Source organism: Pelobates fuscus, chromosome 5 (genome assembly GCF_036172605.1).
Source record: "Pelobates fuscus isolate aPelFus1 chromosome 5, aPelFus1.pri, whole genome shotgun sequence".
Classification (NCBI taxonomy): domain Eukaryota; kingdom Metazoa; phylum Chordata; class Amphibia; order Anura; family Pelobatidae; genus Pelobates; species Pelobates fuscus.
The window spans coordinates 385789288-385861376 of NC_086321.1; positions in this window are offsets into that span (position 1 = coordinate 385789288).

Sequence of the window (72089 nt, forward strand, 5' to 3'; positions counted from 1 at the left end):
ATCCACACCTACCAGGTGAGAAGATCCATAGCTATCAGGTGAGAAGGTCTACACCTATCATTTATACGTACACACTAAGACAGGAGAGAAGACACATACTTACCAGATGAGAAGATCCATGCCCACCAGGTGAGAAGATCCATACCTACCAGGTGAGAAGATCCATACATACCAGGTGGGAAGATCCATCCCTATCGTTTATACGTACACACTAAGACAGGTGAGAAGACACATACCTACCAGGTGAGAAGATCCATACCTATCGTTTATGCGTACACACTAAGACAGGTGAGAAGATCCATACCTACCAGGTGAGAAGATCAATACCTACCAGGTGAGATCCATACATATTGTTTATACGTACACACTAAGACAGGAGAGAAGACACATACTTACCAGGTGAGAAGATCCATGCCTACCAGGTGAGAAGATCCATATCTACCAGGTGGGAAGATCCATACCTATCGTTTATACGTACACACTAAGACAGGTGAGAAGATCCATACCTACCAGGTGAGAAGATCCATACCTATCGTTTATACGTAAACACTAAGACAGGTGAGAAGATCCATACCTACCAGGTGAGAAGATCCATACCTACCAGGTGAGATCCATACCTATTGTTTAAACGTACACACTAAGACAGAAGAGAAGACACATACTTACCAGGTGAGAAGATCCATGCTTACCAGGTGAGAAGATCCATACCTACCAGGTGATAAGATCCATACCTACCAGGTGGGAAGATCCATACCTATCGTTTATACGTACACACTAAGACAGGTGAGAAGATCCATACCTACCAGGTGAGAAGATCCATACCTATTGTTTATACGTACACACTAAGACAGAAGAGAAGACACATACTTACCAGGTGAGAAGATCCATGCCTACCAGGTGAGAAGATCCATACCTACCAGGTGAGATCCATACCTAGTGTTTATACATACACACTAAAACAGGAGAGAAGACACATACTTACCAGGTGAGAAGAGCCATGCCTACCCGGTGAGAAGATACATAACTACCAGGTGAGAAGATCCATACCTACCAGGTGGGAAGATCCATACCTATCGTTTATACGTACACACTAAGACAGGTGAGAAGACACATACCTACCAGGTGAGAACATCCATACCTATCGTTTATACGTACACACTAAGACAGGTGAGAAGATCCATACCTACCAGGTGAGAAGATCCATACCTACCAGGTGAGATCCATACCTATTGTTTATACGTACACACTAAGACAGAAGAGAAGACACATACTTACCAGGTGAGAAGATCCATGCCTACCAGGTGAGAAGATCCATACCTACCAGGTGAGATCCGTACCTATTGTTTATACGTACACACTAAGACAGGAGAGAAAACACATACTTACCAGGTGAGAAGATCCATGCCTACCAGGTGAGAAGATCCATACCTACCAGGTGAGAAGATCCATACCTAGCAGGTGGGAAGATCCATACCTATCGTTTATACGTACACACTAAGACAAGTGAGAAGACACATACTTACCAGGTGAGAAGATCCATACCTATCGTTTATACGTACACACTGTAACAGATCCTTACAAGTCTCTGGTGGCTGTGAAGCAAGCAAGGGAATTACAGTGTAATCCTCTATTCGTTTCATTTTCCTCTGTTCACATGGTTTAAGGGAATCCACGGTGTAAAGTATAGGAGGATTCGGTAGTAAAACCGTTCGTATGATTCCGTACAAATTCCGTGTGTAAAATATAGGTGGCCGCCATTTCGGGACTTTACACGTGTTCGCGGCCATCTTGCGCACGAACAGCGGTGTTTGCCTGTAACCGCATGGAACTAAAAACGGATACGCAAACAGGCGAACACCGCTGAGTCCTCCAGACCTCCATAAATTCGTACGGAAACTACCGAATGTCCCACCGTTCGGTAGTTATACTTAATCGTCTATGGGGATTTCAGCGAACCCCGAGATTCGAATGGATGGCAAGATTTTCGTATCTTTTTACCGTGCGAACAGAGACCGACCGCAAGGCCAAAACTCATGGAACTATTTTCGGCTAGTTGGTCTGTGCGGTCGGTCAAAACTTTGGAACTCTGTATCTCCCGAACCATTCATCCGAATGGGCTGATTTGTGGATGTATTGTTCCCCTGAATTTTAAAGCTGTACCCCCTGTTTTTGGGGTACATCCAGAACTGGGGTAAAATATTGTACGTTATAATTATGTTATGTGTTTATCTGAGGGGAGGAGACGTGGGGGTGTTACCATATGTATGATTGGTTATTTTCATCCTCCCCCTGGGAGTGTCCTGTGTGTACCTTATCCTAATAAAAAGCAGGCTGGGTGTCCCAGTCCTCAGTTCATCTTGACCCTTCAAAACGTAGCCTCGTCTCGTTCTTGGAAGGGGATTATTTGGGAATGTTATTCTGCTCCTGTTACCGCTGAACCTGACTCTCGCTCTGGATATCGTGGGATTACACCAGCTTTACTTCTCCACAGCAGCTTGCAGGGAAAAGGACGTCTCCAACGGCAGATACCCTCTCTCTACCTGGGTAGCCGTTACACACACTAAGACAGGTGAGAAGATCCATACCTACCAGGTGAGAAGATCCATACCTACCAGGTGAGATCCATACCTATTGTTTATACGTACACACTAAGACAGAAGAGAAGACACATACTTACCAGGTGAGAAGATCCATACCTATTGTTTATACGTACACACTAAGACAGGAGAGAAGACACATACTTACCAGGTGAGAAGATCCATGCCTACCAGGTGAGAAGATCCATACCTACCAGGTGAGATCCGTACCTATTGTTTATACGTACACACTAAGACAGGAGAGAAAACACATACTTACCAGGTGAGAAGATCCATGCCTACCAGGTGAGAAGATCCATACCTACCAGGTGAGAAGATCCATACCTAGCAGGTGGGAAGATCCATACCTATCGTTTATACGTACACACTAAGACAGGTGAGAAGACACATACTTACCAGGTGAGAAGATCCATAGCTATCGTTTATACGTACACACTAAGACAGGTGAGAAGATCCATACCTACCAGGTGAGAAGATCCATACCTACCAGGTGAGATCCATACCTATTGTTTATACGTACACACTAAGACAGGAGAGAAGACACCTACTTACCAGGTGAGAAGATCCATGCCTACCAGGTGAGAAGATCCATACCTACCAGGTGGGAAGATCCATACCTATCGTTTATATGTACACACTAAGACAGGTGAGAAGATCCATACCTACCAGGTGAGAAGATCCATACCTATCGTTTATACGTACACACTAAGACAGGTGAGAAGATCCATACCTACCAGGTGAGAAGATCCATACCTACCAGGTGAGATCCATACCTATTGTTTAAACGTACACACTAAGACAGGTGAGAAGATCCATGCCTACCAGGTGAGAAGATCCATACCTACCAGGTGATAAGATCCATACCTACCAGGTGGGAAGATCCATACCTATCGTTTATACGTACACACTAAGACAGGTGAGAAGACACATACCTACCAGGTGAGAAGATCCATACCTATTGTTTATACGTACACACTAAGACACGTGAGAAGATCCATACCTACCAGGTGAGAAGATCCATACCTATTGTTTATACGTACACACTAAGACAGGAGAGAAGACACATACTTACCAGGTGAGAAGATCCATGCCTACCAGGTGAGAAGATCCATACCTACCCGATGAGATCCATACCTATTGTTTATACGTACACACTAAGACAGAAGAGAAGACACATACTTTCCAGGTGAGAAGATCCATACCTATTGTTTATACGTACACACTAAGACAGGAGAGAAGACACATACTTACCAGGTGAGAAGATCCATGCCTACCAGGTCAGAAGATCCATACCTACCAGGTGAGATCCGTACCTATTGTTTAAACGTACACACTAAGACAGGAGAGAAAGCACATACTTACCAGGTGAGAAGATCCATGTCTACCAGGTGAGAAGATCCATACCTACCAGGTGGGAAGATCCATACCTATCGTTTATACGTACACACTAAGACAGATGAGAAGACACATACTTACCAGGTGAGAAGATCCATACCTATCGTTTATACGTACACACTAAGACAGGTGAGAAGATCCATACCTACCAGGTGAGAAGATCCATACCTACCAGGTGAGATCCGTACCTATTGTTTATACGTACACACTAAGACAGGAGAGAAGACACATACTTACCAGGTGAGAAGATCCATGCCTACCAGGTGAGAAGATCCATACCTACCAGGTGAGATCCATACCTATTGTTTATACTTACACACTAAGACAGGAGAGAAGATCCATGCCTACCAGGTGAGAAGATCCATGACTACCAGGTGAGATCCATACCTATTGTTTATACTTACACACTAAGACAGGAGAGAAGATCCATGCCTACCAGGTGAGAAGATCCATGACTACCAGGTGAGATCCATACCTATTGTTTATACGTACACACTAAGACAGGTGAGAAGATCCATACCTACCAGGTGAGAAGATCCATACCTACCAGGTGAGAAGATCCATACCTACCAGGTGAGAAGATCCATACCTACCAGGTGAGATCCATACCTATTGTTTAAACGTACACACTAAGACAGAAGAGAAGACACATACTTACCAGGTGAGAAGATCCATGCCTACCAGGTGAGAAGATCCATACCTACCAGGTGATAAGATCCATACCTACCAGGTGGGAAGATCCATACCTATCGTTTATACGTACACACTAAGACAGGTGAGAAGACACATACCTACCAGGTGAGAAGATCCATACCTATTGTTTATACGTACACACTAAGACACGTGAGAAGATCCATACCTACCAGGTGAGAAGATCCATACCTATTGTTTATACGTACACACTAAGACAGGAGAGAAGACACATACTTACCAGGTGAGAAGATCCATGCCTACCAGGTGAGAAGATCCATACCTACCCGATGAGATCCATACCTATTGTTTATACGTACACACTAAGACAGAAGAGAAGACACATACTTTCCAGGTGAGAAGATCCATACCTATTGTTTATACGTACACACTAAGACAGGAGAGAAGACACATACTTACCAGGTGAGAAGATCCATGCCTACCAGGTCAGAAGATCCATACCTACCAGGTGAGATCCGTACCTATTGTTTAAACGTACACACTAAGACAGGAGAGAAAGCACATACTTACCAGGTGAGAAGATCCATGTCTACCAGGTGAGAAGATCCATACCTACCAGGTGGGAAGATCCATACCTATCGTTTATACGTACACACTAAGACAGATGAGAAGACACATACTTACCAGGTGAGAAGATCCATACCTATCGTTTATACGTACACACTAAGACAGGTGAGAAGATCCATACCTACCAGGTGAGAAGATCCATACCTACCAGGTGAGATCCGTACCTATTGTTTATACGTACACACTAAGACAGGAGAGAAGACACATACTTACCAGGTGAGAAGATCCATGCCTACCAGGTGAGAAGATCCATACCTACCAGGTGAGATCCATACCTATTGTTTATACTTACACACTAAGACAGGAGAGAAGATCCATGCCTACCAGGTGAGAAGATCCATGACTACCAGGTGAGATCCATACCTATTGTTTATACTTACACACTAAGACAGGAGAGAAGATCCATGCCTACCAGGTGAGAAGATCCATGACTACCAGGTGAGATCCATACCTATTGTTTATACGTACACACTAAGACAGGTGAGAAGATCCATACCTACCAGGTGAGAAGATCCATACCTACCAGGTGAGAAGATCCATACCTACCAGGTGAGAAGATACATAGCAATCATTTATACGTATTCACTGGAAACATTTGAGTTTATTAGTGCTGATACAGAAAGATATAATATAATGTATTCAAAGGATTCTGCAGACTTCATAATAAACCACAAAACCAAACATTGGGGTATTTAAAGCTAGAAAGAAAAGGGATTTAGTTAACAGATGTTTAAAAGGCAAATTTTATTGTTTTACAGGATTTACTAAAGTGAGATTCAATGTGAATTAAAAGTGAATTTTAAATTAAAGGCCAAAATTCAGGAAAAATGATCTCTGTCAGCTTATGATCCCACTTTGCCTTATATTTGATTTCTCGCTTCAGTGAATAACTGTGTTGGCGTTTGTTATTGGGGTTTGGGATGGTGCTAGGGTTTATCAGTGGAATTGTTCGATATGTTAGCGTTAGAATGATTCCTTCAAAGATCCCATTCTATATAAATGAAGCACACTTTGTTCCTCCAGCACTGGAATTGGGGCAGCAGAGATAGGGTTAATCAATTCATGCGCCAGACTGTTTGTTTTTTCACCAGTAGCCGCAGTGAAATTTGTGTTTGGGGAGCAGTTTCCCTCCCTCGAACGCCCCCCTCTCCATACGCTGTCAGATCATTCCCTCAGCATCAGAATGGAAATGGACTTTGTGAAATTCAAAGACGGTTACGTCAGAATCCTGGCCTCTTGTGGCTTTTTCTAGACTTATAAAACCCACAAATTATTTCAAAATATTGTGTTTTGAAAAAAAAATTAGTAAGCTGTATGAGTTTGTGTTTTCTTTATCCTAGTTTCATGAGCTGGAAGGAAAAGTGGATTCTTAAACATTCAGTTTGTATCCCTTGCCGGCCAGATTACATTAATATTGATTCTAGTTAATCCTTGCGTCGGAATAATTTACATTCATTATCCTTGACAGTGATCTTCTCCAATGAAGGGTTAACATTTTGTATAAAAATGTTTTCAATTCCTGAAATCAATGTAATGCCAACTAGTCCCTAATTCTGTTCTAGGTGAATAGAAATTTGGAATCAGGGAGTAAATATTTCGAGGACTGTCACAAAGAGCGCAGAATTTTCTAACAGGGTTAAATGATCCATATTATTATTATAAAGCCAATAAAACAACACAGCATGTGATCGGACATGATCATTGAAAGTACAAGTAAAATGATAATTGATTAATGAACTCATATTTGTGGATGTGGCCTGAGGTCACATTCTTATCTGCATCTCTGATTTCTCAGGTAATAAATAACAAACTGATCAGCCATAACATTAAAACCAAATTGAGATCTTTACAATTTGGAAACTGATTCTTCTAAATCAAATAACGATGTGTTTCAAATTTTTCTGGTATTCCAAATGGTTCATGTAGAGTAATCTCCACTAGTCGTTGACATACCGTACTTCATACAACAGATTTTATCATTTAGCATTCAGGAAGCAAAGCTAGACTTCATGAAGGTTACTTAGAGGAACTATAACCACCGTGGAAAATTGATGTGGTGGTTATAGTACCAGCAGCGACCCACCCCACTCAGGTTATAAGTAGTTAAATGTTTTAGAACGTTTTAACTTCTTGCCTAGAGTCCGCAAGGCGCCGCTCTCACCACTACTCTATGAGTTAGAGGACTATCTAAAGCAAACCTGGTGGTACAGGGCTCAGCTGATTGGCAAAGAGAGACCAGTGACGCTGTGCTGCAAGGCTGAGGTAATGCCAGTGGGCTCCAGGTAATAATCTGGGAGGACACCTGGTCAGTCCTAGTACCATAACCTCGTGGTTACAGTGCACGGCGTCTTCCTTTACTAGTATTTCATGTGATTCGGGATTACCAGCTGAAAAATACATTTGGCTTTTTTGGCTCCTCTTCTCAGACACCAGAATCTACAGAACTATTAATAATGCCTACAAAACTCACTGTGTAATATAGTTATATAGCTAAAAAAAAAAACATATAATGCGCTGGCCACACCTCCAGCCCCTCCCCCATAACAAATTATCGCTCACTGGAATGTTGGGATGTCGGGTGTATATTTCATTGTTTGACTTTTATAGCTGGCTATAATTCTCTTGATGAAAGTATTTTTGGCAGTCATCGATAGGGACGAAGCATTTTGAAGTAGAACTCACTATAACGGTCTCGCCCTTTGCTCAGATTAGAACAGTTTGACAGACGGGTGATTAATGGCTGCTGTCATTCAATCCTTATTGATAATATTATTATGAAGGTTTTCCTGTTTGTTCACAGTTGGACTAGAGCTGGATAAAGCCAAACATCATCACATCTTATCTATGGCTTGTTCCTGACCGCCACCGAGAGGAATCATTGAAATGCACTTGTACTCCAAATAAAAGTTATGGATATTTATCACCCATGAGGATGGTTCTCTCCTAATGACTCACATTAGCGCTTTTACAAGAACTTTATAAACGTGCCACGAAGCCTGTGTATTGGACCGGTGTGGTACCTCTCCGTGGCCACAGGATGCAATAAGCTTCAGGCCTTGGGATGAGACAAGTCCACCCGTAGAAATTATTTTATAAACTACATATGCATTCTAAATAAATAAGATTGGTTATCTATTCATTAACAACCTAGGACATAATGTTACAATTAGCGAAAATATGCAATTTTAAACATAGGAAAACAAATGTATTTTTATTTTTCTGTATTTTGTCAGGTAGATTAAAATGTGGAAAGGACTCGGTCAGGTGATTGCCTGTTTATAATTTGCATCCCGAGTTAATCTTCTGTAACGTCGATCCTGAGAAAGGTGACTGTCTACAGAGAAAGATTTTTACGCAACTTTGAAAACAGATTATAAAATATGTTGAACTTGATTGGCAGGGTATTTCACTAACGTCAGAATTGTTGGTAACACAGAGTTATTTATTGAAATGAAAATTTGAAGTGGATTTCAAAGTCAGTTCTGCTATTAATTATGCTTAAATTTGAAATTGACTTAAAACGATCACTTTAACCCTGAAAGTGAATGTTACATTTAAGACAAACACCTGGAAAACGTATCCACATTAGCCATGCTTCGAGTTTAGCTATCTTGCTCACGTTAGCACAATATCTTTATCAACCAAACACCTACAGAAATCACATAATTAACTCAACGGAGTCTGACTATCGTCAATCAACGTGTTAGATGATTTCACAATAAATATGTCGGTTTCTGTTGGAGCCCAGACTTCGTTAGTAAACAAACACCACCGTGTAGACCAGGAGACATTCTGGAGAAGAACCTGTGACGTAGTCACCATCACTTGGGGTTTCATAAGGACATTTTATGTAGGATCCATTGTGGGTGCAGGGTGTGTGTGTGTAATGTGGTTGTTTGGGGTTAAATGGTAGTGTGTTCTCCTGTCTTGGTAAAGCTTGCAATTAACTAGGTGAATTTGGCTGTGGAGTCTGTACAGCGCCACCTGTTGGTTGCAAGGATTTGGCAACCAATGCATGCACTACCTGAATAGCAAGGATTGCTCATTTGCATATTTAGGTAGCTTTGCATATTGATAATTCTGCAGGCAGGAGGATATTGTCTGTTAATTAATGTCTTCCCCATCCCTTTTCAAGATATGTTATTGTGCTATTATAATTTCCTTTATATTTTTTGACATGTTTTGGTTATTTGAATTTTATTGTGTTTGTCACAGCAATGTATATGTAATGAACATATGGGCTAGTCCCAAGTAAAAAAAGTATTTTATGTTTGATCCATTTGGAATGGTATTCTGTGTGGATTTTTTTTAGTGTGGATGTCAACTACGGAGTTGTCATACCTGTTGGCTGGCTGCATACACCTGGGATATATCAAGAGAGCTGGGCCTGTGAGCCGCAAGTGCTTTTGTAAAGACAATAGAAATTACATCGCAATAATACTCCCAGTAATGTGTCTGAGTGTATAACAGAGCCCCACAGCAATAATACTCCCAGTAATGTGTCTGAGTGTATAACAGAGCTCCACAGCTATAATACTCCCAGTAATGTGTCTGAGTGTATAACAGAGCCCCACAGCAATAATACTACCAGTAATGTGTCTGAGTGTATAACAGAGCTCCACAGCTATAATACTCCCAGTAATGTGTCTGAGTGTATAACAGAGCCCCACAGCAATAATACTACCAGTAATGTGTCTGGGTGTATAACAGAGCCCCACAGCAATAATACTCCCAGTAATGTGTCTTAGTGTATAACAGAGCCCCACAGCAATAATACTCCAAGTAATGTGACTGAGTGTATAACAGAGCTCCACAGCAATAATACTCCCAGTAATGTGTCTGACTGTATAACAGAGCTCCACAGCTATAATACTCCCAGTAATGTGTCTGAGTGTATAACAGAGCCCCACAGCAATAATACTACCAGTAATGTGTCTGGGTGTATAACAGAGCCCCACAGCAATAATACTCCCAGTAATGTGACTGAGTGTATAACAGAGCTCCACAGCAATAATACTCCCAGTAATGTGTCTGAGTGTATAACAGAGCCCCACAGCAATAATAATCCCAGTAATGTGTCTGACTGTACAACAGAGCTCCACAGCAATAATACTCCCAGTAATGTGTCTGAGTGTATAACAGAGCTCCACAGCTATAATACTCCCAGTAATGTGTCTGAGTGTATAACAGAGCTCCACAGCTATAATACTCCCAGTAATGTGTCTGAGTGTATAACAGAGCCCCACAGCAATAATACTACCAGTAATGTGTCTGGGTGTATAACAGAGCCCCACAGCAATAATACTCCCAGTAATGTGTCTGAGTGTATAACAGAGCTCCACAGCTATAATACTCCCAGTAATGTGTCTGAGTGTATAACAGAGCCCCACAGCAATAATACTACCAGTAATGTGTCTGAGTGTATAACAGAGCTCCACAGCTATAATACTCCCAGTAATGTGTCTGAGTGTATAACAGAGCCCCACAGCAATAATACTACCAGTAATGTGTCTGGGTGTATAACAGAGCCCCACAGCAATAATACTCCCAGTAATGTGTCTTAGTGTATAACAGAGCCCCACAGCAATAATACTCCAAGTAATGTGACTGAGTGTATAACAGAGCTCCACAGCAATAATACTCCCAGTAATGTGTCTGACTGTATAACAGAGCTCCACAGCTATAATACTCCCAGTAATGTGTCTGAGTGTATAACAGAGCCCCACAGCAATAATACTACCAGTAATGTGTCTGGGTGTATAACAGAGCCCCACAGCAATAATACTCCCAGTAATGTGTCTGAGTGTATAACAGAGCCCCACAGCAATAATACTCCCAGTAATGTGACTGAGTGTATAACAGAGCTCCACAGCAATAATACTCCCAGTAATGTGTCTGAGTGTATAACAGAGCCCCACAGCAATAATACTCCCAGTAATGTGTCTGACTGTACAACAGAGCTCCACAGCAATAATACTCCCAGTAATGTGTCTGAGTGTATAACAGAGCTCCACAGCTATAATACTCCCAGTAATGTGTCTGAGTGTATAACAGAGCTCCACAGCTATAATACTCCCAGTAATGTGTCTGAGTGTATAACAGAGCTCCACAGCTATAATACTACCAGTAATGTGTCTGGGTGTATAACAGAGCCCCACAGCAATAATACTCCCAGTAATGTGTCTGAGTGTATAACAGAGCCCCACAGCAATAATACTCCCAGTAATGTGACTGAGTGTATAACAGAGCTCCACAGCAATAATACTCCCAGTAATGTGTCTGAGTGTATAACAGAGCCCCACAGCAATAATACTCCCAGTAATGTGACTGAGTGTATAACAGAGCTCCACAGCAATAATACTCCCAGTAATGTGACTGAGTGTATAACAGAGCTCCACAGCAATAATACTACCAGTAATGTGTCTGGGTGTATAACAGAGCCCCACAGCAATAATACTCCCAGTAATGTGTCTGAGTGTATAACAGAGCTCCACAGCAATAATACTCACAGTAATGTGTCTGGGTGTATAACAGAGCTCCACAGCAATAATACTCCCAGTAATGTGTCTGAGTGTATAACAGAGCTCCCCAGCAATAATACTCCCAGTAATGTGTCTGAGTGTATAACAGAGCCCCACAGCAATAATACTACCAGTAATGTGTCTGAGTGTATAACAGAGCTCCACAGCTATAATACTCCCAGTAATGTGTCTGAGTGTATAACAGAGCCCCACAGCAATAATACTACCAGTAATGTGTCTGGGTGTATAACAGAGCCCCACAGCAATAATACTCCCAGTAATGTGTCTTAGTGTATAACAGAGCCCCACAGCAATAATACTCCAAGTAATGTGACTGAGTGTATAACAGAGCTCCACAGCAATAATACTCCCAGTAATGTGTCTGACTGTATAACAGAGCTCCACAGCTATAATACTCCCAGTAATGTGTCTGAGTGTATAACAGAGCCCCACAGCAATAATACTACCAGTAATGTGTCTGGGTGTATAACAGAGCCCCACAGCAATAATACTCCCAGTAATGTGACTGAGTGTATAACAGAGCTCCACAGCAATAATACTCCCAGTAATGTGTCTGACTGTATAACAGAGCCCCACAGCAATAATACTCCCAGTAATGTGACTGAGTGTATAACAGAGCCCCACAGCAATAATACTCCCAGTAATGTGTCTGAGTGTATAACAGAGCTCCACAGCAATAATACTCACAGTAATGTGTCTGGGTGTATAACAGAGCTCCACAGCAATAATACTCCCAGTAATGTGTCTGAGTGTATAACAGAGCTCCACAGCAATAATACTCACAGTAATGTGTATTGTGCTGGACTCTGTCCTACTCATATCTTGTATCATCACATTTCAATGAGCAGTTTATCATCGCAATGTCCTACTCACATCTTCAATCACATTTCAATGAGCAGTTGGACTGGACTCTGTCCTACTCACATCTCGTATCATCGCATTTCAATGAGCAGTTGGGATGGACTCTGTTCTACTCACATCTCGTATCATCGCATTTCAATGAGCAGTTGGGATGGACTCTGTCCTACTCACATCTCGTATCATCACATTTCAATGAGCAGTTGGGATGGACTCTGTCCTACTCATATCTTGCATCATCACATTTCAATGAGCAGTTGGGCTGGAGTCTGTCCTACTTACATATCATATCAAGACATTTCAATGAGCAGTTGGACTGGACTCTGTCCTACTCACATCTCGTATCATCACATTTCAATGAGCAGTTGGACTGGACTCTGTCCTACTCACATCTCGTATCATCACATTTCAATGAGCAGTTGGACTGGACTCTGTCCTACTCACATCACGTATCTTTACATTTCAATGAGCAGTTGGACTGGACTCTGTCCTACTCACATCTCGTATCATCACATTTCAATGAGCAGTTGGACTGGACTCTGTCCTACTCACATCTCGTATCATCACATTTCAATGAGCAGTTGGACTGGACTCTGTCCTACTCACACAACTCATATCATCACATTTCAATAAGCAGTTGGACTGGACTCTGTCCTACTCACATCACGTATCTTTACATTTCAATGAGCAGTTGGACTTGACTCTGTCCTACTCACACAACTTGTATCATCACATTTCAATAAGCAGTTGGGCTGGACTCTGTCCTACTCACATCGCGTATCTTTACATTTCAATGAGCAGTTGGACTGGACTCTGTCCTACTCACACAACTTGTATCATCACATTTCAATAAGCAGTTGGGCTGGACTATGTCCTACTCACATCGCGTATCTTTACATTTCAATGAGCAGTTGGGATGGACTCTGTCCTACTCACACAACTTGTATCATCACATTTCAATAAGCAGTTGGGCTGGACTCTGTCCTACTTACATCTCATATCATCACATTTCAATAAGCAGTTGGGCTGGACTCTGTCCTACTCATATCTTATATCATCACATTTCAATGAGCAGTTGGGATGGACTCTCTCCTACTCACATCTCGTATCATCACATTTCAATAAGCAGTTGGGATGGACTCTGTCCTACTCACATCTTTATCATCACATTTCAATGAGCAGTTGGACTGGACTCCGTCCTACTTACATCTCGTATCATCACATTTCAATAAGCAGTTGGGCTGGACTCTGTCCTACTCACATCTCGTATCATCACATTTCAATGAGCTGGATGCTCATCGTGATCCATTGCCAAGCAGATAAGATGGCCTTCACTGACATGAGAATAACATGTATCACTCATATTCTAATACATAGTTATTGGTTATTTCAAGATAAACACATAATTATATTAATGCATCTCATAAACCGAGCAGCAATACATAGCATTTGAGAGAAGTAACAGGTTCCCTTTAAGACACCCCACGCCCCTGATAGGAAAATTCTCCATAAAACATATCACAAGTAATATAATTTAATAAGAAATATTGACAGGAACTGCAGTAGGAACATCTGTTCAGGCCCCGGCCGGCTACATAGTTAGATTTGGCCAAATTGTGTTTTTTGGATTCGATTTCTAATTGGCTTATTACAGAGTGGGGGACATTCGATTCGATTATTTTTCGTACAAATTATATTCATATTTGCAGTTACCACCTTTTTTTAAAACAGAACTTTGTAAAAGTATATTCCGCTGGTTAGTGTGTGATTTCGGAATATATTGCGCCGTGGGCCGATCCGCAAGTTCGGGAGGAGGAATAATGAAGGAGAGATGAAGCCATAGACTCAAGTTGTGACGAGAGAAAAAGTACGGTGCAGATGACAAGGACGACAGGACGAGGCTGAGACTGAAAAACATTAGTTAGACAAACATTAAGAGATGGAGTTTCTTTTTGGCGTCATCATACGGATTTAACTAGCAAAGAGTTAATCTTTCAAAATAAGAAGGGAAAATATGCAATAATTTGACATGTTATTTCTACTTTTTAATGACATGCAGCGTTTGGAAACACCACCACTCCCAGCTCAGTAAGAAATATACCTTATGAGCAAATATTTGCACTAGCGCTGAGGTAGGAGCCAGCTCCCGGTGTATCTGCGTTAACCATTTCACTGCTGTTATTAAGTGAGCCACTGGCCAGTATACCTCCGTGTTTGGTTATATGGTGATATCTACCATGGTCAAACTAAGTCACACTTGGACTACAACCAGCAAACCTCAGCCAGGTTCTCCATGGGAGTTATATTAAAATGGCGAGGTGCACGACTCAGCTGTGTGAAGATTTGCTGGGAGTTTAGCTCAGTTATGGCTGGTTGGGCATCTTGAGAAGTGGAGTTCAAAGAATAGCTGTGCCCAAAAATGACAATGTTCTCTAGCCAAGCATCATTGTTATTCACAAACCTCTGTAGTCTCAATGTTAACCATCACCACTTTATGAGAGAAAGACATTTGCAGTATTTAATGCTTTAAGGGGCACTTTAAGCACCATAACAACTGAAGCTTATTGCACAGCTCTGTTTTTTTATTACAGCACATTGTATTATTATAGCTCAATCTATCATTGAAACATATTGTATTAATACATCTTATTCTGTTATTACGTCTTATTGTATTAATACAGCACATTGTATCATTACAGCTTATTGTATTGTTACAGCTTATTATATTATTACAGCTCATGGTATCATTACAACTTATTGTATCATTACAGCTTATTGTATCATTACAGCTTATTGTATTATTACAGCTCATTGTACCATTACAGCTTATTGTATTATTACAGCGTATTGTACCATTACAGCTTATTGTATCATTACAGCTTATTGTATCATTACAGCTTATTGTATTATTACAGCTCATTGTATCATTACAGCTTATTGTATTATTACAGCGTATTGTACCATTACAGTTTATTGTATTATTACAGCTTATTGTATTATTACAGCTCATTGTATTGTTACAGCTCAGTGTATCATTACAGCGCATTGTATCATTACAGCTTATTGTATGATTACAGCGTATTGTATTATTACAGCTCATTGTACCATTACAGCTTATTGTATTATTACAGCTTATTGTATTATTACAGCTCATTGTACCATTACAGCTTATTGTATTATTACAGCGTATTGTACCATTACAGCTTATTGTATTATTACAGCTTATTGTATTGTTACAGCTCATTGTATCATTACAGCGCATTGTATCATTACAGCTTATTGTATTATTACAGCTCATTGTACCATTACAGCTTAGTGTATTGTTACAGCTTATTGTATTGTTACAGCTCATTGTATCATTACAGTGCATTGTATAATTACAGCTTATTGTATTATGACAGAACATTATATCATTACAGCTAATTGTATTATTACAGCTCATTGTACCATTACAGCTTATTGTATTATCCCAGCATATTGTATTATTACAGCTTATTGTATTATCACAGCTTATTGTATTATTACAGCTCAGTGTATCATTACAGCTTATTGTATTATTACAGCTCAGTGTATCATTACAAGTCAGTGTATTATTACAGCACACTGTATCAGTACAGCTTATTGTATTATTACAGCGCATTGCATCATTACAGCACACTGTATCAGTACAGCTTATTGTATTAGTACAGCTTATTGCATCATTACAGCTCGTTGTATCATTACAGCTTATTGTATTAGTACAGCTTATTGTATTATTACTGCTTAATGTATTGTTACAGCTTATTGTATTATTACACTTGTTATTGTAGCCATGGTATTCAAAATGGTTGAGTCCAGTCCCAGTTGTTCACCCAAGGAAATTGAAAGATATATTTGGCAGTTTAAAAAATATATTTTCTCGTTAAACAGGTACAAGTCTCGATATGCTGAGATGTAGAAAATACACAGAGGCCTAAAACCAGGAATCTATAGAGGTTTTCAGTTATTTCAAATCATAAATATGGGATGCTAATATTATAAAAGTGAAGCTTATTTGATTATGTTCATTGCATGTTTAACATTACAAACATTTGAAACACGCGTTCCTCCTGTTTTTAGCTGTACCCCAGGTCACTTATAGGGGTACCCCACATTGGAATAATCCCATCCTTTTGTCCCAACCATATCATTACCCGCCATAGAGGCTGAGCCAATCAGAAGTGTGTCACTACAATCTATAGCATGTGAAGTGTCATCTTTATACCAAATCTATCTAAATGACAGCATACAATATAATGTGTATTGATAATAGGTAGCTTTATTAATTGGAAAGTTATGATTAAATAAGGGGGGATCACAGGAGACTAGCGAATACAGAGACCGTGGACACTTGGTGGAAGTTTGGCGGACTGTACGGGAGCTTATACTTTTTGCTTCTTTTCTTACTTGTGTGTGAATGTACAGTTTTATATTTTATATTTTACGTGGAAGAAAAGACTACACTATGTATGTTTTTCCTTTTCTAATAATTATACCTTATGTTTTCCGGGGTTCCTCTCCCTTCATGAGAATATAGAACAGTCGTACCTTGTGGGTTGGTAAGTTCTCATACATGTCTTTAATATAATGTTTTTATTTTGGGTGATTTTACCAGCGCTACTTTGTTTTTTTAACTCAGCACAGCCAGGTTGATTGGCAGAAAGTTAAGCTTTACTCAGATCGGAGCTTTCTGGGACTCAGCGCCCAGTTATCGGCTTTCTGCATATGAGACCCACCAAGTCAGCGATGGCCAATCTATGGCACGCGTACAGCTCTATTCTACTAACGTTTGTTAGTTCAGACAGTTGGGTGAAGGTTTTGTTTTTTTAAATGAAACCCTCAGTTTTCCAGTTGGATTTGCAGTGTTGACACTTTGAGATAAATAAGCTGGTTTGGTGAGTTTGTCCTCACTATTCTATGTAAACTACAACTCCCAGAAAGTCTTGCTGTGCAGGTTAATGACATGCAGTACTTTAATGGACTCTGCAGGTTATTAGGGGCAGAATGGAAGCGGTACGCAGGGACAGGAAAAAGCAAACAGGAAGTGTTTGATGATGGACGAGGTGGGACAAAGGAGGCGGGGCTAACATACACAGCGCGGCAAAATATTTATATATCAATTGGACAAGTATAAATCACAGCTAATTATTTCAGCCATACAATTCATACAAAATCCTCTTGGTGCCTGTAGAATCCCTTTGAAATTGATAACTTTTCTGATAACTGCTGCAACAACTGCGTATTATAACCTATGATCCTAAAGGCGTTTCGGCAGCCATTTTGGTACGAAGCGAGGAGGGTGTAACTTGTTTCTTCTGATTTTTATTGAAATATAAAAAAAAGTTTGAACTGAAACCAGTTTTTTTTAAAGCAGACTAGAAAAGGATTTCCATCGTCACAGCAGATTCGATGTCGGAACCTTAAACAGCCCCTATGTGTTTCCCCACATAGGGGCTTAAAATGTGGATAAATGATTGATTGACAAAGCCAAGTTTTACAATCCTCTGGAGGCTTATAACATACCTGTTTATTTCGAGAAGAGCAGGAATGACTGAAAGTAGAGTGCTTATTTAAAATTTGTCCGAGCTGGGTTTCCAGAGTAAGTTTCAAAACAAATACGAACTGCTTGTACGTTACAAACCAGAGCTGTGTCGGCCAACTGATCAATATTCATAGGACTACGTGTAAAATCAGCATCGTGCGTATTAACCCCTCGCAAAACGTGGTGCCAGCAATTCTTAGCTCGAGATTTTAAACAGAAGACGTGTACTATATCAAATGGAACTTTTAAAAAATATTTATTTTTTGTCTTATATTTTTGAGAGCAGATCTTTTGCAGGAGCTTGTGTTTACCTTCATAAAATAAAATGAAATATTTTAAACATTACCACTTACGCACTATTACCACTTACGCACTATTACCACTTACGCACTATTACCACTTACGCACTATTACCACTTACGCACTATTACCACTTACGCACTTATTGGATCAGATCTGACACAATTTCCAATGAACTAACAATGCAGATATTTCACTATATTATCATCCTGATGTACGTTCCTGATGTACCCCCATAAATTGCAATAAAAGAACTGCTAAGAATCAGGGCAATTCCAGTTGAATATTAATATAATACTAATATTATACAGTATTCTAGCTTAATATAATTATATTATACGAGGTATTGGATATTAATATATTTCCAGGTGGAGAAATCATGGCAGGTAATTGAGCTAATGTCGGACTTTAACCCCTTAAGGACCAAGCTTCTGGAATAAAAGGGAATCATGACATGTCACACACGTCATGTGTCCTTAAGGGGTTAAATTGAGAATTCGACGCAGGGCTTGCTTTCAGTTATAGCTCACTAGATGGACTGATTGAGCCCCTGGTCACCCCTTTCATCCCCCACACCCTGACGCAGTCTCACCAAATAAGCAATGTAGTCATCAAATATTGTATAATACATGAAGGGAAGCCGAGAGTCTTGGAGAATTGCAGGAGCCAATTGTCCTCTATTGCCCTACTCTCGTGGTGTCCACGGCTGCAGGGCTAACTTTTTATCTACTCTGCATCGAAGCAATTGGCTTCGTTTTTAACACCAATAATTGTTTCCAATTAATGTTTTTTTAAACATCCTTTAATGTGATTAGTTTTTTTGTTGGAAATTAAACTGACAAGTAGGCGAAGAATGTGGGAAAGTTGCCAGTAAAGAAACCAGCCTGTAGCCATGAATCGATGAACAATGTGAGATAAAGAGAATTGCGATGGATTCCGTTAACGAAAGCCTAAGGATAAACAATTGGAAATCAAAGCTAACTGACACTTCTTGGAGCGAGGCTGTGAAATACTTCAAACTCAAAACGTTTCTATAATGCAGCTTGTTGGGACAGATAAGAGAGGGCCGATTGGAGGAATCTTCTGGGAACGTTTGTTTGAGAATGGCGCCAGAACGTCACATTACTGACACAGTCACAAAATGGGCGTGAAGATGGAGACCCGATTTGGGGCTATTCAACCTCAACGTTCAGCAATAGCTCAGAAGCCCACCTGAAATGTGTAATCAAAGACGATATCGGTTTATCACCTTGTCATGGAAGTCCCTCGTCATATCGACTGCATTGATTGTAAACATGATATGGTTTTATTTTATGTATATATCTATATCTTGCCACAATACCAGAGTGTTGCAGAATGCAATAACACTTCATATTGGACTAACATAATATTTAGGAGACACATTCTCTTTTCTGATTCAAGTCCGAAGCAAAATATTCTGTTCGTCCAATACAAATGTATCATGGCACACTGCAATAATCTGTTATTTTGGCATCTTGTCCCGTGGACTAATATGGATAATCCAATGTACATATTATATATATATATATATTTATATACTAAGCTCCCAGACAGAAACACAAAGGAATGGTAGCAGCTGCAGCCTGGCAGGATCCCCACCAATAATCCCAGCCACTTATTGGAACACTCTGATTGTAGCGCTGACACTAGCACCAAAACTCCAAAACATAAACGGATACTAACTCTAATCCTAACAGAAAAACCATAAACATTTCGCAATGGCTCGTACTAGGCGATGGTTTGGATTCCGCAGTTATTTATAAATTATTCTGATGTCTCCTATTTGCCATAATACACCATCTGAAACATACAGTTCATAGAGAGATACCGAGTTCCACCGGTCTGGATACAGTCTACTTACAGCTACGGGATTACTGAAATACACAAAAATTCATGGCTAACAAACACACCCTTCAAAGACTCCCCAACAACTGCCTTCAAACTAAATATTGGGGTACACTGCACCCACTATTGTTGCAGAAAGTAATAATCAGCAGTAATCTGAAAGCACTCAGCAGATTTCATGCAGTTTGATTACACGTCTCCAGCAATAATCATGGATAAAACATGAGTAAATAAAAAGAGTCTGAAGTTGATAAGGATCAGTAAACTTTCCTAGTGACGGCAGGTTCCTTTCTTAACCTCCTGACAAATCTTATCTACGAACCCTTACAAAGTAGCACAGTACACACTGATAATCCACTTTCACTAACATGTTTATTGGTTATAGGGCACGGGAAACCCTGTGTGTCGGCCTCACCTATAGAAGCATTTTGGAACCGACCTTAGATTGTAATCGAGGTTTTATTGCCAAGGTTGGACTATAATGTGCAATCCATTCTGGCTAAGCTAAAACACAACACACTTTTCAGCCAATGAGCCAATTGGCAATCTGTGAATCGTTCCTGACACAAACCTCAGCCTTAGTGGATTACATTATATATTAAGCATGAAATGATTGGTATTAAATAACGAGCATGGCGTGTTTGGTATTAAATAACGAGCATGGCGTGTTTGGTATTAAATAACGTGCATGGCGTGTTTGGTATTAAATAACGTGCATGGCGTGTTTGGTATTAAATAACGTGCATGGCGTGTTTGGTATTAAATAACGTGCATGGCGTGTTTGGTATTAAATAACGTGCATGGCGTGTTTGGTAATAAATAACGAGCATGGCGTGTTTGGTATTAAATAACGTGCATGGCGTGTTTGGTATTAAATAACATGCATGGCGTGTTTGGTATTAAATAACGTGCATGGCGTGTTTGGTAATAAATAATGTGCATGGCGTGTTTGGTATTAAATAACGTGCATGGCGTGTTTGGTAATAAATAATGTGCATGGCGTGTTTGGTATTAAATAACGTGCATGGCGTGTTTGGTAATAAATAACGAGCATGGCGTGTTTGGTATTAAATAACGTGCATGGCGTGTTTGGTAATAAATAACGAGCATGGCGTGTTTGGTAATGTGACGGAACAAAAAGAAAGGAGTTCGTGCGAAATGAGGTGAACGGCTGGAAAACAGGCTGAAACGGTAAAACATGCTTCATAACATAACGAATCAGTCATTTAGACGGATGGCCCAAAATAGTCGAATCCACTAAAGCACTAGACAGACGGATGGTTCCGTCACAGGTAATAAATAACGTGCATGGCGTGTTTGGTATTAAATAACGTGCATGGCGTGTTTGGTATTAAATAACGTGCATGGCGTGTTTGGTATTAAATAACGTGCATGGCGTTTTTGGTAATAAATAACAGGCATGGCGTGTTTGGTAATAAATAACATGCATGGCGTGTTTGGTATTAAATAACGTGTGTGGCGTGTTTGGTAATAAATAATGTGCGTGGCGTGTTTGGTAATAAATAATGTGCGTGGCGTGTTTGGTATTAAATAACGTGCGTGGCGTGTTTGGTATTAAATAACGTGCATGGCGTGTTTGGTATTAAATAACGTGCATGGCGTGTTTGGTATTAAATAACGTGCATGGCGTGTTTGGTATTAAATAACGTGCATGGCGTGTTTGGTATTAAATAATGTGCATGGCGTGTTTGGTATTAAATAACGTGCATGGCGTGTTTGGTATTAAATAACGTGCATGGCGTGTTTGGTATTAAATAACGTGCATGGCGTGTTTGGTATTAAATAACGTGCATGGCGTGTTTGGTAATAAATAACGAGCATGGCGTGTTTGGTATTAAATAACGTGCATGGCGTGTTTGGTATTAAATAACATGCATGGCGTGTTTGGTATTAAATAACATGCATGGCGTGTTTGGTAATAAATAATGTGCATGGCGTGTTTGGTATTAAATAACGTGCATGGCGTGTTTGGTAATAAATAATGTGCATGGCGTGTTTGGTATTAAATAACGTGCATGGCGTGTTTGGTAATAAATAACGAGCATGGCGTGTTTGGTATTAAATAACGTGCATAGCGTGTTTGGTAATAAATAACGAGCATGGCGTGTTTGGTAATGTGACGGAACAAAAAGAAAGGAGTTCGTGCGAAATGAGGTGAACGGCTGGAAAACAGGCTGAAACGGTAAAACATGCTTCATAACATAACGAATCAGTCATTTAGACGGATGGCCCAAAATAGTCGAATCCACTAAAGCACTAGACAGACGGATGGTTCCGTCACAGGTAATAAATAACATGCATGGCGTGTTTGGTATTAAATAACGTGCATGGCGTGTTTGGTATTAAATAACGTGCATGGCGTGTTTGGTATTAAATAACGTGCATGGCGTGTTTGGTATTAAATAACATGCATGGCGTGTTTGGTAATAAATAACATGCGTGGCGTGTTTGGTAATAAATAATGTGCGTGGCGTGTTTGGTAATAAATAATGTGCGTGGCGTGTTTGGTAATAAATAATGTGCGTGGCGTGTTTGGTAATAAATAATGTGCGTGGCGTGTTTGGTAATAAATAATGTGCGTGGCGTGTTTGGTAATAAATAATGTGCATGGAGTGTTTGGTATTAAATAACGAGCATGGCGTGTTTGGTATTAAATAACGTGCGTGGCGTGTTTGGTATTAAATAACGAGCATGGCGTGTTTGGTATTAAATAACGAGCATGGCGTGTTTGGTATTAAATCAGGATTCCTCACAAACAAAATAGATCCCAAACAATGGTGTTCCGATGCAGACACTATCTTCTCAACTAATTCTCCTCCTCAAACTCTACCTCCAGTAGACATACAAAGTGGGTTTAATAAACTAACAAAGGCATTTAAACAACAAATTAAAACAAGCTGGGAGATATCTACCCTGGAAACATATATAGCCAAAAAAATTATCCCTAGAGGTTTGAGAGTATTAGTTCCACCCTCTAGGAACATTGAAATAGAGGGCTTCACACAAGAATGGGAAGACGCAGCAGCCAAATGTTCGACTACATTTATGTCAATCATATGCAAATATGAAACATTACATCTGGCAAACATCCAAAAGAACTTAGATATTGAGATAGAGAATATCCAGAAGTTCAAGGATGAACCCCAGTTCCCATCCTTGGAAGTAAAACTAAAATCTAATTTGGACAAATTTTCTTACCAAATAAAAATAAAAAAACACCACAAATTTGTAAGGGATACCACAGATTTCGAAACAGGTAGAGTCTACCGTAATACTAAAAGGAGAATAAGAGTTGACTCTGATCATTTTAGTACATCAGAATACGAGTCAACAGACACCGAAGGAGAAAGTGTAACTAATAAACCTGAATCAGTAGCACCAAAAAGCATATTAAGAAAAGGGGTCGATTTTTTAGGACTCCGACAAGCGGACGAAGTCCAACGCCCCAGAACGAGACAGTCACAGAGAGGCAGGAACCAGAGAAACTATCGACGTTAGGAGATCTGAGGATTATAAATTTATCTTCATTTACCCCAACTGACATACAAATCCAGACCCTCTCTAAAGGCCTGTCTTTTGTACCGACACCCCCCTTCAACAAATTCACTTGGACTAAAGACCTACACTTATTTGCCCGGAAACTAGCCTTACATAAATACCACACACATAAAAAAGAAGTGAAGGCGTTAAGCTTGGGGCTCACTATCACAGATATGGACTGTTTAGACACACTGATCGAACTACTTGATTATAATGACCACAGCGACCACATTCCAACCACCCAACTTGCTCCTAAGAGTCGATTTACTCCCCACTTGAAAGACTATAAAAATATCGAAGTCTTTCTGGAAATGGTCTGTAGAGATATTGAAAAAGCAGACCTGGGGAATTCGGATATCGAACTGTGTAGCAACCTCACCAAAAGGGAAAAAGTAGCCCTTAAACAACTGAAAGAAAATGACAAAGTGGTAATCAAACCATCAGACAAGGGTGGGAATATAGTGCTGATGGATCGTTCTAAATATATCGAAATGGCACAGCGTCTATTGAGTGATAGAGAAACATATCAGACCCTTGACTCTGACCCCACTCCACAATATAGTGTAGAGATTAAGACCTTACTGAACCAAGCCTTAGCAAATAAACTCATTACTAAAAACGAGTTTGACTTTATGCTGATTAAACAGCCGGTACTCTCAACATTTTACAGTTTACCCAAAGTCCACAAGTCTGTGGATAACTTATCAGGTAGACCAATAGTATCAGGCTGTGGCAACCTTACCCAGAACTTAAGCATATATCTAGATAAAATCCTGTCCCCGATCGTGTCTAAATTACCATCACACATACGGGACACGAAACAGATGCTGAATTTTCTGAAAGATTTAACACTACCAGAACAATCATTATTATGCAGTCTGGATGTGGAAGCTTTATACAGCTCCATACCCCACACAAAAGGCATTGACAACATCAAGGCCATCCTAAGTCAAGAGCTCCAATCTCCTAACATGTACATTGATTTCGTCTCTGATTTACTTAATATGGTACTTACCAGAAATATTTTCCTCTTTAATGGTACCATCTACCAACAAGTAAGAGGGACAGCCATGGGCACTTCTTGCGCCCCCTCCTACGCCAATCTCTACCTGGGCATGTGGGAGAATCAGGTCCTAAACTCCCCACATTTACAACAGTACTCAGGGCACGTACTATGTTGGAAAAGATACATCGACGATGTACTCATTGTATGGACCGGGTCTGCTAAAGCTTTTGAAGACTTTGTGAAAGTCCTCAATGTAAATGATCTCAATCTGAGGTTCACCAGCGAACTAGGTGGCCAACAAATTAATTTCTTGGATATTACCATTGAAATTAAAAAAGATGGGTCGATAAAAACTACTCTATTTAAGAAACAAACTGCCACCAACAGTCTCTTAAATTGGTCTAGCTACCACCCGCAGCCACTTAAGGCTGGCATCCCAATTGGGCAATACTTACGATTGAGACGTAATTGCTCGACTACAGAGGATTTTAAGATCAAAGCCTGGGAACTGAGGAAAGCCTTTAAAGATAAAGGATACCCAAATAGGGTCCTACGTAGAGCATACGCTAGAGCCATTAAAACTGATCGTGATACACTTCTCATCGATGAAGGGGTACAATCAGTAGACAATAAAAATCCAAAAATGATCAGATGCATTGCCACATATGATGCCGGGTGGAACTATATGATGGGTACACTGAAACGGTACTGGCCTATACTTCAATCTGACCCGCATTTGAAACATGTAATCACTTCTTTCCCCTCCGTGACCACTAGGAGGGGAAACAATTTTCGTGATACCTTGGTACAGAGCCATCTGGCACCTAGTAAAAGGAGCCTTAATCATTACCTACCAAAAGGTTCATACAAATGTGGACACTGTACCGCATGTGAATTCATGGAGAGACACTCCAAGGAATTTACAGATAGCCATAATATTGATACCTTCCCAGTCCGATCGTTTTTTAACTGCAGAACAGAAGGGGTAATTTATTTACTCACCTGTTCGTGCGGTCTAAAATATGTGGGAAAAACGTTCAGACCCCTCAAACTGAGGATTAGAGAACATGTGAATTCTGTAAGGCGTCCTTTGGAAACTCCAATATCACGCCATTTAAAAATATTCCACTCAAATTCCTCCAAAAAATTGAGATTCATGGGTATTGAACACATCCCACAGACCCAAAGGAAGGGTGACTGGGATTTGAAATTAAGGCAACGAGAGTCCTACTGGATCTACAGGTTAAAGACTCTCTCGCCGGCTGGTCTCAATGAGGGTTTCTCATTTACCGCATTTTTATGATCATTCTCTCTTATTTGATGTTGTATATAGTTATCCCCACTGTATTCTTGTATATAATTAACAGGCACAACTGTATATAGTTATTTATCACTGCAGGGAGGTTTTTTTCCTCTCATCCTGTTACCTTAAGTATCAAGATTCCAGTAAGGCAGGACAGACAGACAGACCCTTTGTCCATATCTCTAGAATTAATAACAAAGGTTATAAGGATATGGACCAATACCTCTAGTCTGACTGGTCCATTAGCCTCACGTTATAATTGGGAATTCTTTTCCCCTTTTTTTCCCTTAATATACCATAGATTTTACGTTTGGTACATCTCCAATGACCCATTAAGATATAATACTCTTCGGATGGTAACACCATCTGAACAGCACTAGACCTATTCTGAGAAGACAGAGCATCTATGTTGCTCTTGAAAATATGGGAGAGTATAGGGGGTTGATCCCCCGGTTATCAAGGCAACCGGATTATAACAAATCCCTCTCTCCCTTTCAGCATATAAAACTCCTCAATGTAGTCGCTATCTAGTGGGCCGGCTTTGAAGATTGACAGTATCGTCACTATCTGACGTATTCAGCTGACGTTTTCCCCACGTGGGCTCCACTTTACCCAACACCACGCCCCCTGGTCACATGGTCCGGGAAGGACACCAATCAGGGCACAATGGTATTCCCTGAACCAATCAGTGGACGGGAAAGCAATGAAGCACGCACACGTGGGGCTCACAGCTGTTAACTATCATTATCTCAACGGGTATAAAAGGGAACAAGGTTACATTGCAGTACATTACTCCTGACGACGGCGTGTTAGCACGCCGAAACGCGCGTCGAGTTTCATCTTATTTTAATTTTGGTTGCACTATTAGGTAGCACTTCATGGATTGAATTTGATTTAATTTAATTATTTTTTTCGCTACTTAGACAGGCAGGGAGCAGGGTAATAGGTAGGTACTTGTGACAGTCACAGTGCCGAGGTATTAAGTTACAGGATCCTCTCCTAGTGAGTGGACCCCTAGGGGATTAAGGTTTTTGGAGGGAGGTGTGTATATATACCTCTAGTTTAGAGGTCCTCTTCTCCGTTCTCCCCTATTTACTTATAAGCCGCTTTACCTTATTTATCTCCCTACAGTTTCTGTATGTTGCCTAATCTTTGGGCTCACATATAATGTACTGCTAAAGGGATACTAGGGTCTATGTGCATCCAGCCACATTCACCCTCTCCATCCTGGTCTCCTTTTTTCCTGTCTTCTTTAAGGTAGCACGTTATGGATTGTATTTGATTTATTTAATTAATTTCTTCGCTACTTAGACAGGCAGGGAGCAGGGTAATAGGTAGGTACTTGTGACAGTCACAGTGCCGAGGTATCAAGTTACAGGATCCTCTCATAGCGAGTGGACCCCTAGGGGATTAAGGTCTTTGGAGGGAGGTGTGTACATATACCTCTAGTTTAGAGGTCCTCTTCTCTGTTCTCCCCTATTTACTTACAGGTCCCTTTACCTAATTTATCTCCTTACAGCTTTTGTATGTTACCTAAATCTTTAGGTTTACATATACCGTACTGTTAAAGGGATACTAGGGTCTATGTGTATCCAGCCACATTCACCCTCTCTACCCTGGTCTCCTTTTTCCTGTCTATTTTTTATTGTCTTTATTATTAGGACTATTAAAGTTAGGGATTTCTGACTAACTCTTCCACTAGGGACCTTTGGTTCCATACTTTTGGTATTAAATAACATGCATGGCGTGTTTGGTATTAAATAACATGCATGGCGTGTTTGGTAATAAATAATGTGCGTGGCGTGTTTGGTAATAAATAATGTGCGTGGCGTGTTTGGTAATAAATAACGAGCATGGCTTGTTTGGTATTAAATAACGAGCATGGCGTGTTTGGTATTAAATAACGAGCATGGCGTGTTTGGTAATAAATAACGTGCATGGCGTGTTTGGTATTAAATAACGAGCATGGCGTGTTTGGTAATAAATAACGAGCATGGCATGTTTGGTAATAAATAACGAGCATGGCGTGTTTGGTATTAAATAACGTGCATGGCGTGTTTGGTAATAAATAACGTGCATGGCGTGTTTGGTAATAAATAACGTGCGTTGCGTGTTTGGTAATAAATAACGAGCATGGAGTGTTTGGTATTAAATAATGTGCGTGGCGTGTTTGGTAATAAATAATGTGCATGGAGTGTTTGGTATTAAATAACGAGCATGGTGTGTTTGGTATTAAATAACGTGCGTGGCGTGTTTGGTATTAAATAACGAGCATGGCGTGTTTGGTATTAAATAACGAGCATGGCGTGTTTGGTATTAAATAACATGCATGGCGTGTTTGGTATTAAATAACATGCATGGCGTGTTTGGTAATAAATAATGTGCGTGGCGTGTTTGGTAATAAATAATGTGCGTGGCGTGTTTGGTAATAAATAACGAGCATGGCTTGTTTGGTATTAAATAACGAGCATGGCGTGTTTGGTATTAAATAACGAGCATGGCGTGTTTGGTATTAAATAACGAGCATGGCGTGTTTGGTAATAAATAACGAGCATGGCATGTTTGGTAATAAATAACGAGCATGGCGTGTTTGGTATTAAATAACGTGCATGGCGTGTTTGGTAATAAATAACGTGCATGGCGTGTTTGGTAATAAATAACGTGCGTTGCGTGTTTGGTAATAAATAACGAGCATGGAGTGTTTGGTATTAAATAACGTGCGTGGCGTGTTTGGTATTAAATAACGTGCGTGGCGTGTTTGGTAATAAATAACGTGCCTGGCGTGTTTGGTAATAAATAACGTGCGTGGCGTGTTTGGTATTAAATAACGTGCGTGGCGTGTTTGGTAATAAATAACGTGCATGGCGTGTTTGGTAATAAATAACGTGCGTGGCGTGTTTGGTATTAAATAACGTGCGTGGCGTGTTTGGTAATAAATAACGTGCATGGCGTGTTTGGTAATAAATAATGTGCGTGGCGTGTTTGGTATTAAATAACATGCATGGCGTGTTTGGTAATAAATAACGTGCATGGCGTGTTTGGTAATAAATAACGTGCGTGGCGTGTTTGGTATTAAATAACGTGCGTGGCGTGTTTGGTAATAAATAACGTGCATGGCGTGTTTGGTAATAAATAATGTGCATGGCGTGTTTGGTTTTAAATTTCATGGTAAGCTGCGTCACAATTCAAAAATCTCTACATTTATAACTCCTCTGTGAAATGTACATAATGTGTATTCTCTTGTAATGTGCATAATGTGTATTCTCTTGTAATGTGCATAATGTGTATTCTCTTGTAATGTGCATAATGTGTATTTTTTGTATTGTATTTTGTGTACACCCCTTCCTTCATGAAATATTTAAGGAGAGGATGTGGCTCCAATTATGTTTGACTGGAGACCCACCAAGTGCCTGATTGTCTGGCACAGGGTTCCCAAGTCGGGAGCATTTTCCTTGTGCGCAAATCTCTGTAAATGGCCAACATTGTAACGGTATTTTCAACATGTTTTCCAGCCGGAGCATTCTAAGTGATTATCTCATTTATTTTCATGGGGGGGCTGACACACAGGAGGAGTGTCGCTGGTTCTGGCCTCTTGATTGGACACAGATGATCTTGCCACATGTAATTTACTTGCAATCAGAATTTGGAGTAGTTAAAATCTCAAGGTACGCTTGTTGGCTTTTTTTTTCTCACCACCAAATGCAGAGAAAGAGTGAAAGTGGGTGAGAGTACATGGCACTCCCAAACATGTGAGGAGTTGACAGCTTATTTCCTACTCGTCTTTTGTTGTTGCAATTTGAAGGCCAGTTTATCAGATGTTAAACAGAGAACTTCCGCAATTTGCAAATAGGCTCAAGTTTATTCGGATCCTTTAAAGTTCTCCAAGTGTGTTTACTTTAGTTGTTGATAACCATATAACATCCTGTAGAGTATATTTTTCAGGTTTTACTGTCTAGAAGAACAAATACTAATTATTTGCTGAACTTGGCTCAGATTCTGGCGCTAAGAGCGTGTCATATTTTGCACAAAGTGAGTTTAGGGCACTGATTTCAGTATTATAAATTCACCCAATCTCCGATCCTCAGTATTGTTTCACTCGGTGGCCATAGCTGTAGGACCAACACAACCTAACGCAGTTTAATCGTGAAGTCTGTGTGTTGTAAGGAAAGTGAAAGCCAGGAATTGTAAATTCTGGAGGATTAATTCCCACATATAATCATAAAGGGCGTTTTCATATTAAATTAAAAAGAAAATGAAGTAAACTGAATCTTGTTTTCTATAATTTGAGGGTTTATTGAGAGATGTTGACATTGTCCCATTTAAAAGAAAAGAAAATGTTACTTGCGCTTTCTCCTTAATCCCTATGTATATTTAGACAAATGGAGGTCATTTAGTTGCTCCAATGGCTATTGGAGGGAATGCCCGCCTGCCAACGTCAAGGCAGACCCCCCTAAGCGGGTCCTAACACTGACCCTTCAGCCTGCTTCCTTGAGCTTCTTGCAAAGATATCTCTAATGAGACAGAAAGGGGTATTTTTTTATATACACCCCTTTACTTATTAACCCTTAATAGGGAACACATGGGATGGATAGCAGCATTGTAACCAGGCTGTGTGATGCAAAGTAAATACAAATACAAAAAGAGAAGTCCTGCGCTTAGTCCCATTACTACTGGGCCAGCAGCAACGACTACAATACACATCAGCCCCAATATATAGTAAAAACCAAAGAAAAGAAAACGTTACCTGCGCTTTCTCCTTAATCCCTATGTATATTTAGACAAATGGAGGTCATTTAGTTGCTCCAATGGCCATTGGAGGGAATGCCCGCCTGCCAACGTCAAGGCAGACCCCCCCTAAGCGGGTCCTAAAACTGACCCTTCAGCCTGCTTCCTTGAGCTTCTGGCAAAGACATCTCTAATGAGACAGAAAGGGGTATTTTTTATATACACCCCTATACTTATTAACCCTTAATAGGGAACACATGGGATGGATAGCAGCATTGTAACCAGGCTGTGTGATGCAAAGTAAATACAAATACAAAAAGAGAAGTCCTGCGCTTAGTCCCATTACTACTGGGCCAGCAGCAACGACTACAATACACATCAGTACTGATGTGTATGATTTTTCATAAAAGTAAATTAAAAGATCGGTTCAGTTATCATGTTTCAGCAATATGTTAAACTGACGTTTGCCTACATTTGTCAGTCGAGGTTTTTATCAGTGAATTATGAATTATAATGATGAGATAATATGAGGGCGTAATACCTGCAAACAGGTATCATCGCGAGGCGGTACCTAGAGCGCAGGCGTTGGACTGTCCCCATAGGAAGGCATTGACTCAATGCTTTCCTTTGGGATTTAGAAGATGCTGGATACGTTACATAGAAACATAGAAACATAGAATGTGACGGCAGATAAGAACCATTCGGCCCATCTAGTCTGCCCAGTTTTCTAAATACTTTCATTAGTCCCTGACCTTATCTTATAGTTAGGATAGCCTTATGCCTATCCCACGTTCATGCAGTTACATTTCGTGAAACAGCAGGAAGTGCCTCTAGTGGCTGTCTGGGAGATTGCCACTACAGGCATTCTGAGCCCTACAATGTAAACATTGCACCCAGGTCACTTAATTCAGATAATATATTGTGTCCCCTTTAAGGTGAAATAAAATTGAACATTTTAAGGTAATAATTTAAAATGTGATTGATTGATAGACTGATTGACAGGTAGCTAGACAGACAGACAGGCAGACTGACTGACTGACAGGTAGCTAGACAGACAGACAGGCAGGCAGACTGACTGACAGGTAGCTAGACAGACAGACAGGCAGGCAGACTGACTGACAGGTAGCTAGACAGACAGACAGACAGACAGACAGGCAGGCAGGCAGACTGACTCACTGACTGACTGACTGATTGATTGACTGATTAATTTATTGACAGACAGACAGACAGATAATAGCTAGATAGATAGATAGCCCTCTTGGTGGAAGAGGGTGAAGGTGCCTTTGAAAGCACACATTTCATGGATGAGAGATTAAGTATAAACTCTTTTCACATAAACAAGAAGTTAGTTTGTATATTAAACATTACAACAGATTATCAAGTAGTTCAGCTTTCTTATTTCTTCACATTAATGATTGACGTTTGGGATTTGCCCGTGCTTTTAGTAATGTGCTGCCGTTTATTTACCAAAATCCCCCGTACCTTTATGTCCTACTTCCTGCTATTGGTGACCAGTGTTACCTCATCCTGTATCTCCTCAGACCACCCACATTGCCATCCATCGCTCAGCATTGTGACAGATTATACACCGATTGCAGTCGGTTACGTCCCGCTGAGAAATACAATCTGTCATCTAAGCCAAGTATCCAAGGGACGTTTCTTTGCAACTCTCATAATTCTCTGCCAGCCTTTCTTATGATATTTTAACAGCTTGAGAGCCAGCCTTGGATACCGTGAGTTAGCTGCTCGCCTATACTAAAAAATAAGAAGTGACGGTATAGCAATAATAGTAATAACAATAAAAGCTCACCAGCTTGTCTCGAATTCTTTGTTCCCCCGAGCAGACCAGTCATGCAGATTGCAGCGTGATAAGAGCAGGACACCCATCACATGCCCTCAGCGCCGATCTGTCAGATGTCTTATTTTGGAGATATTGGTTGATCTATAGTTACACCATAGAAAGGATTTTAGAAGGTCTCTACATCTTTATGACTGTGTGTCAGGGTACCTGAGGCCTCTACCTCTAAGGGAGGTAGAGATTTGGTAGTTTGCCCGTCCAGGCGAGCTGTTTCCTTCGTTCCTCGCGGTTCATCCAGTCACTTAAACACCGGCCGCGAGGAATCCACGTCCTTTTCTAGCAGGACGCTCAATACGTGACGTCATGACGCTATCACGAGCGACCTGTCACTCAAGTGTCCGATATCCAATCGGCACTTGTCAGAGGCGTGATTACCATCCAGAGCCAGGGTATTTAAGCTTACTTCTCTCTTCAGCTCATTGCCCTGTCGTGGTTCTAGCTTGTCTAGTCACTCAGTGCTCTGGTATTCTAGTTTACTCTATTTGGTTTTGACTCGGCTTGTTGTACTACCCTGCTTCTCTGTTCTCCCTTGACCCGGCTTGTCTCTCGCTCATCTGTCTTCCCGTTCCCTCGACCTCGGCTTGTCTCTGACTATTCTCTATTACTCTCGGTACGTTAGTCCGGCCATTCTAAGGCCCGGTATACGTACCTTTCCACTCTTTGTACTCTGCGTGTTGGATCCCTGTCCCGATCCTGACATTACGACAGGGCCAATGGATCCTGCAGGTACAAACAGTCAGCTTGGTTCTTCTGATCCCAGGTTTGACGCCATGGAGCATAGGATGGATCAGATGGCTCTAACACTACAGGCACTTTTGTCTCGTGCTAGTAACCCACCTGAGGAGACACGTACTCCTTCTATTTCTCCTGCAGTCTCAGGTCTAGAGGTAGCCACTGTAGGTGCTTCTTCCCGTATTACCCCACCAGTACGTTATGGCGGGTCACCGGAGAAGTGCCGTGGTTTTCTGAACCAGATCAGCATCCATTTCGAATTACAACCCCGCTCTTATCCTACAGATAGAGCGAAGGTTGGATTTGTTATTACTTTACTCATTGAGAAAGCTCTGAGATGGGCCAATCCTTTATGGGAGAATGATAATCCACTAGTCTATAATTATAATGCCTTTGTAGCTGCGTTTAGAAGAACTTTTGACCCTCCTGGTAGAAAGGTCAATGCAGCTAGATTACTGTTGCGCCTTAGACAGGACAATCGAACACTTGTGGACTATGCACTAGAGTTCAGGTCCTTGGCGGCAGAAGTTAAGTGGAACGAACAGGCTTATATAGATGTGTTTCTGAATGGGTTATCAGATGTAATTCTTGACGAGGTCGCTACTAGAGAACTCCCTGAGAATTTGGAGGATTTAATTTCTTTTATATCTCGTATTGATGAACGCATAAGAGAGAGGCAGAACACTCGAGATAGGACCCGTAGACCCTCCTTTAAACTAGCGCCTACCTTTCAAAATTCTGAGTTCGAGGACTTACGTATTTCTGAACCTATGCAGATAGGCAGTACTCATCTCACAGAGAGAGAGAGACAGTACAGAAGAAGGGAGGGTTTATGTATGTATTGTGGAGTCAGAGGACATTTACGCCTAAATTGTCCTAATCGTTCGGGAAACGCTCGCACCTAAGTTTCTCTAGAGGACAGGCCTTGGGTGTTTCTACTTTGTCCTCTATTCACAACTACAAAGAGTTCAGGCTTCTGTTACCCGTTTCTTTGAGGTGGGAGAAGGGAGTAGTAAAGACTATGGCACTAATCGATTCTGGAGCTGCTGAGAGCTTTATAGATCAGGGTTTTGTTGCCAAGCATGCTATCCCATCCCAGTTAAAAGAGACACCACTGGCTGTTGAGGCCATCGATGGTAGACCGTTACTTGAGCCTGTTATTTTCCATGAGACCATACCGATTAACTTAACTGTTGGCATCCTACATAAAGAGGATATATCCTTAATGCTCATTTCTTCTCCGTCTATTCCCATAGTCCTGGGGTACTCCTGGTTGAGGAGACACAACCCTATTATTAATTGGGAGTCAGGGGAGATAGTTTCGTGGGGAAAGAATTGTCAAGAAAAATGCTTGCGGAAGGTCTTACCTCTCGGATTAACTAACACATCGACTACCTCTGACAATCCTACAGAGACACAAATTCCGCCTCAGTATCTAGATTTAAAGGCAGTATTTGACAAAAAGAAAGCCGATACCTTACCCCCACACAGGTCCTTTGATTGCAAAATTAACCTACTCCCTGGTACCATGCCTCCCAGAGGTCATGTATACCCATTATCTACGAAAGAGAACTCAGTTCTAGAGGAGTATATTCACGAGAATTTAGACAAGGGATTCATCAGGAGGTCCTCCTCCCCTGCCGGGGCTGGATTTTTTTTTGTTAAAAAGAAAGATGGTTCGTTGAGACCTTGTATTGATTATCGAGGCTTGAATAAGATAACCATTAAAAATGCCTACCCGATTCCCTTGATCACCGAACTCTTCGATCGTTTGAAGGGCTCTACAATTTTCACCAAGTTAGACCTCAGAGGGGCATATAACTTGGTGAGAATCCAGCAGGGACATGAGTGGATGACGGCATTCAATACTCGCTATGGTCACTATGAATATACGGTTATGCCTTTTGGGTTATGCAATGCACCAGCGGTATTCCAAGATCTGATAAATGAGGTTCTTAGGGAATTTCAGCAAGAGTGCGTCATTGTATACCTAGATGATATACTTATACATTCTAGTGAGATTGAGACTCATCACAAGCAAGTCAGGAGGGTTTTGCACAAGCTTCTTCAGCATGGTTTGTACTGCAAGTTGGAGAAATGTAGCTTTGATCAAACCCAGGTAACCTTTCTCGGCTATGTGATCTCTGGGGAGGGATTTAAGATGGATCCGGATAAACTCCAGTCCATTCTAGAGTGGCCTTTACCCAAAGGTCTTAAAGCCGTACAGAGATTTATTGGTTTTTCCAATTATTATAGGCGCTTTATTAAGGGCTATTCTTCAATTATCGCACCTATCACTAATATGACCAAACAGGGGGCTGATACTAAGAATTGGACTACTGAAGCTCTTCTTGCGTTCAAAACTCTCAAGGAGCTTTTCGCTTCCGCTCCAATTTTAGTTCACCCCGACACTTCCCTGCCTTTTCTGCTTGAGGTAGACGCATCAGAGACTGGTTTAGGTGCTGTCCTATCTCAAAGGTTGGGTGTTGATAAACCATTACATCCATGTGGATTTTTCTCTAAAAAATTGTCCGGTACTGAGAGCAGATATGACATTGGTGACAGAGAATTACTAGCGGTTATCAAAGCTTTGAAAGAGTGGAGACATTTATTGGAAGGTACTTTACATCCTGTTACCATTCTAACAGACCACAAAAATTTGTCTTATATCGGAGAGGCCAAGCGTTTGTCCTCCAGGCAAGCTCGTTGGTCATTGTTTCTTACCCATTTCAATTACGTTCTGACTTACAGACCTGGCTCAAAGAATTCTAAAGCCGATGCGCTATCTCGCCAATTTGAGCCTTCTGCTTCAGTTGAACCACTTGTGTCCTCCATTGTTCCCAAATGCAATATTATTGCTAATACCAGTCTTAAAATTCATTCTCCGCTACTTGACCAGATCTTGAAGTCACAACATCTAGCTCCCGGAAACACTCCTGAGGGAAGAAACTTTGTTCCTCCTGAACTTCAACTGGAGCTCTTACAATGTTTTCACGAAAGTAAGATAGCTGGTCATCCTGGTATTCGCAAGACATACTCTCTGATATCCAAGGATTTCTGGTGGCCTTCACTTCGAAAAGATATTGAGGAGTTCGTCGCAGCTTGTGAGACTTGTGCCAAGACTAAACTACCTCATGCTTCTCCATGTGGCCTGTTGCACCCCTTGGACGTTCCTGAGAAACCTTGGTCCTGTTTGTCCATAGACTTTATCGTTGATTTACCTGCTTCCAAGAGACAAACTGTTATTCTCACGGTGGTGGATAGATTTACTAAGATGGCTCATTTCGTACCATTACCTAAACTTCCGACTTCTCCTGAATTGGCGGAGATTTTTGCGAGAGAGGTTTTTCGCCTACATGGGATTCCTTCGGAGATTGTTTCTGATAGAGGTTCTCAATTTGTCTCACGTTTCTGGAGATCCTTTTGTTCTCAAATGGGTATCAAATTGAACTTCTCCTCTGCCTATCACCCTCAGTCTAACGGAGCTGCTGAACGTACCAATCAAAAGATCGAACAGTATCTACGTTGCTTTGTTTCCGAACACCAGGACGATTGGGTCGGTCTGATTCCTTGGGCGGAGTTCGCACACAATAACCTTGTTTGTGATTCAACTCGCTCTAGCCCTTTCTTCATGAACTATGGCTTTCATCCTTCGATTTTTCCTTCGGTTTCCTCTTCTCAGGGGATACCGTCGGTTGATGATCATGTCGCCAACCTGAAGAGATTATGGGATCAGACTCGGCAAATTCTATTACATAGTTCTTCGTTGTTCAAGAAACACGCTGACAAGCATAGAAGAGCGGCTCCTGTTTTTGTTCCTGGGGATAGGGTATGGTTGAGTACTAAGAATATTCGCCTAAAAGTCCCATCTATGAAGTTTGCTCCTCGCTACATAGGCCCTTACAGGATTCTCACTCGTATCAACCCGGTTGCGTATCGCCTTGCTCTGCCACCTGCCTTACGCATTCCTAACTCTTTTCATGTCTCCTTGTTGAAACCTCTTATTTGCAACAAATTCTCCTCTAAGGTTTCCTCCCCTCGTCCTGTTCAGGTGGAGGGTCGGGAGGAGTACGAGGTCAGCTCCATCATTGATTCCAGAATTTCAAGGGGAAAATTGCAATATCTGGTCAACTGGAGGGGATATGGTCCTGAGGAGAGGAGTTGGGTACCTCAGGAGGACGTTCATGCGTCTCGCCTTCGCAGAGCATTTCACCTCCGCTTCCCATCTCGCCCCGGTTCCTTCCGCCCGGTGGGCGTATCTGAGAGGGGGGGTACTGTCAGGGTACCTGAGGCCTCTACCTCTAAGGGAGGTAGAGATTTGGTAGTTTGCCCGTCCAGGCGAGCTGTTTCCTTCGTTCCTCGCGGTTCATCCAGTCACTTAAACACCGGCCGCGAGGAATCCACGTCCTTTTCTAGCAGGACGCTCAATACGTGACGTCATGACGCTATCACGAGCGACCTGTCACTCAAGTGTCCGATATCCAATCGGCACTTGTCAGAGGCGTGATTACCATCCAGAGCCAGGGTATTTAAGCTTACTTCTCTCTTCAGCTCATTGCCCTGTCGTGGTTCTAGCTTGTCTAGTCACTCAGTGCTCTGGTATTCTAGTTTACTCTATTTGGTTTTGACTCGGCTTGTTGTACTACCCTGCTTCTCTGTTCTCCCTTGACCCGGCTTGTCTCTCGCTCATCTGTCTTCCCGTTCCCTCGACCTCGGCTTGTCTCTGACTATTCTCTATTACTCTCGGTACGTTAGTCCGGCCATTCTAAGGCCCGGTATACGTACCTTTCCACTCTTTGTACTCTGCGTGTTGGATCCCTGTCCCGATCCTGACACTGTGTACTGGGGAGACTCAATATTATCTGTTCAGATAGCCTGTCCGGCACTCCCTACAGATAGCCTGTCCGGCACTCCCTACAGATAGCCTGTCCCGCACTCCCTACAGATAGCCTGTCCGGCACTCCCTACAGATAGCCTGTCCGGCACTCCCTACAGATAGCCTGTCCGGCACTCCCTACAGATAGCCTGTCCCGCACTCCCTACAGATAGCCTGTCCGGCACTCCCTACAGATAGCCTGTCCGGCACTCCCTACAGATAGCCTGTCCCGCACTCCCTACAGATAGCCTGTCCGGCACTCCCTACAGATAGCCTGTCCGGCACTCCCTACAGATAGCCTGTCCGGCACTCCCTACAGATAGCCTGTCCCGCACTCCCTACAGATAGCCTGTCCCGCACTCCCTACAGATAGCCTGTCCCGCACTCCCTACAGATAGCCTGTCCCGCACTCCCTACAGATAGCCTGTCCCGCACTCCCTACAGATAGCCTGTCCGGCACTCCCTACAGATAGCCTGTCCGGCACTCCCTACAGATAGCCTGTCCGGCACTCCCTACAGATAGCCTGTCCCGCACTCCCTACAGATAGCCTGTCCGGCACTCCCTACAGATAGCCTGTCCGGCACTCCCTACAGATAGCCTGTCCGGCACTCCCTACAGATAGCCTGTCCGGCACTCCCTACAGATAGCCTGTCCGGCACTCCCTACAGATAGCCTGTCCCGCACTCCCTACAGATAGCCTGTCCCGCACTCCGCACAGATAGCCTGTCCCGCACTCCCTACACATAGCCTGTCCCGCACTCCGCACAGATAGCCTGTCCCGCACTCCGTACAGATAGCCTGTCCCGCACACAATAATTTGCCAGTATGTCCAGTTTAGTATAATGTGTTAAAATAGCTCACTTTAAGACCACTAGCATGCCTAAGAGTCTGACAGATGTGACTACCTGATTGGCGATTGATCCATGGGTGCATTAACACGGTCAACCACAGGCCAAATATTGTACTTAGAGGGGTCTGTGATGGACTGCCTAGCACCCCGGCCGGGTACCTCTGTCAATCGTTGCTTTCTAGTACTTGCGAGTACCATAAGCACTGCACTGGGACACCATAACCACCGTAAAACCCACAAACCGCCGCAGCTTGGTTGGGGTCTCGCTGTCGTTCACCCACCCTGGACCCAGGACCAGGATCCCGCTTCCAGTGGGTAGGCCTCTCCTAGCCCAGAGAGCGTAGCAGGAACAGCTCATATAGGAACTAGTGATTATACTCAGGGGAGTATTGTGATATAGCAATCCCCAGAGTGAATGTAGTTCTCCAATCCCCCAAACATGAGCCAAGACTTTATGAAGGGGTAAATGAATCTCTCTTTAATGGGAGCCACACTTGGCCTTTTATGACAATCCCCATGTAAGGGGTACGCCCACATGGACCTTGTTGGGGATTCCAACACAAAGACACAGACCAAGAAGAGCAGTGATTACATTTCACGACACTCCCATATACAGCACACAATCCCTCTCCTCTGCCTGGGAGATAATTGGATCAGTAACTGTACTAATTCTAATCCAATTATCTCCAAGCATAGAAAAAACACACTTTTTAAAAACACCCCCAAAATACCCTAAAAATACATAAAACCCCACAAATGTTACATCCCCTGATAGCCCTGATCTGGGTGACCAACATATCCAAAAATCACCCAGTTCAGTTCAGGGGTTCAGAAATATTCTGGAGTTTTTACCGACCGCAGGCATGGTCCGATAGCCAAAAATATTTCCATAGAATCGCGGCTAAGTGCAGCTGGAGGACCGACCGGGAACCGCGTGGTTTTCGTGCCGAAAATAGTTTCAGGCCATTCGCGGCTCAGTCCCCCTGAAATCTATTCGCGGTTTTGGTCCATGCAAACAAGATGGCCGCCACCTCGTAGTCGGTCATAGGAATTGCGTCCACCCAGATGAACACTTAGACCACTGCGGTGGAAATTGCAACAATGTATCAATTAAGCTTTATAAACTCCAGAGTGGTCTCCGGTTTGCGCGGCTGTTTGGTAAACGAACCATATAGTCTCAATTGCACGAACAGAGCCTGTTTAAAGTATTTTAGCCAGGTCTATTGCAGGGGCCACAGTCACAGGGTAGGAGGCTGGCAAACAGGCCCCTCCAAAAACCAGTGGCGAAGTAACTTTCATCACAGGGTCTGTCTAACACATGGAGCTTTAGACACAAAAAAGTACAAAATCTTTTAAAATGTCCGTACCTCTCTCCAGGCAGACGGGCTCAAACATTGTTTTGGAGGACTTCAAGGTGGATACTGTTCCCATTGGAAGCATGCCCACCAATTAAGTGTCTACAAGGCTACTCTACACTGAAAATGCAAAACACAAAGTCCTTATTCATCTTCAAACCTTTGAACCAGCGATAACTGAATGAATCTGCCTTTTTAGGTCAAAGACAAGGTAGAAATGGTTTAATCATAACAGTATTTGGTAAAAGTAACCTGATCGAGTGAGCTACCAGGTTGCAAAATACTTTGGAAGGGAAGCCACAGCTTATAGAACCATTCAAATATGTTTACCGAAGGATTATAATACCTTTATTTCTACCTCTATGCATTGTGAGAGACCATTTTCCGACACACATACCTTACATTCTTTATGAATAAAGCCGAGATCATGAGCTTAAAGAGCTTTGATTGTGAATATTTATATTCCCTGCCCTCTCTTTATCTGCCATTAGACCATAAAACAATACACAGGGCAGAATTATGTTCATTATATATTTTGTTGAAGTATTGAGATACTTTCAAAGGAAGGTTGCAACTGGCTTTTTTCATTTACATCAGTGGTCAAGGGGAAGGTCCAGGGAACCACCGATGTACAGGTGCAAATTGCTGATTTATTGTGACCAGTAATGTGTTATGGACTCCAATCTGGAATTCAATGTCATATTTACATGAACAGACCTCGAGAAAGCTGCGGACAGTAAATAAGAAAGATTTATTCCGGTGGAAGATATTTAAAGGGGAAGTATTATAAAACATTACAATAGGTTACAATAGATATAGCTCTTTAGCTCAAAATACATTATTTTGGTCCTAGTTAATTAAGTATTCTACAGACAGCAGTTACATTGTAATGTCCGTATCCCTTTAGTGTAAAAGATATTGGGGGGTTTGGTTAATTGCCCCCCTCCAGTGTGAGCTGCTGTGTTCCCTGAGTATTCTACAGACAGCAGTTACATTGTAATGTCCGTATCCCTTTAGTGTAAAAGATATTGTTTTTTTTTAGTTAGTTGCCCCCTCCAGTGTGAGCTGCTGTGTTCCCTGAGTATTCTACAGACAGCAGTTACATTGTAATGTCCGTATCCCTTTAGTGTAAAAGATATTGGGGGGTTTGGTTAATTGCCCCCTCCAGTGTGAGCTGCTGGGTTCCCTGAGTATTCTACAAACAGCAGTTACATTGTAATGTCCGTATCCCTTTAGTGTAAAAGATATTGGGGGGTTTGGTTAATTGCCCCCTCCAGTGTGAGCTGCTGGGTTCCCTGAGTATTCTACAAACAGCAGTTACATTGTAATGTCCGTATCCCTTTAGTGTAAAAGATATTGGGGGGTTTGGTTAATTGCCCCCCTCCAGTGTGAGCTGCTTGGCTCACTGAGTATTCTACAGACAGCAGTTACATTGTAATGTCCGTATCCCTTTAGTGTAAAAGATATTGTTTTTTTTTAGTTAGTTGCCCCCTCCAGTGTGAGCTGCTGTGTTCCCTGAGTATTCTACAGACAGCAGTTACATTGTAATGTCCGTATCCCTTTAGTGTAAAAGATATTGGGGGGTTTGGTTAATTGCCCCCTCCAGTGTGAGCTGCTGGGTTCCCTGAGTATTCTACAAACAGCAGTTACATTGTAATGTCCGTATCCCTTTAGTGTAAAAGATATTGGGGGGTTTGGTTAATTGTCCCCTCCAGTGTGAGTTGCTGGGTTCCCTGAGTATTCTACAGACAGCAGTTACATTGTAATGTCCGTATCCCTTTAGTGTAAAAGATATTGGGGGGTTTGGTTAATTGTCCCCTCCAGTGTGAGTTGCTGTGTTCCCTGAGTATTCTACAGACAGCAGTTACATTGTAATGTCCGTATCCCTTTAGTGTAAAAGATATTGGGGGTTTTGTTAATTGCCCCCCTCCAGTGTGAGCTGCTGTGTTCCCTGAGTATTCTACAGACAGCAGTTACATTGTAATGTCCGTATCCCTTTAGTGTAAAAGATATTGGGGGGTTTGGTTAATTGTCCCCTCCAGTGTAAGCTGCTGTGTTCCCTGAGTATTCTACAGACAGCGGTTACATTATAATGTTCGTATCCCTTTAGTGTAAAAGATATTGGGGGGTTTGGTTAATTGCCCCCTCCAGTGTGAGCTGCTGTGTTCCCTGAGTATTCTACAGACAGCAGTTACATTGTAATGTCCGTATCCCTTTAGTGTAAAAGATATTGGGGGGTTTGGTTAATTGCCCCCTCCAGTGTGAGCTGCTGTGTTCCCTGAGTATTCTACAGACAGCAGTTACATTGTAATGTCCGTATCCCTTTAGTGTAAAAGATATTGGGGGGTTTGGTTAATTGCCCCCTCCAGTGTGAGCTGCTGTGTTCCCTGAGTATTCTACAGACAGCAGTTACATTGTAATGTCCGTATCCCTTTAGTGTAAAAGATATTGGGGGGTTTGGTTAATTGCCCCCTCCAGTGTGAGCTGCTGTGTTCCCTGAGTATTCTACAGACAGCGGTTACATTGTAATGTCCGTATCCCTTTAGTGTAGAAGATATTGGGGGGGTTTGGTTAATTGCCCCCTCCAGTGTGAGCTGCTGTGTTCCCTGAGTATTCTACAGACAGCAGTTACATTGTAATGTCCGTATCCCTTTAGTGTAAAAGATATTGGGGGGTTTGGTTAATTGCCCCCTCCGGTGTGAGCTGCTGTGTTCCCTGAGTATTCTACAGACAGCGGTTACATTGTAATGTCCGTATCCCTTTAGTGTAAAAGATATTGGGGGGTTTGGTTAATTGCCCCCTCCGGTGTGAGCTGCTGTGTTCCCTGAGTATTCTACAGACAGCGGTTACATTGTAATGTCCGTATCCCTTTAGTGTAAAAGATATTGGGGGGGTTTGGTTAATTGCCCCCCTTCAGTGTGAGCTGCTGGGATCCCTGAGTATTCTACAGACAGCAGTTACATTGTAATGTCCGTATCCCTTTAGTGTAAAAGATATTGGGGGGTTTGGTTAATTGGCCCCCTCCAGTGTGAGCTGCTGATATCCCTGAGTATTCTACAGACAGCGGTTACATTGTAATGTCCGTATCCCTTTAGTGTAAAAGATATTGGGGGGGGTTGGTTAATTGCCCCCTCCAGTGTGAGCTGCTGTGTTCCCTGAGTATTCTACAGACAGCAGTTACATTGTAATGTCCGTATCCCTTTAGTGTAAAAGATATTGGGGGGTTTTGGTTAATTGCCCCCTCCAGTGTGAGCTGCTTGGCTCACTGAGTATTCTACAGACAGCAGTTACATTGTAATGTCCGTATCCCTTTAGTGTAAAAGATATTGGGGGGGTTTGGTTAATTCCCCCCTCCAGTGTGAGCTGCTGTGTTCCCTGAGTATTCTACAGACAGCAGTTACATTGTAATGTCCGTATCCCTTTAGTGTAAAAGATATTGGGGGGTTTGGTTAATTGCCCCCCTCCAGTGTGAGCTGCTTGGCTCACTGAGTATTCTACAGACAGCAGTTACATTGTAATGTCCGTATCCCTTTAGTGTAAAAGATATTGGGGGGTTTGGTTAATTCCCCCCTCCAGTGTGAGCTGCTGTGTTCCCTGAGTATTCTACAGACAGCAGTTACATTGTAATGTCCGTATCCCTTTACTGTAAAAGATATTGGGGGGTTTGTTTAATTCCCCCCTCCAGTGTGAGCTGCTGTGTTCCCTGAGTATTCTACAGACAGCAGTTACATTGTAATGTCCGTATCCCTTTAGTGTAAAAGATATTGGGGGGTTTGGTTAATTCCCCCCTCCAGTGTGAGCTGCTGTGTTCCCTGAGTATCCTACAGACAGCAGTTACATTGTAATGTCCGTATCCCTTTAGTGTAAAAGATATTGGGGGGTTTGGTTAATTGCCCCCCTCCAGTGTGAGCTGCTTGGCTCACTGAGTATTCTACAGACAGCAGTTACATTGTAATGTCCGTATCCTTTTAGTGTAAAAGATATTGGGGGGTTTGGTTAATTGCCCCCTCCAGTGTGAGCTGCTGTGTTCCCTGAGTATTCTACAGACAGCAGTTACATTGTAATGTCCGTATCCCTTTAGTGTAAAAGATATTGGGGGGTTTGGTTAATACCCCCCTCCAGTGTGAGCTGCTGTGTTCCCTGAGTATTCTACAGACAGCAGTTACATTGTAATGTCCGTATCCCTTTAGTGTAAAAGATATTGGGGGGTTTGGTTAATTGCCCCCTCCAGTGTGAGCTGCTGTGTTCCCTGAGTATTCTACAGACAGCAGTTACATTGTAATGTCTGTATCCCTTTAGTGTAAAAGATATTGGGGGGTTTGGTTAATTGCCCCCCTCCAGTGTGAGCTGATGTGTTCCCTGAGTATTCTACAGACAGCAATTACATTGTAATGTCCGTATCCCTTTAGTGTAAAAGATATTGGGGGGTTTGGTTAATTGCCCCCTCCAGTGTGAGCTGCTGTGTTCCCTGAGTATTCTACAGACAGCAGTTACATTGTAATGTCCGTATCCCTTTAGTGTAAAAGATATTGGGGGGTTTGGTTAATTGCCCCCTCCAGTGTGAGCTGATGTGTTCCCTGAGTATTCTACAGACAGCAGTTACACTGTAATGTCCGTATCCCTTTAGTGTAAAAGATATTGGGGGGGTTTGGTTAATTGCCCCCTCCAGTGTGAGCTGCTGTGTTCCCTGAGTATTCTACAGACAGCAGTTACATTGTAATGTCCGTATCCCTTTAGTGTAAAATATATTGGGGTTTTTTAGTTAATTGCCCCCTCCAGTGTGAGCTGCTGTGTTCCCTGAGTATTCTACAGACAGCAGTTACATTGTAATGTCCGTATCCCTTTAGTGTAAAAGATATTGGGGGTTTTTGGTTAATTGCCCCCTCCAGTGTGAGCTGCTGGGATCCCTGAGTATTCTACAGACAGCAGTTACATTATAATGTTCGTATCCCTTTAGTGTAAAAGATATTGGGGGGTTTGGTTAATTGCCCCCTCCAGTGTGAGCTGATGTGTTCCCTGAGTATTCTACAGACAGCAGTTACATTGTAATGTCCGTATCCCTTTAGTGTAAAAGATATTGGGGGGTTTGGTTAATTGCCCCCTCCAGTGTGAGCTGATGTGTTCCCTGAGTATTCTACAGACAGCAGTTACATTGTAATGTCCGTATCCCTTTAGTGTAAAATATATTGGGGTTTTTTAGTTAATTGCCCCCTCCAGTGTGAGCTGCTGTGTTCCCTGAGTATTCTACAGACAGCAGTTACATTGTAATGTCCGTATCCCTTTAGTGTAAAAGATATTGGGGGGTTTGGTTAATTCCCCCCTCCAGTGTGAGCTGCTGTGTTCCCTGAGTATCCTACAGACAGCAGTTACATTGTAATGTCCGTATCCCTTTAGTGTAAAAGATATTGGGGGGTTTGGTTAATTCCCCCCTCCAGTGTGAGCTGCTGTGTTCCCTGAGTATTCTACAGACAGCAGTTACATTGTAATGTCCGTATCCCTTTAGTGTAAAAGATATTGGGGGGTTTGGTTAATTGCCCCCCTCCAGTGTGAGCTGCTTGGCTCACTGAGTATTCTACAGACAGCAGTTACATTGTAATGTCCGTATCCCTTTAGTGTAAAAGATATTGGGGGGTTTGGTTAATTGCCCCCTCCAGTGTGAGCTGCTGTGTTCCCTGAGTATTCTACAGACAGCAGTTACATTGTAATGTCCGTATCCCTTTAGTGTAAAAGATATTGGGGGGTTTGGTTAATTGCCCCCCTCCAGTGTGAGCTGCTTGGCTCACTGAGTATTCTACAGACAGCAGTTACATTGTAATGTCCGTATCCCTTTAGTGTAAAAGATATTGTTTTTTTTTAGTTAGTTGCCCCCTCCAGTGTGAGCTGCTGTGTTCCCTGAGTATTCTACAGACAGCAGTTACATTGTAATGTCCGTATCCCTTTAGTGTAAAAGATATTGGGGGGTTTTGGTTAATTGCCCCCTCCAGTGTGAGCTGCTGGGATCCCTGAGTATTCTACAGACAGCAGTTACATTATAATGTTCGTATCCCTTTAGTGTAAAATATATTGGGGGGTTTGGTTAATTGCCCCCTCCAGTGTGAGCTGCTGTGTTCCCTGAGTATTCTACAGACAGCAGTTACATTGTAATGTCCGTATCCCTTTAGTGTAAAAGATATTGGGGGGTTTGGTTAATTGCCCTCTCCAGTGTGAGCTGCTGTGTTCCCTGAGTATTTTACAGACAGCAGTTACATTGTAATGTCCGTATCCCTTTAGTGTAAAAGATATTGGGGGGTTTTGGTTAATTGCCCCCTCCAGTGTGAGCTGCTGGGATCCCTGAGTATTCTACAGACAGCAGTTACATTATAATGTTCGTATCCCTTTAGTGTAAAAGATATTGGGGGGTTTGGTTAATTCCCCCCTCCAGTGTGAGCTGCTGTGTTCCCTGAGTATTCTACAGACAGCAGTTACATTGTAATGTCCGTATCCCTTTAGTGTAAAAGATATTGGGGGGTTTGGTTAATTGCCCCCTCCAGTGTGAGCTGATGTGTTCCCTGAGTATTCTACAGACAGCAGTTACATTGTAATGTCCGTACCCCTTTAGTGTAAAAGATATTGGGGGGTTTGGTTAATTGCCCCCTCCAGTGTGAGCTGCTGTGTTCCCTGAGTATTCTACAGACAGCAGTTACATTGTAATGTCCGTATCCCTTTAGTGTAAAAGATATTGGGGGGTTTGGTTAATTGCCCCCCTCCAGTGTGAGCTGCTGTGTTCCCTGAGTATTCTACAGACAGCAGTTACATTGTAATGTCCATATCCCTTTAGTGTAAAAGATATTGGGGGGTTGGTTAATTGCCCCCTCCAGTGTGAGCTGATGTGTTCCCTGAGTATTCTACAGACAGCAGTTACATTGTAATGTCCGTATCCCTTTAGTGTAAAAGATATTGGGGGGTTTGGTTAATTGCCCCCTCCAGTGTGAGCTGATGTGTTCCCTGAGTATTCTACAGACAGCAGTTACATTGTAATGTCTGTATCCCTTTAGTGTAAAAGATATTGGGGGGGGTTTGGTTAATTGCCCCCTCCAGTGTGAGCTGCTGTGTTCCCTGAGTATTCTACAGACAGCAGTTACATTGTAATGTCCGTATCCCTTTAGTGTAAAATATATTGTTTTTTTTTAGTTAATTGCCCCCTCCAGTGTGAGCTGCTGTGTTCCCTGAGTATTCTACAGACAGCAGTTACATTGTAATGTCCGTATCCCTTTAGTGTAAAAGATATTGGGGGGTTTTGTTTAATTGCCCCCTCCAGTGTGAGCTGCTGGGATCCCTGAGTATTCTACAGACAGCAGTTACATTATAATGTTCGTATCCCTTTAGTGTAAAAGATATTGGGGGGTTTGGTTAATTGCCCCCTCCAGTGTGAGCTGATGTGTTCCCTGAGTATTCTACAGACAGCAGTTACATTGTAATGTCCGTATCCCTTTAGTGTAAAAGATATTGGGGGGTTTGGTTAATTGCCCCCTCCAGTGTGAGCTGCTGTGTTCCCTGAGTATTCTACAGACAGCAGTTACATTGTAATGTCCGTATCCCTTTAGTGTAAAAGATATTGGGGGGTTTGGTTAATTGCCCCCTCCAGTGTGAGCTGATGTGTTCCCTGAGTATTCTACAGACAGCAGTTACATTGTAATGTCTGTATCCCTTTAGTGTAAAAGATATTGGGGGGGTTTGGTTAATTGCCCCCTCCAGTGTGAGCTGCTGTGTTCCCTGAGTATTCTACAGACAGCAGTTACATTGTAATGTCCGTATCCCTTTAGTGTAAAATATATTGGGTTTTTTTAGTTAATTGCCCCCTCCAGTGTGAGCTGCTGTGTTCCCTGAGTATTCTACAGACAGCAGTTACATTGTAATGTCCGTATCCCTTTAGTGTAAAAGATATTGGGGGGGGGGGGGTTTGGTTAATTGCCCCCTCCAGTGTAAGCTGCTGTGTTCCCTGAGTATTCTACAGACAACAGTTACATTGTAATGTCCGTATCCCTTTAGTGTAAAAGATATTGGGTTTTTTTAGTTAATTGCCCCCTCTAGTGTGAGCTGCTGTGTTCCCTGAGTATTCTACAGACAGCAGTTACATTGTAATGTCCGTATCCCTTTAGTGTAAAAGATATTGTTTTTTTTTTGGTTAATTCCCCCCTCCAGTGTGAGCTGCTGTGTTCCCTGAGTATTCTACAGACAGCAGTTACATTGTAATGTCCGTATCCCTTTAGTGTAAAAGATATTGGGGGGGTTTGGTTAATTGCCCCCTCCAGTGTGAGCTGCTGGGATCCCTGAGTATTCTACAGACAGCAGTTACATTGTAATGTCCGTATCCCTTTAGTGTAAAAGATATTGGGGGATTTTGGTTAATTGCCCCCCACCAGTGTGAGCTGCTGTGTTCCCTGAGTATTCTACAGACAGCAGTTACATTGTAATGTCCGTATCCCTTTAGTGTAAAAGATATTGGGGGGTTTGGTTAATTGCCCCCTCCAGTGTGAGCTGCTGTGTTCCCTGAGTATTCTACAGACAGCAGTTACATTGTAATGTCCGTATCCCTTTAGTGTAAAAGATATTGGGGGGTTTGGTTAATTGCCCCCTCCAGTGTGAGCTGATGTGTTCCCTGAGTATTCTACAGACAGCAGTTACATTGTAATGTCTGTATCCCTTTAGTGTAAAAGATATTGGGGGGGTTTGGTTAATTGCCCCCTCCAGTGTGAGCTGCTGTGTTCCCTGAGTATTCTACAGACAGCAGTTACATTGTAATGTCCGTATCCCTTTAGTGTAAAATATATTGGGTTTTTTTAGTTAATTGCCCCCTCCAGTGTGAGCTGCTGTGTTCCCTGAGTATTCTACAGACAGCAGTTACATTGTAATGTCCGTATCCCTTTAGTGTAAAAGATATTGGGGGGGGGGGGGTTTGGTTAATTGCCCCCTCCAGTGTAAGCTGCTGTGTTCCCTGAGTATTCTACAGACAACAGTTACATTGTAATGTCCGTATCCCTTTAGTGTAAAAGATATTGGTTTTTTTTAGTTAATTGCCCCCTCTAGTGTGAGCTGCTGTGTTCCCTGAGTATTCTACAGACAGCAGTTACATTGTAATGTCCGTATCCCTTTAGTGTAAAAGATATTGTTTTTTTTTTGGTTAATTCCCCCCTCCAGTGTGAGCTGCTGTGTTCCCTGAGTATTCTACAGACAGCAGTTACATTGTAATGTCCGTATCCCTTTAGTGTAAAAGATATTGGGGGGGTTTGGTTAATTGCCCCCTCCAGTGTGAGCTGCTGGGATCCCTGAGTATTCTACAGACAGCAGTTACATTGTAATGTCCGTATCCCTTTAGTGTAAAAGATATTGGGGGATTTTGGTTAATTGCCCCCCACCAGTGTGAGCTGCTGTGTTCCCTGAGTATTCTACAGACAGCAGTTACATTGTAATGTCCGTATCCCTTTAGTGTAAAAGATATTGGGGGGGTTTGGTTAATTGCCCCACTCCAGTGTGAGCTGCTGGGTTCCCTGAGTATCCTTCAGACAGCAGTTACATTGTAATGTCCGTATCCCTTTAGTGTAAAAGATATTGGGGGGTTTGGTTAATTGCCCCCCTCCAGTGTGAGCTGCTGTGTTCCCTGAGTATTCTACAGACAGCAATGTTTGCGTCATATAATGAGATGTAGTGGTTATGGTGCTTGGCCCCACCCAACGTTAAATGAGAAATTCAAATACTTTTGCCACCAGTACTAAGTAACATGTACCTCACAGTTTTAGGCTAACTGAATAACTTGCATTTGAGCCCATTTTTTACTAGCCAGTGCCAGAAGCATCGAGCAATTAAAGAACTGATACCCTAGATAGTTCCTTTTGTGGGGGACTTGGCTAAGCCCCTTTGTGAAGAGGTTTGAGAACTGACAGCAGGCATAGAAAGAGCCATCTGGTGACATAAAGATGGATTCTGCAGCCACATTCTGTGTATCCAGAACCAGCATTCCAAACCAAGCGATCTGCTCTACCCCCAAACATTACAGGCTCCTTATATTGACACAGCAAGCAGATCATGGCTGCTAATCTCCACCATACCTGAGCCAAGACTGAATATACGAGGGTTTGTGTGTGGCAATGACACCTGAAGACAAATCACTTATAACCGTGCATTAGAATGTTTACATTTTGTGGTCAACATCCCGGAGAAACCGAATATCCTGCCTTTACATGTGCCGACTACAAAAACTCAACTGAACTTTCAAATAGGTCTGGAAATACGGTTACCATGCATGGGAATTAAGCAAATGCCCATCACGCCATTATGAAAATGTTAGTATGTTACTACAGAACACACTGTGCTCCTAGAGTTGTTCCTGCCACACAGGGACTGTGCATCTAAGGGGAGCACTGGATGGAATAGCTCCTCTGTCTGCTGGGCAGCTCAGAAAGGTGTTTAGCTACACACATACTTAAATAAACATAAACGTATATACACTGATCTGACGTAAGGGTGACAGTATAGCACAGAAGACTACAAGTAGTTTAAACTGAGTCTCCTGTCTTTACAGTATAGACCCTGAGGAGCCAGGCAAGGCCTAGGCTCTTCTCCGGTAGCTACAGCTCCTGTTTTGTTACCAGGATACCATATGGTCAGCATGTTGGGTGTATGGGGGACTCTGTATGGGGGACTCGGGTGGTGGCATTATGATGAACAGTTTTGCCAGCGGCTGGTAGTTTGCCCATCCGTGGGTTGGGATCAAATGGATATTGGCCTGTGGTTGGCGATCATGACTCACCTAGGGGGGGGGGGGCAGGGGGGGAGGAGGGGGCAGTGCGGTGGTGCACTCCACCTCATCGGCCTTATCCAAGTGCTCTGGTTGCTGTTGGCAATACAACAAAAACCAGTATAAATGGGGGACCAGTTGTAAGTTTAAGCACGAATGCTCCGTGTGTAGGGGCACTCACTCAGCTTCCCACTGTTTCAAGTGGGGTAAGGCTGGGGAGCGAGGTATACCGTGGTCTCGAAAGGGTAGGACGCCAGTGGACATCGGTGCGACGCTCCTGTGGTTTAAGCCGTTATAGGAACCACAGGGCAGCAGAGCTGCTCCTTGGGGGTTTCCGGGTGGGTTTTGGATTTTGCACCGGGTGCGGGATTCTTCTGGGGTATGTCAAAATCTCAAGTCGGTCAGGGATTACCCTGAGGTGGTAGGTAACAAGCTTAGTAAAGAGCTGTCACTTGGGTGTATGGTGTGCCTATTTACGGCCCTGTCAATCCCTTACTTATGGGTCTCCCCATTGGGGTAGGTGCCTAAGAAGGAGCTGGGTAAGTTTTGGCTGATTCACCTACCCGTTTGAGGGTTCGATGAACAGTGATATTGATGAGGAGCTGTGTAGGGTGTCATACACGTCCTTTGACGCTGCGGTTCGGATGGTCTGGTTGGCCCTGTTCGATTTCCTGCTTCTTTTTCAAATGTTTCAGCACATTCCTGGAGTGGGTAGTGTGGGAGGAGGCAGCGTGTAATTCGCTGCTTCATTATTTGGATTACTTTTTATGTGTGGGTCCTGCGGGTTCGAATGTATGTACATACCTTCTCCGAACCCTGGAATCAGCCTCTCAGTTCTTTGGGGTCCCGCTCACCCCGGACAAGACGATGGGTTATATGATGAACCGCCTGGCACTCCGACCGAGTGCCTCTGCCAATCAATGCTCCTTGTGCTCACCGAGGAATTCCAGCACTCCACCGTAAGCCCCCCAGTCCCAGCACCGGGGTCTCGCCATACTTCACGCACCCTGGACCCAAAACCAGGATCCTGCTTCCTGTGTGCAGACTTCTCCTATCCCAGAGAGCGTAGCAGGAACAGATCTTATAAGAGCTAGTGATTATAAATCCTGGGGAGTATGGTGATATAGCAATCCCCAGGATAGATACAGCTGTTTTCCCCACACATGAGATAAGACTCTATGTTGAGGGTCGGCAGGAACAGAATTGTAATGGAGGCACACTGGCCTTTTATGCAAATTTCCCAAAAAGGGTGACACCCAGGTGGACCTTGTTGGGCACAGGGACACAAAGTAAATAAACCAATAAAAACCGAGTCATACAGTGAGACACTCCCATACACAACAATAGAATCCTTCCTCTGTGCTTGGGAGATAAAAAAAAGTACCTTTAAAATACATAAAACTCCATAATAGTAACATCACCTGATTGCCCCGATCTGGGTGAACAACATATCCCAAAATCACCCAGAGCAGTTTAGGGGTTCAGGAATTTCCTGGAAGTCATAGTTTTGACTGTCCGCACACATGGTCCTATGCCCAAAACAGTTCCAGGGAAATCAGTGCTAACGGTCAGTCAAGTTCCGTAGTCTTTTACAGGTTTCCCTGCAAAGCCCATAGTTTGTGGGCAGGAGGCTGGCAAGCAGGCCCATCCAAGTACAAGTGGTGAGGTTACTTTCGCCACAGGTCCTTCCACCTGCTTGAGTTTCTTGGGGATGGAAATTGATTCGGTTGCAGGGGAATGTTGTTTGCCAGAAGATAAGATGTTGGACCTGCGCGGCTTGATCTCTACCGCTCAAGAAAATTCAGTTGCAGCACCTGTAGTCACTCTTGGGTAAGCTACAATTTGCGTGCTGTACTATCCCTATGGGGAGGGTGTTTAATCGTCGCTTGGCGGCAGCTACTTTGTGGGTGGATCTCCCTCATCATTATGTGCGTATCACTCGCCCTTTGCGCAAGGATTTGGGGGTTTTGTTGGTCTTCCTGGACGGGTTCAATGGTAGGTCATATTGGCAGGCGCCGGAGGTTTCCAATGCCAAGCTCCATTTGTTCACCGACGCCACAGGCGCGGTGGGTTTTGGGGCCATCTTTGGGGCCCACAGGTTTGCCGAGCCCTGGACGGATTCTTGGCATTCGGTGGGGTTGACTAAGAACTTGGCTTTCTTGGAGCTCTTTCCTATTGTGGTGGCTGTGGAGATATGGGGTGATCTTCTCAAGGATCGTAGGGTGGTCTTCCACTGTGATAATATGGGGGTTGGGCAGGCCATCAACAATTTATCTGCGTCATCACCTCAGATGGTTCATCTTCTGCAGCGCCTGGTGCTGTGCTGTTTGCTACTAAATGTCTACTCTAGGGCTGTACATGTGCCCGGGGTTGCTAATGTTACAGTGGATGCTCTTTCTCATTTTCAGTGGCGGGATTTAGGAGCGGCGGTGCCCAAGGCGGATGAGATGAGTTTCCCATGTCCAGCGGATTTATGGGGCCTTGGGTTGACCGAGTAGCTGTCACGACTAGTAATGTGGTCCAGCACGCAGAAACTATGTAAACATATACATAAGTAAGAAAAGGAAAATAATAGGAAAGAGCGTAAACCGGTCCTTAGAATGGCCGGACTAATACGCTAGAGACAGAGAATGGTCAAAGGGAAAGCCGAGGTCAAGGAAGCCAGAAAATACTCAATACCGATTAAACAAGCCAAGTCAGGGAAACCAGAGATCAGAATAACCAGGGAAACGCCAAGGATCAGGATACCAGGAAATCAGAAACACGAGAATAGCACTTTCAGGAAACCAGGAAACTGAAACCACGACATGGCAAAGTAATGGGGAAAGCTAGGGGTTTAAATACCCCTCTCTAGGCTATGATTGGTCAGAGGGCGACCTCTGACCAAAAACGTGCGTGTGCGTTGACGTCGTGACGTCACGCACACGTTGGTATAATTCTCGGGGGCGGGGCTAGCAATAGACGCGACCACGCGGTCGGCGCCATCTTGGATCTGGGCGCGATGCCCGGAAGAACTATGTGCGCGGTTCCCGGCTCGCCGACGAGCAGGTAAGCTCGTGTAGTCGGAGCGGTCGTGCCGGTCGGGCACGACCGTGAGGCTCGGCGGGCCGGTGACCGCAACAGTAGCTTCGTGGATCAGGGGTTCTGTCTCAGAGTCTACTTGGCAGCGATATGGTAAGGCATGGAGCGAGTGGCTAGCTTTCAAAAGGCAACTCGGTGGCTTTCGGTCAGATGGTGAGTGAGTGCAAGGTTTATTACAACTGATTTGGTTCTGGAAGACCTCGGGCGGTTCTTCCTTGGCTGTGTCTGTGAAGTTTTCTGGGCTGAGCTTTTGGTTTAAACTCATCAGGGTCGGACATTACTAAGGATGTCCTAGTGTTATTGGTTATGAGGGGCTGGCAGAAAGGGCCTAAGCGTTCTGATTCTCGGAGGCCGGTTTCCCATGCACCTATCGTGGGCATATTCTCGTTCCTGCCTCAGGTTTAGTTCCTCCCCATTCAAAGTAGCATTGTTCCGGTTGGCATTCTCCTTCACCTTTTTTGGTGCCATGTGGATGGGCAAGTTGGTGAGCCCATCCAAATTGGTCCCTGGGGGTTTGTTATCGGGGGATGTGTTTGGCGAAGCGGATGCCGTGAGGTTTCTGATTCGCAGGTCTAAGACAGATGTTCTGGGATGGGGTACTTGGGTCACGTTACGGAGCATCCACATTACAGAGCATCTATAGTGTGTCCTGTGGCATGCTTCATGCTTTCTGCGACATTTGCATGGCGGGTACCTCCACCAAGAACCGCTTCCTAGCTGGAACAGGGGACAAACCGCAGCACTTCTGCCCACAGTCGCCATGGCTTGACTGGGGCCAAAGAACCGCTCCTTCCTGGAGCCGAATGGGGAATTCGCTCTAGAAACCCCCAGGCACTGGACGACACTCAGTCCTGGGAGCTCTAGTCCTTACAATGACTTTCCCCGTTAAATAACCTGCAGGATGGAACAGCAGGCACAGGGGTTAAATCTTCCTTCCCTCCAATAACAGGACGACACAACGTTTTGGAGGGTAAGCTGGAATGCTTTAATGGCAGCCACAACTGGCCTTATATGCAGGTCCCCATGCAAGGGGCACTCCCCCCTGGACCTTGTGGGGGAATGCAGCACATAGTCACAGACCAATGACAAAGGTGTTTAAATACATGACACTCCCATGTACAAGCATACACGCCCTCCCCGCTGTCCGGAGATGATTGGATCAGTAACTGTAGTAATTCTAATCCAATTATTTCCAAGCACAGAAAAAACATACTTTTTCAAAACACCCCAAAAGTACCCTAAAAATACATAAAACCCCACAAATGTTACATCCCCTGATAGCCCTGATCTGGGTGACCAACATATCCAAAAATCACCCAGATCAGTTCAGGGATTCAGGAATTTCCGGGAAGTCATTTATTTGCACAGGCATGGTCCCATGCCCAAAACAGTTCCAGAGAATCAGGGCTTGCGGTCGGTCTAGTTTGGCAGTTTGAAAACTACCAAACTACTAAACAGAGTTAATAGTCTTACCCTGGACCTTGTTCCCCTCATCCAGAAGAATGATTTTACTGAACAGTGCCCTTCTAAGTTGTATAGAAACAAACGCAGGCGATGATGGAAGTCCAGCGGTGTTTGGGAATTTCTGTGTCCGATTTTAGTTCTATGAGATTCACGCCCAAACATTGCTGCCTGCGTTCATGCGAACAAGATGGTCGCCACCTCGTGGTTGTCCATAGGAATTGTGGCCACCCAGACGAACAATTAGAACACTGCGATGAGAAATGCTCCAAGTTGTTAATAGGTGTTAATAAGCTCCAGGGTTCTTCTTTTGGATAGGGGCTGCTACTGAGGCATCACGCCTAGGGTTGGCTGAGAATGTTATCCAAAGGATTGGGAGATAGGAATCTGGGAGGTTTCGATCATATGTTCGTCCAACTGGACTGATTCCTTGTCCCCTTTTGTCGTTCTAGGTGCCGGGAGGCGAGTATGAGTATGAGTCATCCAATGGGCGCAGCTAAGGGCTCAAGTTCGCCCCAGGGGACTACAATTGGGACTGTCGCCAGCAGTGGCAGAAATCCGTTGGTTCAGTACCCGGGGGATGCAGTGGGAGCAGCTGCTGCCCGAAGTGGTCCATTTAGTCGGCCTGCGCGGTGTTCCTGATGTTATTTTAATACATGCTGGGGGAAATCCAGAAGGATTTGGGGGAGCTCTGGCTCTGATTTCCGAGAGTGTTTTTAATTTTGTCCGAGGTGATTTCTCAAAATTTCTGTCATGGAGCTAGGGTCCCCAGGACTTTGGAATGGTCAGAATTAAGCTCAATAAGAGGGTTTCACATTTTGTGAGGGGAATGGGGGGGGGGGGGGAGGAAGGGGGCTCACGGTGCGTCATCACATCTTTGACCGTAATGCTTCTATTTATTTCTGTAATGATGGGGTCCACCTGATGGATGTTGGTCTGGACTTACCGTATTTATCGGCGTATAACACGCACTTTTTCTCCCTGAAAATAGGGGGCAAATGATGTGTGCTTGTTATACGCCGATATACCGTATTTTTTGCTCCATAAGACGCACTTTTTTTCCCCTCAAAAGTGAGGGGAAATGTCTGTGCGTCTTATGGAGCGAATGTGAAGGTTTACTTACCTGTCTTGAAGCGTGGGCCGATGTTCAGCGCGCAACGCGGTACTGGAACTCAGTGTGCACACTTCCTTTCAGTCCCGCCGGAAACCGGAACCTGAAATTGAAGTTCCTCTACCGCGGTGCGCGCTGTGAAGCCGGCCCACGCTTCAAGACAGGTAAGTAATTATGGGACAAGGGGAGGGAAAGTGCACTATGGGACAAGGGGAGGGGGGACACTATGGGAGAGGGGGAGAACACTATGGGATGAGGGGGGGGAACACTATGGGAGGGGGTGGAGAATACTATGGGAGGGGGGGAGAATACTATGGAAAGGGGGGGGGACACTATGGGATGAGGGGGAGAATACTATGGGAGGGGGGGAAATTTCCTGAAATTTCCTTCTTAAAATGAGGTGCGTGTTATAAATTTAATTTAGCTTTGCAGGAGGCTTTGGAGGAGGCCATGGCTGTGGTGGTGGGGCAACCCTGCTGATTTAGGGGTAAACCAGCGAGTCTTGTGGTGGTATATGGCTCTTGTCAACCGGGGGTTGGACCAGCAGTCCGTGGAAAGTGGATGGGTAGGGCTGTCCCTCCCCTAACCTCAGGGCTCGAGTCCTGCAGGAACGCATGGGAACGGCGTTCCTGCACTTTTTCCAAAGCAGGAACGCCGTTCCCAGTCCTGCAGGACCTGCCCGCTGCCCTGCTAACTGAACACAGGGACCATCACACGCGGCGTTCTTCTCCAGCTCTAACTCTCGCGAGACCCGCGGCTGTGAGAGCGTTGCCACGGGTTACCATGGCAACGCTCCGCACAGGCGAGTCTCGCGAGAGTTGAAGCTGAGAGAGCTGGAGAAGAACGCCGCGTGTGATGGCCCCTGTATGCAGCGGCTGCTACCCTCCACCGGACCACCAGGCGATCTCCCCCCTCCCTGACAAGGTAAGAAGCAGGGAGGGGGGAGAGTAAAGTAAAAAAAACATAAAAACAAAGGTTAAAAAGCAAATGCATCCCCTCCCCATCATCCAGCACACACACACACATAATCCAGCACACACACACATAATCCAGTACACACACACACACACACATAATCCAGTACACACACACACATAATCCAGCACACAGACACACATAATCCAGCACACACACACACATAATCCAGTACACACACACACACATAATCCAGTACACACACACATAATCCAGTACACACACACATAATCCAGTACACACACACACACACACACACACACATAATCCAGCACACACACACAATCCAGCACACACACACACACACACACACACAATCCAGCACACACACACACAATCCAGCACACACACACACACACACATAATCCAGCACACACACACACACACAATCCAGCACACACACACACACACATAATCCAGCACACACACACACATAATCCAGCACACACACACATAATCCAGTACACACACACACACACATAATCCAGTACACACACACATAATCCAGCACACACACACATAATCCAGTACACACACACACACACATAATCCAGTACACACACACATAATCCAGTACACACACATAATCCAGTACACACACACACACACATAATCCAGCACACACACATAATCCAGCACACACACACATAATCCAGCACACACACACACACACACAATCCAGCACACACACACACATAATCCAGCACACACACACACACACACACAATCCAGCACACACACACACACACACATAATCCAGCACACACACACACACACACAATCCAGCACACACACACACACACACATAATCCAGCACACACACACACATAATCCAGCGCACACACACACACATAATCCAGCACACACACACACACATAATCCAGCACACACACACATAATCCAGCACACACACACATAATCCAGCACACACACACAATCCAGCACACACACACACACACACACACACACAATCCAGCACACACACACACAATCCAGCACACACACACACACACACATAATCCAGCACACACACACACACACACAATCCAGCACACACACACACACACACACACATAATCCAGCACACACACACACATAATCCAGCACACACACACATAATCCAGTACACACACACATAATCCAGTACACACACACACACATAATCCAGCACACACACACATAATCCAGTACACACACACACACACACACATAATCCAGTACACACACACACACATAATCCAGTACACACACATAATCCAGTACACACACACACACACATAATCCAGCACACACACATAATCCAGCACACACACACATAATCCAGCACACACACACACACACACAATCCAGCACACACACACACATAATCCAGCACACACACACACACAATCCAGCACACACACACACAATCCAGCACACACACACACACACACATAATCCAGCACACACACACACACACACACACACACAATCCAGCACACACACACACACACACACATAATCCAGCACACACACACACATAATCCAGCACACACACACACACATAATCCAGCACACACACACACACATAATCCAGCACACACACACATAATCCAGCACACACACACATAATCCAGCACACACACACATAATCCAGCACACACACACACACATAATCCAGCACACACACACACATAATCCAGCACACACACGCATCATCCAGCACACACACGCATCATCCAGCACACACACACATCATCCAGCACACACACACATCATCCAGCACGCACACACACACACATAATCCAGCACACACATAATCCAGCACACACACACACATAATCCAGCACACACACACACATAATCCAGCACACACATAATCCAGCACACACATAATCCAGCACACACACATAATCCAGCACACACATAATCCAGCACACACACACACACACACACACACACATAATCCAGCACACACACACACATAATCCAGCACACACACACACTGCACTTACTACAAACACACTACATTCATTATACACACTCTACACTCATTACAAACACACTAAATTCACTGTACACACTGCACTCACTACACACACTACATTCACTATACACACTCTGCATTCATTATACACACTCTGCATTCACCACACACACACTACATACACTGCATTCATTATACACACTGCATTCATTATACACACTCTGCACTCACTACAAACACACTACATTCACTATACACACTCTGCATTCATTATATAGACTCTGCATTCATTATACACACTCTGCACTCACTGCACACTACATTCACTATACACACTCTGCATTCGCTACAAACAAACTACATACACTGCATTCACTATACACACTCTGCATTCACTACACACTACATTCACTATACACACTCTGCATTCACTATACACACTCTGCATTCACTATACACACTCTGCATTCACTACAAACACACTACATACACTGCATTCATTATGCGCACTCTGCACTCACTACAAACACACTGCATTCATTATACACACTTTGCACTCACTACAAATACACTGCATTCATTATACACACTCTGCACTCACTACAAACACACTACATTTATTATTCACACTGCAATCACTAAAAAAACACTCTACACTCACTACAAACACACTGCATTCATTATACACACTCTGTACTCACTAGAAACACACTGCATTCATTAAACACACTCTGCACTCACTACAAACACACTGCATTCATTATACACACTCTGCACTCACTACAAACACACTACATTCATTATACACACTGCACTCACTACAAACACACTACATTCATTATACACACTCTGCACTCACTACAAACACACTACATTCATTATACACACTCTGCACTCACTACAAACACACTACATTCACTATACACACTTTGCACTCACTACAAACACACTACATTCACTATACACACTTTGCACTCACTACACACTACATTCATTATACACACTGCATTCACTACACACACTACATTCATTATACACACTCTGCACTCACTACAAACACACTAGATTTATTATTCACACTGCAATCACTAAAAAACACTCTACACTCACTACAAACACACTACATTCATTATACACACTCTACACTTACTACAAACACACTACATTCATTATACACACTCTACACTTACTACAAACACACTACATTCATTATACACACTCTACACTTACTACAAACACACTACATTCATTATACACACTCTACACTTACTACAAACACACTACATTCATTATACACACACTGCACTCACAACAAACACATTACATTCATTATACACACTCTGCACTCACTACAAACACACTAAATTTATTATACACACTGCACTCACTACAAACACACTACATTCATTATACACACTGCACTGAATACAAACACACTACATTCATTATCCATACTCTGCATTCACTACAAACACACTACATTCATTATCCATACTCTGCATTCACTACAAACACACTACATTCATTATACACACTGCACTGACTACAAACACACTACATTCATTATCCATACTCTGCATTCACTACAAACACACTACATTAATAATACACATCCTGCACTGCACTATATGCATAGGAGTGTAATTTTTTTTTTTTAGGGGGGGGGGAGGCGGAATCTTGGGTGAGTTCCCACACTTTTTTCCCCAGGACTTGACCCCTGCCTAACCTCAGGTACAGTAATGGATAACGGACGTGCCCACTGAGCCAACTAACTGGCTAGTGGTTAGCATTACGCAATGGTAGGCCCAAGAACGAGGGGGGAGGGGACAGCTGCCCTTAAGTTGTGGTTGGTTGGCAAGGTGGTACTCAGTTATGCATCTATTTACTGAGTAATTATGTGTATAGTGTTTTATGTTATAATGTTGAAGTTTAAAGAATTGTATATATATATATTAATAAAGCTGTGGCCTGTTTTAATCCAAAGCAAAGTCTGGTGTGTTTCATTGAAGCAAGGTTGGGTTTATCAAAGGGTTAGGTTTATGCCCAGACACAGTTACCCTCTACCTACGCACATGTAATGAACATTAAAAGGTTCCATCTTGCAGGGATTACATACATAATTACACTGAATTTCTGACTGGTTAATTAATTTTTTTAGGGGCAGTGTGAAGAACAACTGAGTCCCACCAAAATTGACTTATGACCCACTTATTCCATCAACATTTACCTGCGTTCCACTCATTCCGTTAACATTTATCTGTGTTCCACTCATTCCGTTAACATTTATCTATGTTCCACTAATTCTACCAACATTTACCTGTGTTTCACTCGTTCCATTAACATTCCATTCCACTCGTTCCACTCGTTCCATTAACATTTACCTGTCTCCCCTTTCAATGGATGGGCGCATTCGCGTGGCATTCGTCAGGATGCTGTGACTTGTGATCTGACCCGGTCGACGTCCAATTCGGATGATTGCGATCTGATCTTCATGCAGCTGTGATCTCCCGAGGAGTGCTCTCACAGTCCTTGCTGTTCTGTGTTAATTTGTCACTTTTACTCCTACTGATTATATGTTGTCTTCCTGGTATTTGAAAATAAAACAATATGTGGGTCAAGTAATACAAGATAAATTCATAAAAGAAGTGGGCTGCTTCGCACTTAAAACGAGTGACTGAGATATGGTAAATCAAAGAATATCTAATAAAGTGTGAGCGGTCCTATTGTAAGTCCAGAATTAAAACCAATAGAATAATTAGATTTAGTTTAGTTTAATAATAGAAAAACAGATAAACACAAAAGCTAGGTATTAATTCAAACACAACTGCAGCCTAGAATGTTGCAATGTAAAAAATGTATCAGAGAAATAAAAACAGATACACAACTCGAAGTAACAAAGTCTGTGACCCAAGCTATAAACCTATACCCTAACCAAGATAGAAAAGGAGTATGTCAAAACACTGATAACGGGCATATATTAGGTGACACCCGATAAACAGATGGGGAATACAAAAACACCACAGCAATAAATATAATAGACAATCCAGGATATATATATATAAATAAATGAAAAGGACAACAGATAATCTTATCAGAGTACTTATCGGGGGGAGGGGGCTCCATGAATCCAGATCATGTTGAAGACTGAAGAGATAAAACACAGGGGAATCAGTGAAAGATCCTATGATGCCCAGCAAGTTCAACCAAAAGATGTCTCAGTCAAAGGGCACAGGTGCTGGTATTTGACCCTTGGCCTGTTATCCATTTATGAACCTGTGCTGCCCAACCTAACCTCTCGCTATCCTGACTACGCCTTTGTCTCATCCGTGCTGATGTTTACCTTGATTTCCACTCAACCTGCTGCCTCATATTGGTCTAGGTTAAACCATTGACAGAAACACTAACTCTTTATATGGTGCCCCTGGGTTTGGCTGAGATTTTGTGCCCTAACCTGGCAAGTCTCCTCCCATAGAAGCGGGAGAAGAGGTGCAGACACAGGCTGCTGCCTCCATGGTGGGTACACCTTAACCACCTCCAGATGCACACATTTGCTATCAGATTGGGTATTCTGTGGTTACGGATCCATGATCGTTCTATCTCATGGTCCACTGGTATTATCACTTTCTCCTCTCCTATATGTACCATGCAGTGTATTTCTGACACCTCTGCTAAGAGAATGGTATGTTCCATTGTAGAAATCTACTTGAAGAAAGGAGATGAGGAATATGGCTGTCTGATTGACCTTCTCCCTGGAGCTTCCATCCCATATGGGAAATTATATCCCCTGGCAGTAAACAAATGAAAAAAAAATGAAAGAAAATGTACATCCAGGAAAATCTCAGCAAGGGTTTTATTACACATCAACATTTCCTGCAGGAGCGGATATTATTTTATCAGGAAGAAGGATGGCAGCTTATGCCCTTGTGAGAACTATAGAGACACTATGGGCACCCAGACCACTTCATCTCATTGAAGCGGACTGGGTGCAGTGTACATGCGCCCTCGATGAGACAGCCACTAGAGGCACTTCCAGGTGGTTAGGAGATTTTTGGTCGCCTAACTGCCAACGCACATCCTCTCGATCCGCATGAGGACATCCAGCGTAAATCAATGAAAGGGCCTTTGCGGAATTTGACGTCAGGTGAATGCCGACCCAGCGTTGGAATGGGTAAGTACAGTAAGGGTTTTCTAACCTTTACCCTGCAGGGTGGGGGTGAAAGGGGTACAAGATGCGGGGTGCAAGGGAGCCATAGTGCTAGTATTACAACATTGGATTCATATGTTGCACTATAGTATCCCTTTAATCACATCACAATAAAAACAAATACTCACTTCCTCTCTCTCATCCCTGAACATAGATCATAGAAAGGTTACAAACCACTGCTATCTATTTTAAACTGGATCTCAGCGGCACCATCAGAATAACGTCTACAAAGAACTTTGCGCAGAATTTCTCTGCATGGGTTTATTTCCAGGTTGTCATAGTCATTAACCGGTGAGTCAGGAAAATGTGGGAGACTAACATCAGTTTAAATGCTGCAAAATTATAGTTTTAGCAACTGTCAATAATAACAATAATAATAATAATAGAAATACAAAAACATTGCAAACTTTCTAAACGTTTATCCAAGGATAATGAAGCACTAATTCCATTCTATAAGCAAGGTAGTATATATGCGTGTGTGTGTATGCATGTATGTGTGTGTGTATGCGTGTGTGTGTATGCGTGTGTATGTGTGTATATGCGTGTGTGTGTGTATGTGCGTATATGCGTGTGTGTGTGTATGTGCATGTGTGTATGTGTGTGTGTGTATATGCGTGTGTGTGTATGTGCATGTGTGTATGTGTGTGTGTGTATATGCGTGTGTGTGTATGTGCATGTGTGTATGTGTGTGTATGCGTATGCGTGTGTGTGTGTGTGTGTGTGTGTGTGTATGCGTATGTGTGTGTGTGTGTGTGTGCGTGTGTATGCGTATGTGTGTGTGTGTATGTGTGTGTATGCGTGCTGCGGGAATGAATTGGAAAATATAGCTTTTCCTTGATTTATGTCCCAGTTGTGAAACTGTAAATGCTGGTCAGTATGGGCGGAGGCGGAAGTGAGGAATGTAGTGATGGTTAATGAGAAGTTGCTCACGGAAGACTACCAATAAAATGGATCTATACTATAGTATTATCTCTTACTAATAGAGAAATAGACTCAGGTTCTGAATTGGTTAAAAATGTCCGAATTAATGTCATATTAGGTATTTTGCATTTCAGATTTTTTTAAATTTAGAATTTTCTTCCTGGCTTATTTTCCATCTGGATGTTTGACTTCGAGGGTGCAGATAATTCCTACATTTCAAAGCGTACAACCAAATTAAAAATGTGTCGCTACTGCAAGTGACAAGAACCAGACATTTAAAATGTATATGCGGATAATACGTGCACTTGTCGAAATTATTATATTTTCACAATAGGCATCTCTAATTTTTAATCTGCTTAACGTAACTCTGTCATCAGTTCGGCTTGGTGTTATGTGGGCCTGCCCTTAATTCGCATTTTGAGTGCCACGTCTTTCTATAAAACATGCAGAAATTTCGACTATGTCTGCCACAGCGGGGCCAGTCCTGAAGTTGGGTGTTGGCAAATAAAGGCCGGTCTGTTCTGATGGAGCTGTTTTATATCTGCAGTATGTGTGCCTACTTTTTTCTAATTAGGTGTTGGGTAACATAGCGTACCAGAGTTGGAATAGCACAAACCACAAGAGGACAGGATCCAACATAAACTAGTTAGGTCGAAAATTATTCTTCCTCATCCCATAGGAGCTGGGAGTATTTTCAGGTGACCTGAGGAGTAATGTTAGGAAGAAGAGTGACAAACCAATGGGTCTGCTAATTGTATTCCATAGTTCCAACCTTTGTGCATTTTGTCATCTCAATACTCCGTAGGGACTAGAGACGAAGAGTGTATTTAAAGGACAACTGTCTTCTCAACACTATTTTAATATAATAATTCTTTCATCAGGTTTACGAAGGAAATTGTTTGTTTGTTTTTTTAAATAAAGTATACGTAAAAAGAGGAAAATTCACCCCTACCTTTGGTGTATGACAGGATCCTTCAGCCATATACATACACCTCGGGTCAGACAGTGTTTGAGAACGACAGTTAGTCTCTATGGTCTTCCCTGTATCTGTGCTGGGAGTGATGCCGGAAGGACCATAGAGTCTAATCATAGAGACCATATGGACTAACCATAGAGACTAACTAATCCTGTCATACACTAAATATAGGGATGATTCTTCCTCTACTTTTACATATACTTCATTAAAACGTGATGAAAGAATTATTAGAATAGAAAATAGTTTTGAGGTGGCAGCTGTCTGTTAAGGGTGCACACAGCATGTATTGGGTCCCTACTTTGGTGCCAGGTGTATTATTGGGATTGTCAACGTTCTTTATTCATCTCTGCCGCAGCAAAATGAGTGGTTTCCACAGCTTGAAGGCCTACTAAACTGTAAGACCGGACGGCCAAGTTTCAGAATTTATTTGAAAACCAGAATGTAAAAAAAATTGTCCAGTTCCTTCGTGTAATTAAAGTGAACTTATCAAAATGAATACGATACTTAGGAGAGTGAAGACGTGATAGCTCCTGGCATTTGGAAGCCGTGAGAACCTGTAATTCTAGCAATTAGCGAACACTCTATCTCCGGTAAAATAGCCAATAATGCATAGTTATCCTTTTGTGTTTAATATAGAAATGTAAGCTAATTTGGCCTGTCCATATACAGATCACTTTTGCTATATGTGCAATTCATTAGGGAAATCCCTTTAATTGGATGACTCTTGTATTAGCTCATTGAGGCCTCGATTTCACATTGTTACATAAGCTTTCCACATGATTTTTGGATAAACTTTTAAAAGTATTTTTTCAACATATTAAAATATGGAAAAAAAAAATTATAATTATATATATATATATCAAAAATAGCTAAATATTACAGAATTAAAATATTTGAATAATATTAAATAATTTGAAAAAATGTATCCTGAAATATTTACTTTTATATTAATATTAAATCAATGCGTAAGATAGCTGCTGGACAGTTGAAGATGATTGCAGATATCCACATAGACAGGGCTGAAGATGCCAGAATAGCTAGTGTTGGCCCTGGTATCCGCAGACTTCAAAAATATTCCCATGGGAAGTGGAGTGGGTTGGGCAACCATGGTATGGGAGTCATGGGACCGTTTCTGAGAGGTCCATGGACTTCATCCCTCTAATGGCTGCAGTGTCTCGGTGTCTCTGCTGGGTTGGAATCGAAAACCTTTTTAGATATGTATTTATTTATTTAAGCGTGTAATAAGCGTGTAATAAAGCCTACTTGAGATTGATATAAAGTATCACAATATGTTTGTATGTTTTGTTTGAGTGTAAAGAGATATTTGCTGGAATACCCCTGGCTCTAACTAGATGGATAGATGCCCATCACCAATCGCTATAGTTAGAAACAGTCCTGGAACAAGCATGGTTCCTAAAGCAGATATAACATGATTTACTTGGAAAAAATCTTTAAATAGATGCTGTTTAAATGCACAGTTTGTCAAACTAGATTTTTTCAAAGTTGTGAAATCCCTTGAAGGAGATAATTACTTTTTTATTATTTTCTGAAATCCCCATTTTTTCCCCAGGATTTGCGGCCAGCATGTAGGATTCAGGAATGGCCTGTATCGCCTGTTTGCATTCTGATTAAGTACTGCACCCCAGAGGACGCGTGTCGCCACCTGGTCAGCAATCTCCATTATCACTTTTTTTTTTCAACAAACTGATTGTTTATAATCCGGTGAAAAGGCGCATATCCTCAGAATGTTCCGGCCGTTTAACCCTTCTTCTCCCTTTAGCTAAGAAAACAATGGCCAACCCGAATCAACACTGCGTGCGTATCGATGCCGCCCTGCAATAACTGCACGGGAATGGTTCGACAGAGCAGCAGGTGAAATAGCTTAACTTGCAGCACAGACAAAGTCAACGCAGGGGTTTGTTTTTTGAACGATTTTCAAATGAGCTAAAATTTGTATTTTAAATTTTGATATTATTTGATTTATTTATATATTTTTATACTAGATATTATATGGTGTTTATTTGAAGTGGTGATGGTGCCTGGGGTATGATGTGCTGCCCTCTGCTCGCGGATATGATGTAACTCCACCTCTAGCAGTGTCATTAGAGCGTCATTAGCCAGCCCGAAACAAGAGATCCAGTGATGACTAACATTAATTATATGCATTATGGTCTGCGCTATTATCGTATCATTTTATTATATTATTGTATTATTAAATAATATACCGAATATTATTGTATAATTACTGTATTCTTGTATAATATATGAAATATTATTGTATAGCTATTGTATTATTGAATAATATACCGAATATTATTGTATAATTCTTGTGTTATTGTATAATATACGGAATATTATTGTATAATTATTATAACATTGTATAATTATTGAATATTATATGAAATATGATTGTATAGCTATTGTATTATTGAATAGTTATTGTATAGTTATGGTATTATTGAATATTATATGAAATATTATCGTATAATTATTATAACATTGTATAGTTATTGTATTATTGTATAATTATTGTATTATTGAATAGTTATTGTATTCTTGTATAATATATGAAATATTATTGTATAGCTATTGTATTATTGTATAATTATTGTATTATTGAATAATATACAGAATATTATTGTATAATTCTTGTGTTATTGTATACGGTAATATATGAAGTATTATTGTATAATTATTATAACATTGTATAATTATTGTATTATTGAATAGTTGTAGTATTGCATAGTTATTGTATTATTGTATAATATATGAAATATTATTGTATAATTATTATAACATTGTATAGTTATTGTATGATTGTATAATTATTGTATTATTGAATAATATTTGAATATTCTACAATGGCAGCATTTTAAAAATGTCAGCTTAAAATGTTAATGCTGGTTTGATAGTTATTACTAAATGCTGTAAACTGCAACTATTATAAATCAAAGCAACACTGCAAGTACCATAACCACTGTCACACTCACTTACTTGCATTTTAGTATATGTGATACCAGGAGTACAATGGTCCACCATTGGAACATGAGCCACCTGCAGTCCTCACCTGCAGCCTTGTATGAAATTGATTCTGAGTGAGAATCTGCAGTGAGAATCTGAGTGAGAATCTGCAGTGAGAATCTGCAGTGAGAATCTGAGTGAGAATCTGCAGTGAGAATTAGTTTTTTTGGTAAAGTATTGGATTTGGTGATTGGGTTCACGTGTTTATGATGTGTGTGCATTCTGTGTACTGACGGTGTACTCCTGCTGAGTGCGTATTTAAAGAAGAGCTAAACTTCTCTGAGTAACAGACTTGACGGAACAGTCAAACCATCCTGTGATTAGTGTGATTCAGAATCTAGCAAATCATTGCAGTCTTAGAGGCAATGTCAGCGAATGACAGCGAATGTCAGCGAATGTCAGCGAATGTCAGCGAATGAGGAAACGCACAAGCGTTTTACACCCTATATCGCTTAGCAGTGATTATGGTTGTAGTAAATTTCATTCAAGTTCCCTTTAAAAAACATTATTTCGGGCTCCTGCACTGACAGGCTGCAAAACAGTAAAATCAGAGCTCTGCATCTTTTACAGCTATGTGTGCTTTGTAGCTCTGCATGTTTTGTAGCTATGTGTGCTTTGTAGCTCTGCATGTTTTGTAGCTATGTGTGCTTTGTAGCTATGCATGTTTTGTAGCTATGTGTGTTTTGTAGCTCTGCGTGCTTTGTAGTTTTGTGTGTTTTGTAGCTATGCGTGTTTTGTAGCTATGCATGTTTTGTAGCTCTGTGTGCTTTATAGCTCTGCATGTTTTGTAGCTATGTGTGTTTTGTAGCTATGCGTGTTTTGTAGCTCTGCGTGTTTTGTAGCTCTGCGTGCTTTGTATTTTTGTGTGTTTTGTAGCTATGCGTGTTTTGCAGCTCTGCGTGCTTTGTAGTTTTGTGTGTTTTGTAGCTATGCGTGTTTTGTAGCTATGCGTGCTTTGTAGCTATGCGTGTTTTGTAGCTCTGCGTGCTTTGTATTTTTGTGTGTTTTGTAGCTATGCGTGTTTTGTAGCTCTGCGTGCTTTGTAGTTTTGTGTGTTTTGTAGCTATGCGGGTTTTGTAGCTATGCGTGTTTTGTAGCTATGCGTGTTTTGTAGCTCTGCGTGCTTTGTATTTTTGTGTGTTTTGTAGCTATGCGTGTTTTGTAGCTCTGCGTGCTTTGTAGTTTTGTGTGTTTTGTAGCTATGCGTGTTTTGTAGCTATGCGTGTTTTGTAGCTATGCGTGTTTTGTAGCTCTGCGTGCTTTGTATTTTTGTGTGTTTTGTAGCTATGCGTGTTTTGTAGCTATGCGTGCTTTGTAGCTATGCGTGTTTTGTAGCTCTGTGTGCTTTATAGCTCTGCGTGTTTTGTAGCTCTGCGTGTTTTGTAGTTTTGTGTGTTTTGTAGCTATGCGTGTTTTGTAGCTATGCATGTTTTGTAGCTCTGCGTGCTTTGTAGCTCTGTGTGCTTTGTAGTTTTGTGTGTTTTGTAGCTATGCATGTTTTGTAGCTCTGCGTGCTTTGTAGCTCTGTGTGCTTTATAGCTCTGCATGTTTTGTAGCTCTGTGTGTTTTGTAGCTCTGTGTGCTTTATAGCTCTGCATGTTTTGTAGCTATGTGTGTTTTGTAGCTCTGTGTGTTTTGTAGCTATGTGTGTTTTGTAGCTCTGTGTGCTTTATAGCTGTGCGTGTTTTGTAGCTCTGTGTGTTTTGTAGCTCTGTGTGTTTTGTAGCTCTGTGTGCTTTATAGCTCTGCGTGTTTTGTAGCTATGTGTGCTTTATAGCTCTGCGTGTTTTGTAGCTCTGTGTGCTTTATAGCTCTGCGTGTTTTGTAGCTATGTGTGTTTTGTAGCTCTGTGTGTTTTGTAGCTCTGTGTGCTTTATAGCTCTGCGTGTTTTGTAGCTCTGTGTGCTTTATAGCTCTGCGTGTTTTGTAGCTATGTGTGTTTTGTAGCTATGCGTGTTTTGTAGCTATGCGTGTTTTGTAGCTATGTGTGTTTTGTAGCTATGCGTGTTTTGTAGCTCTGCGTGCTTTGTAGCTCTGTGTGCTTTATAGCTCTGCGTGTTTTGTAGCTCTGCGTGCTTTGTAGTTTTGTGTGTTTTGTAGCTATGTGTGTTTTGTAGCTATGCGTGTTTTGTAGCTATGCGTGTTTTGTAGCTCTGTGTGTTTTGTAGCTCTGCGTGCTCTGTAGCTCTGTGTGTTTTGTAGCTCTGCGTGCTTTGTAGCTCTGTGTGTTTTGTAGCTCTGCGTGCTTTGTAGCTCTGTGTGTTTTGTAGCTATGCATGTTTTGTAGCTATGTGTGTTTTGTAGCTATGCATGTTTTGTAGCTATGTGTGTGGTCACACTGTATGTTACATAAAATCCCAAAGCGGTCTGATAGAGCCCATGTAGAATTGGCCAGTTCTAAGGAAATGCCCAGAAGTAGGAGATCTTGTGGCACACGAAGATGGCGTGTCTTTAAACGTATGGGTCATCAAACATTCCACATTGTATTTATTGTAACGTCTGTCACCTCCATCATATTTCACCGTATTTGGCAGATTTTACACATACCTCAAATGTCGGCCCAGCTGGAGTGTATATTTTTGCATCTGCAGCCCACCTGTCCGTTTTTATTTTATTTATGTATTTTTATTATTATTTTAAAGAATTGCTATTCTTTGCAGGGAGGTAATAACACAACGTTTTCAGCATTGGAGGAGTTAATCATTATTATAAATTTGAACCATTTGAATAAACAACATTCATCTCTGACCTTTGCTGTTTGAAGGACTTAACACCTACCAGACTTGTTACCAGATGTAGCTATTAAACGTGGCAGTTGTTCGCCTGATATTTAGGGTTATAGCTGAGCTTGGCAGACTTAGCTCGTCATTTACCTCTAGACCCTGATTATACGGGTCGCATCTGAAACAGGACCTCCATTAACGTGTTCGCTACCC